This window comes from Symphalangus syndactylus, chromosome 2 (assembly GCF_028878055.3).
Source record: "Symphalangus syndactylus isolate Jambi chromosome 2, NHGRI_mSymSyn1-v2.1_pri, whole genome shotgun sequence".
In the NCBI taxonomy this organism is placed as follows: Eukaryota; Metazoa; Chordata; class Mammalia; order Primates; family Hylobatidae; genus Symphalangus; species Symphalangus syndactylus.
In genome coordinates this window covers 115,650,655-115,713,822 of record NC_072424.2, presented here as the reverse complement: position 1 = coordinate 115,713,822, position 63,168 = coordinate 115,650,655, and the positions used below count along the sequence as shown (strand labels likewise).

The following is a 63,168-nucleotide window of genomic DNA, read 5'->3' as shown; positions in this document are numbered from 1 at the left end:
AACAAATGAAGAACTGAATATCCTGAGCAAGGGAAAAAAGGAAATCTTCAAAATGTCACTCTTTAATTCTAGAGTTGTTTCATATGGGTCAACTAGCAATTAGCATTTAAGGCACTACCTTGATGAAGAAATCCTACGCAAAAACCTCCTCTTTATAACAAAGTTGGACTTCTAAAAAAAATCACAAAAATATTTGTACATCATGCAAATTCAGATTGACATGCTTCATTAATGTTTGATTCAATGGTGACATGCCTTCTAATTGAGGTATATTAGTGGTGATCACCACAAGAGAAACTACTCATATTTAAACATTTTTCAGCCCATGGTTGGAGGTACAGAGGGCAGACACTGGGCAAAACACAAATTCTGATCCCTGAAAAAATCTTACATCTCAAACATCATCTCAACATTTACTTTTAGAGAAAATCCATACTGTGTCAGACATAGGGTTAAGCATCTGAGACACAGAAAAATCAAGTTCCTCTACTTTGAGAAATTCACATGTATGATAAACATTAATCAATAATTATAAAATCGTGACAGAAAGTACACAGGTTTCAAGGAAGTACCTAGGAAAAGCAGCTAAATCATATTGAAGAGTGTGAAACCACGTGCCTCTTGAATTTAAGGACTCTAGAGTTGAGTCATGAAGGATGCATAGGGCTTGGCTAGGGAATAAAGGTGGTGCAGGTGGTGGGAATGGCAGAAGCAGGCTCTAGATTGAAGTGTCCGGTCATTCCTGGATTCTCTGTGGTTATGAATGGAGGCAGAGAGACATGGGCCACATATCACCAAAGGGCCTTGTGAGCTACATTCAGGAACTTGGACTTTGGAAATCTACTGAGGGCCATTAAAAACAAGTCCTATGGTCAGTGGAATTCTGCTCAGAGTTTAGAGATCTGGACTTCATTCAAGTCTTTGTCCCTGAAATCCTTCAGATCTAGGGTGTTCCATGGGCCCCAGGAGGAGAACATAACTAGATGGATATTTAGAAAGATCCCACGGCTGCACTTTGGTGGGTGGTTTGGAGGGCTTATGACTGAAAGTAAGAGGACTAGTTATGGAGCTTTTGGCGTGGGCCAGGTGAGGAGTAAACTGGTGCATGGGCAATGGTGTACTAGACAGATTTAAGAGATTCCAAATGAACACTCTCTACCCTTCTCTTTTTTTGGTTAATTAAAATTTTTTCATAAAAATCTTTTTCTGCACATTTCATTTCATTTTCATTTATATTAAATAATGAATAATCTTCTAACTTTTACTGATGGCTTGGAATATATGCATGCTATATTATTATAACATCGGTAACAAATTTTCTTCCAATCAGGTATTATCTTTCATTTACTTTTAGATTGGAAGAGACATTCGTGTGTTTTGTTCAGACATGAAATATCAAGCTGTTCTTTTCTTAAAAATACAAAATCCTGCATAGATAACAAAAGAAGCATAAAGTTGGTTTAAGCAATATGTTTCTAAACTCAGTGGTTAAATAATTACAGTACATTTTTCACAGACCCACAAACCATTTTGCTGCCTCTGAGGACGTGTGTAGCTTGTGCTGGGCCAATTGGGTCGAGACTCTTGTGGAGCCAGAGGCCTCTGTGTCAACAATTTCCTCTCCACTCTTTGAAACTACTCCTGTTTTGTTTTTTTTTTCACTGCTTAAAAAAAAAAATAAATAAGTATATAAAATGGGCTGGGCACGGTGGCTCACGCCTGTAATCCCAGCACTTTGGGAGGCCGAGGTGGGTGGATCACCTGAGGTCGGGAGTTCGAGACCAGCCTGACCAACATGGAGAAACCCTGTCTCTACTAAAAATACAAAAATTAGCCAGGTGTGGTGGCACATGCCTGTAATCCCAGCTACTCAGGAGGCTGAGGCAGGAGAATTGCTTGAATCCAGGAGGCGGAGGTTGCCATGAGCTGAGATTGCGCTACTGCATTCCAGCCTGGGTAACAAGAGTGAAATTCAGCCTCAAAAAAAAATAATAAATAAATAAATAAAACTGCTCCTTTTTAATACCTGTGATAACTGTTCTTACTTTAAAGTATCTACTTTAAGAGCCACAAACTTGTTGATGTCTTTAAACCCTCAAGAATGGATAAAACTACCACCAGACTTTTCAGTTTTCTAAACTTAAATTTAAGTCATTTAAAAATTTATGTTTTCTAAAGATGATCATGAAAAGTGTTGAGTACTAGCTACTTCCTATATTCTGACTCATCATTCTACTGGAAAATCTATACAACTGGAATTCACAGAGAAGCATATTCGGTAAACTTGTTCAGTATTCAACCAATATGTTAATTAATTTCACCTTCATGAAACTGTTGGTGTGAAGGGGCATGGAACAACCAGGACCTGGAGGATTTCACCAGCAAGTCTTTGAATGAAGTCCAGGTCCCTAAAACCAGAGCAGAAGTTCACTGAATCATAGGACTAGGAAGATGATAGAGCACTCATAAGTGCTGTTTTAAAGGCGGAGGTGAGTGGATAGGACAGTGCAAGAGAGATTTATTCTACTTCTTTCCTTAGTCATTTCATATTAGGAATCCAAGCTTTTTTTTTTTTTTTTTGAGACAGGGTCTTGTTCTTGTTGCCCAAGCTGGAGTGCAGGGGAGGGGCGTGATTATGACTCACTGCAACCTCTGCCTCCTGGGTTCAAGCTTTTTGCCTGCCTCAGCCTCCCTAGTAGCTGGGATTACAGGTGCCTGCCACCACGCCCAGCTAATTTTTGTATTTTTAGTAGAGACTAGGTTTCACCATGTTGGCCAGGCTGGTCTCGAACTCCTGACCGCAAATGATCCGCCCGCCTTGGCCTTCGTGCTGGGATTACAGGAATGAGCCACCGCGCCCAGTCATCAAGTTTCTTAGTATTAGAAAATTCCTGCTTGTTTGCTGTGCTTCTTCAGGCTGTAAATCATATCTTCTCTTGTTTTGATTCCTGTGTAGTCTGACAGCAGCTGGATATCCTTCTTACTATAATAAAGTATTCCAATAATAATTGAAACTCTACATGTCAAATCTTACTCCAACAAACTCTAAGGATTTCCCAGATTCCTGACTTTTAACTCAAGGTTTTAGATAGTAACTGGAGGTAATACCTTGGAAATAGATTTTCCTCTGGGAGTTAAGTAATAAACCAGTTCAGATATGTATGAAGTCATCAGAAGAGACAGACTATGGCTTAAAATTGAAAGTGTTGACCAGGATTAGAGGAAAGTAGGCCAATCAGAAGGTGGGGGTGGTGACACAGAGAACAGGCAGGGTTTCAAAGGCAGAGACATTGGTGGGACTCATCAAGCCATGTATGCGGAGACAGTATCCTGAAGGACTGTTGCTGAGTAAGGAGAGACTTAAGGAGAGAAGACTCACTCTATTGGGACATGGAGACGGATATATCCAAATATGCAGAAGGATGCTTCAATCACACAAACAGTCACTAGCTCCCCTCAATCTGACTCCAGGCGTATCAGGCACCCTGATAATAAGCATTGCTATGGAGTGTGCCTCTAAGGAAGGGTGTCACTGACTGGAGAGTACAGTGTTTGTACCTTTTTGATAATTAGCAGATCTTATGAAAATAATCAATACTGGTAGCAGCATATCTCTGATCAATATCTGATCTGATCTGATATTGTCTCTGGGACACTGAGCTTTTATGGCAGTTCTATACTAAAATGGATTCACAATGGTAATAAATACCACCTAGTGTATGTGCACATGACAAGCTGGTCACTGCAGAAGAAGGTGCCTGCCCTCTTGTAATGCCCCAGGTATACATTGTAATTTTATTCGCCTTCCCTCAATTGCTCTTTGAAAACAGCACTCTTTTGGCTACTAGCAATTCCAAACCCTGGCTGCATATTAGATTCACTGGTACTTAAAAAAATAAAACACCCAAGACAGCCATCACAAGCCAATTAAAGCTGGGAATCTCTGTGCATTGGCATCACTTAAAAGACCTCTGGGTGATTCTACTATGTCCCCAGGGTTGAGAACCTTAGCTGGGTTACCAATAAAAAGAGCATTATCTGATAGGGTGAGGGGGAAGAGTTCCCTGATATATTTTTGAAAGCATTTAATGAGCATTTTACAGAAGAGGAAACTGCGACTCAGAGACATGAGGCAATCAAGGCTGAATAACTCATGGGTAATGGAGCTGGCATTTGAACCTAAATGTTTCTTTTACAAAATGTCATGTTCTTTCCGTGATATCTGGGAGAATGCAGGGCAGAAGGCACAAACTCTACCAGGTACTGATGAAGGGAGAGAAGAGAGGATGGCCAAAAGGGCATAGGGAGTATACAATGGAGTTTTCCGGAGGCTACATGACATGTCATGACGTCAGCGTTCTGGAAGCTAATGGTGTGTTTGTTTGTGAATTCTGGCTGTGACATTTTTCTCTGTTTTAATTTCTAAAATGGTAAATATAAACAAATAAAAACATATATAAACAGAAGCTCTCTGGGGTCTTGAATAATTTTTAAGGCTGTAAAGGAGTTCTAAGACAGGAAAGGTGTCCCATTCTAGAGAGACTAGGAAGCCATAATATGTATATGTATACATGTAGTGACAGAAGGCAAGAATGAATACTCAACTCGGTTTATTCTAAAAAGCATTGCATGTCGTGTTGGAAATTGGACTCCAAATCCTTTTTTTGTTTGTTTTTTTTGAGGCAGAGTCTCTGTCACCCAGGCTTGAGTGCAGCGGCGCCATCTTGGCTCACTGCAGCCTCTGCTTCTCAGGTTGAAGTGATTCTCCTGCCTCAGCCTCCTGAGTAGCTGGAATTACAGGTGTCCAGCAGCAAACCTGGCTAATTTTTGTATTTTTAGTAGAGACAGGGTTTTGTCATGGTGGCCAGGTTGGTTTTTAACTCTTGGCCTTAAGTGATCTGCCCACCTCAGCCTCCCAAAGTGCTGGAATTACAGGCATGAACCACCACGCCCAGCCCCAAATATCATTTTGATCTCATACCATCTTTAAAAACATTTTTTGAGCATAAATTTAAAAAATATGAGTTATTTTGAATCAACTATAATGCACTATTATTTAAAACATTAAAAATCACAAAATAGAGGAATTTTAAAACAAGATACAGATGAAGTAGGTAATATTTTTAAAAAATTATTTTTATTAATGGTAAAAGTATATTTTGACCTCAATAAGAAATGGTAAAAAATTAGTTAATATGCTTTATTGAAAAAAAAAACATGTCTATCACTTTGTGAGAAAGCCACTCCAAAATGATTCTAAGTTCATTTTATTGTAATCCTTGATGATAACGACTATCAGGGCTGAAAAAGACACCTCAAGAAAATGGAAAAAAAAATAGAAGATATGTAGAAAGAAATCACTGGGTGTGCCTGCTAATTCATAGTGAATCACATTTCATTGTCAGTTATGAAGTATGAAGTTTTTGTTGAAACTCAGCTAGTAAATTCCTATCTTGTTTGATGTCAATTATTTGGGAAATTATAAAGATAAGATGAAATTCTCAACAAATGGGTTCAAAATCTCTTGAAACCCTTCATTTGGGTAATTTTTAAGGTGATTAGAAAATTTGGTTTTCAAGTTTAAGTGTGCAGATAATAGAGTTTGTACGTGGCACATCTGCATCATTCCTGAATGAATGAATGAATGAATGAGAGAAGGTGCCTCTGGGACCCCCCTCTGAGCTAAGTAAAGCATGCAGTGACAGTGACCCATAGACACTGTCAACTCATATATCAAATATTAGTAACATGTGGTTTATATCATAATTTTTAAGATGAAAAAATAAACTCAGAGGTCTTCTATTTTGTTCCTGCATCTCCTGGTGGCATGCACCCTGCTTTGGGCTTTAGGAGCAACACAAAGCCCCCAGGAAGTCTTAATTAGAGGAAAAGCATGTCCAGGCCCATGATTCACAGGCATAGGTCACTAATAAAGATACAGCAAAAAGTGGGCTGGAAAAAGGGATGAAGGAGTTTCCAGCCCAAGCTAGAGCAGCAGAAGGGGAGGGGGAGGGGTGGATTTGAGAGACATTTTGGAGACACACTTAAAAGTTTGGATGTGAGGCCAGGCACAGTGGTTCACGCCTGTAATCCCAGCAATTTGGGAGGCCGAGGAGGGTGGATCACTTGAGGTCCGGAGTTCGAGAGTAGCCTGACCAACATGGTGAAACCATTTCTCTATTAAAAATTCAAAATTAGCTGGATGTGGTGGCACATGCCTGTAATCCCAGCTACTTGGGAGGCTGAGGCAGGAGAATCATTTGAACCTGGGAGACAGAGGTTGTAGTCAGCCAAGATGGCGCCATTGCACTCCAGCCTGGGAAAATGATAATGCCCTTTCCTCCCTGAGCATGGGAAGAAGAGGTGGGGCATGAAATGTAATGAGTTCAGTTTCGGATGATATGAGGTCCCCTTCCCTCCCCCGGTGTGGTGCATGGGAGGCTTCCTGCAGCACTGGGAGTGAATATCTGGGCAAGCTGAAGCAAAGCCAGTTCCTTCCAAGCTTTATTTTTCAGCCTTCTAATCCCTAGGCTCTTTGTCTTTTTGGAAAGTTATTTATTTCTTTGAGACTCTGAAGAAAGCCATGGGCTCCAGTTCAGAAGAAAGTGAATATACACACCACAGCATAAATTTGTACTTGTACTTTATAGGACACTCAGCCCCAGAGATCTGTCCATGTCCAGATGGGAGCCCTGCTCTAACTGGCTCTTTCAATGACCTCAAAACCTGCTCTGTTTCACTATGTGCCAGTCTTCTGAGTCAGAGATAATTTGCTAATTATAAGTCACTCCCTATTTTAGAAATCCTCATGACTTATGGTCAAATGCTAATGTTCATCATGCTGATTGATGAATTGTAATTTCTAATGCCAGGTATGAGATGGCAGAGAAAATGGAGACAAGAGGAGGTTCACTCTGAGACTTTGATTCCTCTGGGCCAGCATTCATATGGCTCATCCAGGATGGAATGCAGTAGGAAACACACAGCACCATCTGTGAATGATTCTTGCCTCACTGAACCAGAATCTAGTAAGAAGTACAAAAGAATGAGTTAAATGACACCACAAGAAAGCAACCAGCCAATCCAGAATGTGGGATACTCTATCTAACAGATGACCTCATTGCTCTAACAAATGAATGGCATGAAAAATTAAAAAAGAATATTCCAGAAAAGAAAAGAGCTTTGGCTGGGTGTGTGGCTCATGCCTGTAATCCCAGCACTTTGGGAGGTTGAGGCAGGCAGATTACCTGAGGTCAGAAGTTCGAGACCAGCCTGGCCAACATGGTGAAACCCCATCTCTACTAAAAATACAAAAATCAGCCAGGCGTGCGGGCACGTGCTTGTAGTCCCAGCTACTTGGGAGGTTGAGGCACGAGAATTGCTTGAACCCAGGTGGTGGAGACCTCAGAGAGCCAAGATTATGCTACTGCACTCCAGCCTGGGTGATGGAGCAAGACTCTGTCTTGGTGGCTGACAAGAAGCCAAATAGGAACATCTCTGGTCTGCAGCTCCCAGCGAGGTCAGCGCAGAAGGTGGGTGATTTCTGCATTTCCAACTGAGGTAACCAGCTCATCTCACTGGGACTGGTTAGACAGTGGGTGCAGCCCATAGATGGTGGGCCAAAGCAGGGTGGGGCATCACCTCACCCAGGAAGTGCAAGGGGTTGGGGAACTCCTTCCCCTAGCCAAGGGAAGTCGTGAAGGACTGTGCTGTGAGGAAGGGTGCATTCTGGCCCAGATACTACACTTTCCATGGCCTTTGCAACCCACAGACCAGGAGATTCCCTTGAGTGCCTATACCACCAGGGCCCTGGGCACAAAACTGGGCAGCCATTTAGGCAGACACTGAGCTAGCTGCAGGAGTTTTTGTTTGTTTGTTTTTTATACCCCAGTGGTGCCTGGAATGCCAGTGAGACAGAACCATTCGCTCCCCTGGAAAGGGGGATGAAGCCAAGGAGCCAAGTGGTCTAGCTCAGCGGATTCCAACACCATGGAGCCCAGTAAGCTAAGATCCACCGGCTTGAAATTCTCACTGCCAGCCCAGCACTCTGAAGTCAACCTGGGATGCTCGAGCTTGGTGGCGGGGAGGGGTGTCTGCCATTACTGAGGCTTGAGTAGGCAGTTTTCCCCTCACAGCGTAAACAAAGCTGCCAGGAAGTTCAAAGTGGGTGGAACCCACCACAGCTCAGCAAAGCTGCTATAGCCAGACTGCCTCTCCAGATTCCTCCTCTCTGGGCAAGACATCTCTGAAAGAAAGGCAGCAACCCCAGTCAGGGGCTTATAGATAGAACTCCCATTTCCCTGGGACAGAACACCTGGGGGAAAGGGCAGCTACAGGCACAGCTTCAGCATACTTAAACGTTCCTGCCTGCAGGCTCTGAAGAGAGCAGCAGATCTCCCAGCACAGCACTCGAACTCTGCTAAGGGACAGACTGGCTCATCAAGTGGGTCCCTGATCCCCATGCCTCCTCCTGGGAGACACCTCCCAGCAGGGGTCAACAGACACCCCATACAGGAGAACTCTGGCTGGCATCTGGTGGGTGACCCTCTGGGACGAAGCTTCCAGGGGAAGGAACAGGCAGCAATCTTTGCTGTTCTGCAGCCTTTGCTGGTGATACCCATAAAGCAAACAGGGTTGGGAGTGGACCTCCAGCAAACTTCAGCAGACCTGCAGCAGAGAGGCCTGTTAGAAGGAAAACTAACAAACCGAAAGGAATAGCATCAACATCAACAAAAAGGACATCCACACAAAAACCCCATCCAAAAGTCACCAACATCAAAGAGGAAAGGTAGATAAATTCAAGAAGATGAGGAAAAACCAGCACGAAAAGGCTGAAAATTCCAAAAATCAGAACACCTCTTCTCCTCCAAAGGATCACAACTCCTTGTCAGCAAGAGAACGAAACTGGATGGAGAATGAGTTTGACGAATTAACATAAGTAGGCTTCAGAAGGTGGGTAATAAACTCCTTCAAGCTAAAGGAGCATGTTCTAACCCAATGCAAGAAAGCTAAGAACCTTGAAACAAGGTTAGAGGGATTGCTAACTAGAATAACCAATTTAGAGAAGAACATAAATGATCTGATGGAGCTGAAGAACACAGCATGAGAACTTTGTGACGCATACACAAGTATCAATAGCTGAATCGATCAAGCAGAAGAAATGATATCAGAGATTGAAGATTAACTTAATGAAATAAAGCACGAAGACAAGATTAGAGAAAAAAGAATGAAAAGGAATGAACAAATCCTCCAAGAAATATGGGACTATGTGAATAGACAAAACCAATGTTTGATTGGTGTACCTGAAAGTGACGGGGAGAATGGAATCAAGTTGGAAAACACTCTTCAGGATATTATCCAGGAGAATTTCCCTAACCTAGCAAGACAAGCCAACATTCAAATTTAGGAAATTCAGAGAACACCACAAAGATACTCCTCAAGAAGAGCAACCCCAAGACACATAATCGTCAGATTCACCAAGGTTGAAATGAAGGAAAAAATGTTAAGGGAAGCCAGAGAGAAAGGTCAGGTTGCCCACAAAAGGAAGGCCATCAGACTAACAGTGGATCTCTCTGAAGAAACCCTACAAGCCTGAAGAGAGTAGGGGCCAATATTCCACATTCTTAAAGAAAAAAATTTTCAACCCTGAATTTCATATCCAGCCAAACTAAGCTTCTTAAGCAAAGGAGAAATAAAATCCTTTACAGACAGGCAAATGCTGAGAGATTTTGTCACCACCAAGCCTGCCTTACAAGAGCTCCTGAAGGAAGCACTAAATATGGAAAGGAAAAACCAGGACCAGCCACTGCAAAAACATACCAAATTGTAAAGACCATCGACACTATGAAGAAACTGCATCAACTAACGAGCAAAATAACCAGCTGGCATCATAATGACAGGATCAAATTCACAGATAACAATATTAACCTTAAATGTAAATGGGCTAAATGTTCCAATTAAAGGACACAAACTGGCAAATTGGATAGAGTCAAGACCCATCAGTGTGCTGTATTCAGGAGACCCATCTCATGTGCAAAGGCACACATAGGCTCAAAATAAAGGGATAGAGGAAGATTTACCAAGCAAATGGAAAACAAAAACAAAAACAAAAAAAGCAAGTGTTGCAATCCTAGTCTCTGATAAAACAGACTTTACACAAACAAAGATCATAAAGGACAAAGAAGGGCATTACATAATAGTAAAGGGATTAATGCAACAAGAGCTTACTACCCTAAATATATATGTACCCAATACAGGAGCACCCAGATTCATAAAGCAAGTTCTTAGAGACCCACAAAGAGACTTAGACTCCTACACAATAACAGTGGGAGACTTTAACACCCCAACTGTCAATATTAGACAGAACAATGAGACAGAAAATTAACAAGTATATTCAAAACTTGAACTCAGCTCTGGAACAAGCGGACCTAACAGACTCTACAGAACTCTCCACCCCAAATCTACAGACTATACATTCTTCTCAGCACCACATCACAGTTATTCTGAAATTGACCACATAATTGGAAGCAAAACACTCCTCAGCAAATGCAAAAGAACAGAAATCATAGCAAACAGTCTCTCAGACAACAGTGCAATCAAATTAGAACTCAGGATTAAGAAACTCACTCAAAACTGCACAACTACATGGAAACAGAACAACCTGCTCCTGAATGACTACTGGGTAAATAACAAAATTAAGGTAGAAATAAATGTTATTTGAAATCAGTGAGAACAAAGACACAATGTACGAGAATCTCTGGGACACAGCTAAAGCAGCGTTTAGAGGGAAATTTATAGGACTAAATGCTCACAGGAGAAAGCAGGAAAGATCTAAAATCGACACCCTAACATCACAATTAAAAGAACTAGAGAAGCAAGAGCAAACAAATTCAAAAGCTAGCAGAAGGCAAGAAACAACTAAGATCAGAGCAGAACTGAAGGACATAGACACATGAAAAACCCTTCAAAAAAATCAATAAATCCAGGTGCTGATTTTTTAAAAATATTAACAAAATAGATAGACTGCTAGCCAGACTATTAAAGAAAAAAAGAGAGAAGAATCAAATAGACACAATAAAACAGGATAAAGGGAATATCACCACTGGTTCCACAGAAATACAAACTACCATCAGAGAATACTATAAACACCTCTATGCAAATAAACTAGGAAATATAGAAGAAATGGATAAATTCTTGGACACATACACTCACCCAAGACTAAACCAGGAAGAAGTGGAATCCCTGAATAGACCAATAATGAGTTCTGAAATTGAGGGAGTAATTAATAGCCTACCAACCAAAAAAAGCCCAGGACCAGGAGGATTCACAGCCGAATTCTACCAGAGGTACAAAGAGGAGCTGGAACCATTCCTTCTGAAACTATTCCAATCAATAGAAAAAGAGGGACTCCTCCCTAACTTATTTTAAGGCCAGCATCATCCTGATACCAAAAGCTGGCAGAGACATAACCAAAAAATAAAATTTCAGGCTAATATCCCTGATGAACATCAATGCAAAAACCCTCAATAAAATACTGGCAAACTGAATCCAGCAGCACATCAAAAAGCTTATCCACCACGATCAGGTTGGCTTCATCCCTGGGATGCAAGGCTGCTTCAACATATGTGAATCAATAAATGTAATCCATCACGTAAACAGAACCAATGACAAAAACCACATGATTATCTCCACAGATGCAGAAAAGGCCTTCAATAAAATTCAACACCGCTTCGTGCTAAAAACTCTCAATAAACTAGGTATTGATGGAACATATCTCAAAATAATGAGAGCTATTTATAACAAATCCACAGCTAATATCATACTGAATGGGCAAAAGCTGGAAGCATTTCCTCTGAAAACGAGCACAAGACAAGGATGCCCTCTCTCATCACTCCTATTCACCATAGTGTTGAAAGTTCTGGCCAGGGCAATCAAACAAGAGAAAGAAATAAAGGGTATTCAAATAGGAAGAGAAGAAGTCAAATTGTCTGTTTGCAGATGGCACGATTGTATATGTAGAATACCCCATCATCTCAGCCCAAAATCTCCTTAAGCTGATAAGCAACTTCAGCAAAGTCTCATGATACAAAATCAATGTGCAAAAATCACAAGCATTCCTAACACGAGTAATAGATAAACAGAGAGCCAAATCATAAGTGAACTCCTATTCACAATTGCTACAAAGAGAATAAAATACCTAGGAATACAACTTACAAGGGATGTGAAGGACCTCTTCAAGGAGAACTACAAACACTGCTCAAGGAAATCAGAGAGGACATAAACAAATGGAAAAACATTTCGTGTTCATGGATAGGAAGAATCAATATTGTGAAAATAGCCATACTGCCCAAAGTAATTTATAGATTCAGTGCTGTCCCTATTAAGCTACCATTGACTTACTTCACAGAATTAGAAAAATTCTGAGCTTCTGCACAGCAAAAGAAACTATCATCAGAGTGAACAGGTAACCTACAGACTGGGAGAAAACTTTTTCAATCTACTCATCTGACAACGGGCTAATATCCAGAATCTACAAAGAACTTAAACAAATTTACAAGAAAAAAAAACCCATCAAAAAGTGGGTGAAGGATATGAATAGACATTTCTCAAAAGAAGACATTTATGCGGGCAACAAACATATGAGAAAAAGTTCATCATCACTGGTCACTAGAGAAATGCAAATCAAAACCACAATGAGATACCAACTCATGCCAGTTACAATGGCGATCATTAAAAAGTCAGGAAATGCCGGGCATGGTAGTTCTACTTTAAATTTCTTATGGAACCAAAAAAGAACCTGTATAGCCAAGACAATCCTAAGCAAAAAGAGCAAAGCTGGAGGCATCATGCTACCTGACTTCAAACTATACTACAAGGCTACAGTAACCAAAACAGCATGGCACTGTTACCAAAAGAGATATATGGACCAATGGAACAGAATAGAGGCCTCAGAAATAACGCCACACATCTACAACCATCTGATCTTTGACAAACCTGACAAAAACAAGCAATGGGAAACAATTCCCTATTTAATAAATGGTGCTGGGAAAACTGGCTAGCCATATGCAGAAAACTGAAACTGAACCCCTTCCTTACACCTTATACAAAAATTAACTCAAGATGGATTAAAGACTTAACTGCAAGACCTAAAACCATAAAGACCCTAGAAGAAAACCTAGGCAATACCATTGAGGACATAGGCATGGGCAAAGACTTCATGACTGAAACACCAAAAGCAATGGCAACAAAAGCCAAAATTGACAAACGGAATCTAATTAAACTAAAGAGCTTCTGCACAGCAAAAGAAACTATCATCAGAGTGAACAGGCAACCTACAGAATGGGAGAAAATTTTTGCAATCTACTCATCTGACAATGGGCTAATAACCAGAATCTACAAAGAACTTAAACAAATTTACAAGAAAAAAAAAAACATCAAAAAGTGGGTGAAAGATATGAACAGACATTTCTCAAAAGAAGACATTTATGCGGCCAAAAAACATATGAGAAAAAGCTCATCATCACTGGTCACTAGAGAAATGCAAATCAAAACCACAATGAGATACCATCTCATGCCAGTTACAATGGCCATCATTAAAAAGTCAGGAAACGCCAGGCATGGTGGTTCATGCCTGTAATCCCAGCACTTTGGGAGGCCTAGGCAGGTGGATAAGGTCAGGAGTTAGAGACCAGCCTGGGTAATATGGTGAAACCCCGTTTCTACTAAAAATACAAAAATTAGCCAGGCATGGTGGCTGGTGCCTGTAGTGCCAGCTACTCAGGAGGTTGAAGCAGGAGAATCGCTTGGACCCCGGGCGATGGAGGTTTCAATGAGCTGAGATCACACCACTGCACTCCAGCCTGGGTGACAGTGAGACTCCGTCTAAAAAAAAAAAAAAAAAAAACCAGAAACAACACAAGCTGGAGAGGATGTGGAGAAATAGGAACGCTTTTACACTGTTGGTGGGAGTGTAAATTAGTTCAGTCATTGTGGAAGACAGTATGGCAATTCCTCAAGGATCTAGAACCAGAAATACGACTTGACCCAGTAATCCCATTACTGGGTATATACTCAAAGGATTATAAATCATTCTACTATAAAGACACATGCACATGTATGATGTATGTTTATTGCAGCACTATTCAGAATAGCAAAGGCTTGGAACCAACCCAGATACCCATCAGTGATAGACTGGATAAAGAAAATGTGGCACATATACCCATGGAATACTATGTAGCCATAAAAAAGGATGAGTTCATGTCCTTTGCAAAGACATGGATGAAGCTGGGAACCATCATTCTCAGCAAACTAACACAGGAACAGAAAACCAAGCACTGCATGTTCTCACTTATAAGTGGGAGTTGAACAATGAGAACACATGGACACAGGGAAGGGAACATCACACACTGGGGCCTGTCACGGGGTAGGGGGCTAGGAGAGGGATAGCATTAGGAGAAATACCTAATGTAGATGAAGGGTTGATGGGCGCAGCAAACCACTATGGCACGTGTATACCTATGTAACAAACCTGCACATTCTACACATGTATCCCAGAACTTAAAGTATAATAAAAAAAAATTTAAAAAAGACTCTGTCTCAAAAATAAATAAATAAATAAATAAACAGAGCCTTATAACTCGCTGCAGCCTTAAGCAGTTCTCCCACCTCAGCCTCCTGAGGAGCTGGAACTACAGGTGCCTGTTCACTCTTATTGCTATATAATAATCCATTGTATGAATATACCACAATGCATTTCTCTTTTCTCTGGTTAATGAACATTTGGATCATTTGCAGTTTGGAGCTGTTATGAATACTGCTGAGATGAATATTTTAGTACCATTTTTTGGTGAACATATGCATGCATCTGTTTTATGGGTGTATAGCTAGGAGTAGAGTGTATACCATTGAATGTATACCTAGGATTGGAATTTTTGGATCATAAGGTAGGTATATGTCCTAATAAATATTGCCAAACATTAAAAAAAAAGAAAAAAGCCTTAATAAATTAAAGCAATAAGACTTTGTCTTGTATGGTGGATTAACAGAAATTAGAATACATACTTGAAATTTGGATATTAAAGAATAAAATAATTTAGCTGGCTCTGATAATGGTGGTTATGTTAAAAGGACATATTCTATTCAATTAGAGATGCACACTGAAATATTTACGGGTATGAAGACACAATATCTGGGATTTGCTTTCAAGTAGTCCAGGAAAAACAAAAAAGAGGATGTGATAGATGAAACAAATTGAGCAGAACGCTGGTAATTATTGAAACTGGAGGATGGCTATAGAGTGGCTCTTTATAGTACTTGTCACTTTTTAATTAAAGTTTTCTACCTTAAAAGTTAGAAAGTTAAAAAAAGATTATAAATATATTTTTTAAAGTGTGATTCTAAAATCTGACTGATCATCCGAATCACCTGAGGAGCTTAAAAAAGTAGATTCTGGGAGCTGCACAGTCCTGCTGAATCATTCGTCTGTGAGTCCATTTGTACTGCATGGGAGGTGGGGATGAAGGCTTGCACATGGAGGGATGTGTTATTTTTTTAATTTCTTAGTTCTGGCAGCCAGCACAGCCATGCTACCTCCTTTGCTTTGTGTGACCCAGGAGATCTTACATCAGTCTTCCTTCCTTCCTGCCTATTTCTCTCTTTCCTGTCTTTCCCTCCTCCTCTCTCTCGTTTTCTCTTTCTTCACTTTATGAAAGTTTAGGGCAGGAAACTTAAAAGGGCCCCAGGGTCCTAGCATCCCCTTCCTCTTCCCATCAGAGGAAAAGTGTCCTCGTTGTCAAGTGGGGGCTTGTGCTTGAGGACTGGGCCTGGACCTCATACAGGTATTATATATGAAAAGCTGCCTTGCTACCATGGATGAGAGATGTGTGCATTGCTCAGGTGCACCTCAAAATAAAGCTGCTTACGAAGCATAGTCTTAATATCCGAGCCTTTCTTTTTCTTTCAGCATTCATCAATTGAAAACATCACAATCTGTTCTTAAATAATTTATTTTTTAATGTTGACTCTTGTGAAAAGTTACATTTATTTAGAAAAACTTGAAGAAATCCAACAAAGAATAGGTGGCTTTCTATTAGGGACAATTAAATGTGCAAATTTCAAATACTTTTTATAATAAGTATAAATAATTCCATTTTTTTCACATTAAGAATGGACATAATTATAAACACAAAATATTAAGATATCAACTTTAAGAGAATTAGATGAAAACACTGAAGTTTATTTGATATCTTTGGAAAGAAATTATAAAGATTTGTCTGGGAAAAACTTAGGGAGCTCTAAGGGGAAAGTGTGCCTAATAATATGAGTAAAGGCTGTGTAGAGTTATGGATCACAAATATTTTCAGGCCATAAGCACAGACCCCCAAAATGGCAGCCTTTATCTCTGGGGAAAATGCATTTCCCCTCCTTTTTTTTTTTCTAGAGCAAATATGACAGCAACCACAAAGAACACAGAGAAACTGTAAGCCAGCAACAGAAAAAGATTTCCTCATACTCATGGTTACTGGCTTTTGCTGTCCCAATACCAGGGTACCATGGGATGCAGGGGACTTCCCAGCCCCCCAGGACACAGTGTTAACACAGAAAATAAAACCATCACAGAAGTCCACATCTTTCCCTGTGACCATCCCCAGTCTCATCCCTGCTCCTTCCCTATCTCATCTCCAAGGAGGTAGGACATGCAGAGTCATTAACAGAACACAAAGTATGGTTTTTTATTACATAGTTGGAGTTTCATAAGGAGAAGCACGAAACTTTGATGAATATATATACCTTGGATGCAATTCCTTCTTTCCTGGGGAGGCAAGCAAAGTGTATCAAAGAGGCCAATTTATCCCCTGTGGTCAGGAGCTTGCCCACAACCTGACTCAAAGCAAGTATGTTCTCTCAAGAGGACACTGTGGCATTTTCCCCAGAGCCGAAGAAATATCTTCACTTAAATAATCTTGAAGTTTGTAATAAAATAAATAAAGTGAATTACACAAACAGGACTAGAACTCCCTTTAAAAAGGCAGCTGGTTGAGTTTATGCAAGCAGTGTATATACAAGCTCATGCCCCAACAACAACCAGAAAACAGGTTATTATTATTTAGCCTTCCTATTATACTTCTAGGGCAGCATTTCAATATAATTTAAAAAAAATCCCTCATACGTAATGTAAGGGTATATTATATATGTACACACTTTTACTCCTCAGTTCAAGCTAACTTCTTTAGAAGTTAAGAGAGTAATAACCCAAAGAGTTACATGTCTTCCCACTAAAATATTCTAATTTTTTAAAAGGTGCATATTGTAAAGAGCAGCTTGTTTTTCTGTCAACGTGAACATGTTCAGTCTCAGCAGCCTCAGAATCACACAGTCCATGGATGGTTCTGCATTTCTGCCGGGTCCTCAGGAAAGGAACTGGGCAGGTAGGGAAAAACCATGAACTACAAACACTCTCTGAATACGTCCATTTTCCCTGAGCTTCCTTGAGCTTCTTGCAGAGGGCCTCGCTGCCATGAGGATCTGGCTTCACATCTCTGAGAAATGCTGGGGGAGGGGAGGTGGAATGGCTCTGGCTTCTCCAACCCGCCCGACTGTGTCTTCTCCCTTCTCAGCCAAGACGATGAAGCAGTCCCGATGCGCAGGGTGCAGGGGACTCGGCCAGTCCCCCGCACATCTTCCAAGTCCAAAGAAGTTCCTGGCCTCCTGCTTGGTAGGAGAGGAGGAACCTTGGGCTGAAACTGACATCATCCTTTGCCAGTTACAAGCTTTGCTTTCTAAGGTCACCTGGGAACACTCCCTGGTTACCAAACCTGAGCATCGTGGGCACCACGAAGAGCTTATCTTTCCTCTCCTGCTCAGACACCCTTAAGCCCACTGTTGCAGTGGCAGCTGAGGGTTCAGAGGATAGCACCATGATGACTGACAGCTCGAGGCCCCACTTCTTGCAGGAGGTGACCCGCCTGTTTCGGGTTAGCCATACATCTGCTTGAACTGAAAGCACTCGTTGCAGTAGCCGTTGCACTTGGCATTGCCAAAATGATCACAGGCGGGGGCCCGGCAGCGCTGCTTGGGGGGGTCTTCAGGGGCAGGCTCACCCCGGTGGGCCCCGGGGCCCATCCTCTGGTTGGGATGCTGGCACTCCATGCAGAGCTCTTCGCTGCGGCAGGCCAGGATGTTCTTGCAGGAGGCCCGGGCGCACTTGGGCCTTGAGGTGCTTTGAGTGGTTCGAGGCACATCTCTGCGCTGGCTCGATCTCTGAGTGGAAAGAACAGGCAGATCATTAAAAATTCAGGAAACTATTGCTGACATTTCTTAGGGAGAGCACAATGAAATCTCACTGGATAGTGTGGAGTCTACAAAGAGCTTTACCTGCCTGAGCAAGGGAACAGGGGAGCACTGCAGTCTATGAGCCAGAGCTCTCGAAGGATGTTTCTTTCCAACCTCAAGGAAAGCTGACTTGGCCCCCAGGGAGGCTGAGGAAAACCGCCAAGCCTAAGTTGGCCTGCAAACTTTCCCTGGCTCTCTTCTGTTGGGACCAAAAACCACTGTTCTTAGATAGCTTCCCTACCATTCTGTGAACAACAGGCGACACACCTATCTGTCAAAGCTGGCTTTTCTGATGTGCGGAGGGAGGCCCCTGGGAAGCTCTGTCTGTTCGCTCCTTACGATAAAGGATTATTTAAGAAGGGCTGCTTTTTAGATGTCTGTGCTTCTCTTACAAATCAAAGAAGCCTCTGATCACCATCTGGCTTTTTGGAGGCTTGAAGAAGTTTTATGCAATGGCTGTGTTTCTTTGTTTTTAAAATAAATTTGAAAGTATACTTGGAGCATGAAAATCGGAGGTAGCATTTCGGACCTGGGGAGCCACAGTGACATGGACATTCCCCTTCAGGTTCTGAATTAATCCTTTATCATGAGGAGACAGAACCTGGCAGAGAGGAAAGCCTGCTTGTCATTGTCGGAAGAAAATGCTCCAGCAAAAAGCATCGGACACACGGGAGGGAGGGAAAGCTCCTCAAAATGTCTCACCAGTTGCTCTTCTGTCCTTTTGGCCTCATGAAATCTCTGATTCTGAGCTTCAATGAAACACTTCTGGCAGTATCCTTCAAACATGGTGCTTCCAAGGGTGCCACATTCCCTCCCCAGGCACGGAATGGTGTTCTGGAACCTGGAGGCTGTGGGACTGACTTTCCCTGAGGCAGCGGCAAAATCTACATGAGAATGGATGCTAGTTAGTACCACATAGGGGTCACCCCACAGATACAGAGATGCTGACATTAGAGAAATAAATGGGTTCCAAATACAGATTAGGCCAGCCTTAAATGTATAGAAATATATATGTGTATATATTTAAGTATATAAACTCAGCAAAAGAAATAACATCCCTATTATGGAAACATCTTTGGCTTTACCAATCTCTCATTTTGAACTTGAAGCACTGATTGGTCACAGGAACAGGCAAAGAGCAGGCATTACCTGGTCACCCTTCTCAAAACCACATCTGTTTCCTTACAGTGTCAATAGAGACTTCCGTCTTTTCAGTTACTACTCTTCAGATTTTAAGATTGTTCTATTATATCTAAGTTGCAAAATAAGTCTAGTTTAAACTTAGACTCTCTTGGATATGCCAGACCTGAATGGTCTAGTAAAAGCAAATCCCATGAGCTCTGTCTACAGGGCATACTGGTTTTTGGAATGTGATATTAGGAGCTGCCGTAATCACGCAGTGCCTTTTGCCTCCAAGGGCGGCTGGCAGGGCCGCCGTGACTGTCCCCTGCACAAGCCGGTAGAAAAGCACGGTAGGTCCTGACCATTCTGCCTGACTGCCCACACAGGCTTTTTTTCTTAAAGGTCAGGAACAAAACCCCTTCTGGACAGTAGCTGCTGTGTTAGGAAGTCAACCATTTCACTCACGTTTGTTTTCTCTGTACTCGATGAAACACAGTGTGCAAAAGCCCTTGTTTTCTGGAGTCCCAAAATACACGCAGCCGGCTTTTCTGCACTTGCTGGTCCCCGTCCTGTCCCCCGGAGTCCGTGCAGCTTGAGACAGGCAGCCAGCGGGGGCGTCGTTTCCAGCTCTGTGGCAAGAATGCGGGGAGGGGCTCCGGACGAGCTGCGAGGGATCTGACTTGGAACGCTGGTGACAGGAGGGAGGGAGGCTGGTGCTGAGGCTGGAGGAGGCCTCTGCTGTAGTCCTTTTGAAACAAGTACTGCAGATCCCATTAAATGTCCTGGTGACATCCTGGAGGCAGGCTTGGCACTTCCCGGGATCCAAGTGCCTTGTGTGGTCTGGGGCGTGGCTGGCGTGAAGTTGCCGGGCGTTGTGGCAACGTTCACAAAATCCGTTGTGCTGCACATTCAGTGTGAAGGGGCAGCCAGGGCTCCTGCACTTCATGGCAGTGGTCTCACTGAACAGAAAAGGGCTGGGTGCTGTTGGTGGGGCCGAATGAGGCCCCCCAGCGGGCTCCTCGGGGTTCCACGCCAAGGGCTCATAGGCTTCTCCCCGAGAGGCCCCGAGCGCCATGCCAGGGAGCCCCTCAAGGCCTGGCTTGGAGTTCAGCTTTGGGAGTTTGTTTTGATTCTTTTGCCGCCTCTCTGAGCACTCATGGCATAAAGGCTGGGTGTTCACGGACATGAAGAAGGGGCAGTTGGGCGTTTCACATTTTACATCCATGAGAGAAAGCTGGGGCAGGGAAGGTTCCATGGGATTCTGGGCATGCCCCTCTCTCCTCCCCTGCTCGCTGTTTTCCTGCCATTTCTTGTACTCATGCTGAACAAGTTCAAAATAATCATCTACCAGATTGATTTCTTTTGGTAAGTTAGCTTCATCCAACCTGAAGACCAAAAGGAAAAAATATGTATGAGACTACACAAAATCACACACAAGATTTTACATCATTAGCCCATAGAACAAAGTTTTAGAATGTGGATTATAGCAAGAATTGTAGAACCATTTACCGAAATGCAGGCCTGTGATGAAGGGCTCACACTTTTCACGCAACATGATCTGACACATTTCCCAACATGTTCGAGTCAAGAATGATGTCAGTTAGTTTGCTAAGACTTCCTTATTTTTAAAATCACAGTTTCATTTAATCAATCTTGGTCCAGCCAAAAATTACAGATAGTTCTAAAACAAGGGCTAAAAAAAATCAGTTGACTTTCCAATTTCTCAGAGATCAAATTCTGAGTAAAATATTACTCAGGCCATTCGTTTGGGACTAGTCTACTTTATAGTACAAACTACTTTGGAACCTCAGGTTGGGTATTTTGCTGTTACTAACTTTAAACTTGTGTCTGGTCTCCACCAGCATTAGCAGCCATGAGTAACTAAGACGCAGACACACTCAAAGGCACTTGTCTATTTACTGTTGACTCTGTAATTTGCTAATCTCCACATTGAGAGACAGATTCTCTTATGGCCTCCTTGTCATCTCTTGTGCATTTCAAGTGCTCAGAAACAGGCATCTCTTTAACATAAAGCCAATGTTTAAAGACCGGATACCTGCACAAAGGGTATTCTGGGGCTTTCCTCCCATTTCCGTGTGGCAGAATCATGAGCTGCAACATAAACAATTCTACAGCCCCATCTATGTCTGATGTGCCTGTTCTTACCAAGAAGCCAAGAGAGAAAGGCTTTTGTTTCCAAGTGTTTTCACTAGTCTTTTTAAAATGTACCAGAGCAATTAAAATACAAAAACAAGAAACAACAACTATCCTTGATGTAAATGCACTTTGAAAACCCATAATTCTGCAATTCTGACTTTTGGGATCCAGATATCCAGGAAAATCATTATGGATAAATGACTTGTTTTGATTTGAAACCCAAGTTAGTACTGCCTTACATAATCCTCTCTAACCACACACAAGACTCTGAATTTGTTTCCCATTGGCAGAAACTGGCCGCAAATCACTCTACTATTGAGCTTCAGGGTGGCAGCAACTCAGGTGGCTGAGGTTAAAGACAGTTACAGATGACACAGGAGAGAGCAGAACATAAACTGCTTACTTTGCAGCATTGATGAGATGAGTTGTGCCATGGTCCCAGCCTTGGACGGGGATTTCTATCACCATTAAGTACTCTTTTAAGAGCTTCTCCTTCATCTCATTTTCAGGATCTGTCAAAAAGTGAACTTTTAAGTCTTCAAATCTTCCTCGGTCTCTGTTAACAAGTGGAACAGCTCGGATTTCTGAGGAAAAAAAATTACACATAAGTAAAACAGTATTCTACTAAACAAGTCCATAGGTAAGTAGATCTCATTTTGAAAATGTATAAAAGATATAATTTACAGAATAGGAAAGTATTCTCAGCCACAGTTAAACCCAAATGGGAAAACAAAATGTGCTACAATCTAATATAAAAATGCACTGTTTCCAGGAAACTCACATAATATTAACCAGCCTGGAGGTGGTGGATCTTATTGGTTAAAGTCCCAGGCTCTAGAATCAGACTGACCTGAGTTTGAATCCTGGCTTTGTCACTATCAAGCTGTGTGGCATTAGGCAGGTTAGTTGACCTTTCTGAGCTTTAACTGTCTAATCTGTAAAATAAGGCTACCAAGGCCTACATCTCACAAGAATGCTAAAAGGATAAAAATGCAATAAAATAATATATCCAAAGCACAGTGCTTATTCCACATGAAGCTATTAAAATAACAGCTAACAGGCCAGGCATGGTGGCTCATGCCTGTAACTTTGAGAGGCCAAAGCAGGAGACTGCTTGAGCCCAGGGGGTTGAGGCTGCAATGAGCCATGATTGTGCCACTGCACTCCAGCCTGGACAACAGGGGGAAACCCTGTCTCAAAAAGAAATAAAAAAGCTAACCTGACAGGTATTTACTTGCTCCATACCAGGCACTGTATTAAGGGCACTGTGCGCCTTAATTTACCATGTATGAAAGTACTTTCCAAGTCATATTCAAAAAGATATGAGGGTATTATGATTACTGCTACTGCATTACTCTTACTAACCAAGCAAGTCACAGAACAATATATTTAAATAAAAATAATATACTTAAATAAGACTGTTTCAAGAAGAAGCAAAAAGAAAGCCCTGATGTTTCAGTGTCTAGTTATAAATGTGAATTAATACAGTTTTCTCACCAGGCCCACTGTCCTTCAGGGTCACCAAGGGTACAAAATGATGGCTGTCATAGCCGAGAACAATGGGGTATCTGTAGCATTCCTGGGCAGGCCAATGGAGAGGCAAGTAAATTCCACCCACTTTCAAAGGGGCGAAATTGGAACCTGATTCCAAACTTCTTAGCATTTTGTCTGTTCAAAGAAAGAGAAAAATGAGGCCCTTAGGTGACTTTCATCAAATTTCATTGAACTCTGTTACCTGAACTTTGGCAGTGTGGTTTTCTCCAAGAGCCAAGGCATAAGGCTGAAAGAATTTAAGTACAGATCCGTGATCTGCAGGCATCTCACCTGAAATGACAATGATTGGCCTTCTGAGGATGTTGCAAAGGACAAATATGTGTATTTCTTCCAGTGAGTTGTACTGAAGTCCACTTCGGGCCATGGGTGTGTCTGTGGAAGCCATTTTGATAAGGTTGTCCCATTCATCATTCCAGTTCTAAGAGGAGGGGGGTGAAAAAAAAGCTTGAATGTACCCTGTACTCCCTGTACTAAAAAGTCATTCTGACATCACTCTACAATTATTCATTTATATAACTCAGCTTATTTTTCCCCTTTCATGAAACCATGATTCAAATGATCACCCTTTTTTCCCCATTTCGGTTTTCTTCCTTTACTTTTTTCCACTACAAGGCAAACTCAAAAGTTGGGGAGGACGGGGACAGCACCTGCTTTCAAAAAAAATCCCTGATGAGGTATCATATTGCAGCCCCTTATCCAAATGTTCACAAAAATTCCAAACTTGTGACTGAGGATGGTGAGGCACGTGTCTTAATCTTACTGGCTGGCTCAGCAAAGCTAAGGGCAATCAAACCGAAAAACAACAAAACACCAGTGGAAAAGGCCATGATCAAAAGACTCGCTGCTACACGAACAGATCTACAGCTGGGAATCTGCTAACCAAAAGCAGGGCAAAAGCCTTGGGTGAGTCCCACTGGAGGTTTCTGGTGTTTTCCATTGAGTATGCTTCGCTTAGCCAAATTCATGTGACCTAGTCCATCAGATGCTACCAGAGGGCAGGGACTCGCCCAGGGGTACCCTGTGCCCACCATGGCACTCTGTTAGTAGATAATCAGGGGGAAAGACATACCCGAGTATCATAGCAAAGCCCCGTTTCAACAAATTCCTGAGATTTGAGAGACTCCAGTTGCCAGCGGAATTTAAAGTTGCGTGTGTCTGTTTCCTTGAGCGTGCTGAACAGCGCCTTCCTCAGTACCAAGTCTGTGTCCTGAACGCCCCACATGTACTGAGAAGTGGCGTGCATGAGGCAATTGCCATCACCTGAGGACAGAAAGGAGGAGAAGAGAAGGAAAGTCAAGTTATCTGCATGTAAGGCCCAGCAAAGGTTTTCAGAATAAACCAGCCCTACTGCTATTCTAGGGGACTGAATGGTTTAATTTGGTTTAATTTCCTAGTCAAGGGCAAACTGATACTTCACAAGATGATGACAGCTTTAAGGAAAAAACGAGTTCTTTCCATTCTTCTTTTTAATGAATGACACCAACTGCAAAGGAGCCAGGGGACCTTGGTTCTAGCTTAACTCTGCTCCTAACTAGTTTAGGTGACCTGGGGGAAATTCCTTAAGTTCTCCGGGCATTTTTCCTCTTTGTGAAATGAGGGCAGTGAGTGATGGTCTCTGAAGCCCTGTCCCTTCCTACCAGCCCTTGATTTGCTGGTGAAGGCACTGGCATTGCTGCTCTCTAGTTCTAAGGAAGAGCACACAGGGCAACATGCACAAACCAGGAAGCAGGCATGGCTTGCTAGACAGGGATGGTCTGGCTGTGACTCAATGGCAAATGACTTGACCATTCCACTTTAGCCTTTGGGCTCTGGGAGTTTCCTCTCCTGGTGTGTAAAGTCGTGTTGACAACACTGAATTACCTATGGCCTGCTAGTCCGGCTCTCTAAAATGCCTTATGCAAACCTGCTTGTTAGTAACTGTGAAGTACAAAAGTTAAAAAGCACCTGGGTGTCTAAATTTGAAAATAATTCAGTGTTTAGGGCTGACATTTTGAGAAGGAAAAAAAAAAAACAAAAAAACAGGTTTAATTGTATGCCATTAATTTGTGACCTTTCCAGTTTAAAACTCACAGTTCAATGGGCTGCATTTTTTTTCAACCCCCAAACAATAAATATTTTGGGGGAATGTTTAAAACAAAAAAAGTTAACTCCTTAATCTCCTTTGGCAAGTGCAAAACAATTTTTATAAAGAAAAGTTAAATTGTTTCTTACATTAGTCTATAAGTAGGGCAATAAAGCTATTTGAAATTTTATCAAATTGTAATTATAGTCAAACTGTAAAGAAACCAAAAACCCTCAAATATATATCCACAGCCAGTATTCCTTCAATTTATACATTTAGAAAAACTAGCTAAGTATTCAAACAAATGAACAAAAAGATCGCCCAAGCCTTGTGTCTTGGCAGACGTGTAGCAATGATTGCATTCTGTTGAAATTTCCCCTTTGCAAAATCTAGAGCAAAGATAAGGCTTTTTTTCTTCTTGTGCTTACTTTCAGTTCTTTATTGAGATGCACCAGTATAAAATTCCCTAAGTAACATCTGGAATTCCCCAGTGCTAAGTTATTTGACTAGCAATTGAGCAACAGCTATTGTACTTTTTGTTCTGGTGTGTAGACATTTAAACTGTGAAGTGCACCCTGGACTTTCCAAGTGGGTGTGGTCAGGGTGAGCTGGAATAGGGCTACTCATTATACAAGTGAAATCGCTCCAGCCAATAGACGCTGGAATTTTTCACATGAAGTTTCAATTTTATGCCACCTACTCCCTTCCTCATTCACCACAGTCTCATATCCTCAAATGCAAACTTGTGAATCACCCCCTCCCCAAACAGATATTGCCTTTGAAGAACCCTCCTATCAGAGGAAGGATTAATTTTTTTTTAAAAGGTGCTAATCAAAATCAAAGAAAAAGTCATTTGTTTTCCTCCCTCCCTAAATATCTTTTCTTCCTTTTTTAGAATCTTAAGGAGTTTTCTTGAAAGTGAAGAAACAAAAGGATTCTGAGTCTAAAAATGATTTCCCAGAAAATGTTACAAAAATGCACCTGCTTTTGTAGTTTTATTTGTAGTGTGGCTCCTTGTTGATTTAAATGACATGTTTGCAAAATAAGTGTTTCCTATTTATATTCCTTTTTTTTTCTAGTGGAAATAGAGCATTTCCTTTCTTAAGGAAATAAAGCAAAAAGTCAGTTAATTCTCTTAATAAGGTTTTCCCCTTTCTACCACATTTTTAATTCAGCAGAATCTTTGTTTCCAACTCCCCCAAAGTTGACTCCATCTCTTTTTGGTAACAAATGGGAGAGGATTAAAACCACAAATTGTCAGGCACATAAACCCTGTGATGATGACTTCACATAATTACCTACCTCTATGTATCACTTAATTTAATGCCAAGAACAATGCAGACAGTAGCTATCCCCAGTTTTCTTTCTATCTATGTTTCTAAGAATCAGTGTTTCATAAATCTAGGCAAGATGTTGGGGTAATGTACAAGAGCCCCCAGAATCAAAATTTAAAAACCCATGTCCACCAATCACTCTAAGTTACCCAAGTCAAAAAAAGCCAAAGTTAATGTGCCAATGAAGTTAATTAAGTTAGTGTTCTTATCGTAATCATTGTCAACAAGGATTTTCTGCCCTTGGACATATTATTTCCATTAGGATGGTTTGGGACTGTCACAGATATAAGGACCTGAGATTCCTGCTCTTATGTAGACTATGAGCATTTAATTGATCTTGTACAGTCTACTTGCTTATTGTCATAATTATGCACATCCATAGAGTAGAATTTTGTGCCTGCATGAAACAGTATGCTTTGACATTCCTGTTGATGCACAAATTCTTACCCAAGGGAAATGATTAAAACACAAAACAGTAAAGCTTGGAATAGGAAATAGCTACTAGTGGTAAAGGCCATTGGCAGAACAGCACAGACAGGAAGGAATTCAGTGACTAAGAACCCCTAAAAATAATGAAGGTGAAGTCTAAAATTCATGCTAAAAATCTCAGCTATCTGTCTATTTCACTTTGCAGGGCATAGGCAATAGAACCTAGGTCAGAGAGGAGGAGGAGACAAAAGAAGTTCTTCATGTCTTCAACAGCCATTCACTGGTTAACCCATAAAATGCTACCAATTCAAGAAGTGTAAGAACATCACAAGCATTTTCTAATGACAGTGGGAAACAAATGTACTACCAGTTTTCACACCATGCTTTCCTTTTGAACTTAAGGGCTTTTAACATTTCCATTACAGGCCAGAGAAGGGTATTTTACAGATGATTAAACATTTGCAAGAATTAAAAACAAATCACCTAATCGGGGTATGGTGTCTACAAATGCATTCTCCAAGCCTCAGTGTGCTCTGCAATATACACAATCAGAAAATATCCTTAATAAATAGATTCACAAAACAAGTCTGCTATTATCACATGCCCCAAATAGAGATTCTATACTAAGGTCTCAATACTAAATCTCAAGACTGATTTGAGTTTGGGCTTGTGCTATTAAAGCTTCATGAATGGGGACCCAGCAGGCCGGAGCTATCACCCAGGCAAAAAAGAAACACAACAGAACAAGTCTTACCGTTGGTTTTCAGCGCCACAAGCTTCCTGACTTCTCGACACCAGTTGAGTTTCTTCTGGCTTTCCAGGGTAGCCTGGATGTTTCTGTCGATGAGGGCTTTGTGGATGATCTCCCGAAACTGAGGACAAAACTGGCAAGTTCTGAACATTTCCAGTGTGTATCGGTGCATGGTTTTAAAATGATGAATGATCCCATTAGTAGGTTTAAAAATGTCTTGTGGAGTTCTCTCCCGTATCTTCACAGCTTTCCGCATATTGCTCAAATACAAAGCCTGAGGAAGGACTTGTTCAGCCATTGTGCTCTCCAACACCTGAAAAGGAAAGGAAAAAAAAAGTCATTCCATTAGCCTGACTTTAATACGACTCCTCTATAGCTGCCTGCAGGAAACCCCAGTGTTTGATCTTGTCATTACCCTGATCTGTAGGCAAAAGATCTTAGCACCTCTACTCCCGGGATACTAGCTGGCCCCAGAGATTAACTCACACTGGACTGTTTTAAGTTACATCACTTTAAAAGATTAGCCTAAACAAGAGAAGGAAGGCAGAGAGTGGGTACTGAGGAGGAGGGGAATAACCCGTGTTTTCAGTAATGTTTGTCAGGGAGCCAACCCTGTCTGTCAGCAACAGGTACTGCTCCTCAAAACCATCTTAAGCTCCCGTTTCATTCTGAGGCCACCCTGAACAGCGCTGGATTTGGGGAGTACCGGATGCCAGTTAAGGGCTCAAAGTAGCCCTGACAAGTCTGTAGCTCCTCCCCTCAGACCACCACCAAGCAATCCCGCTCTTGGGCAAACTCTTGAGTTATCACTCCCTCCCTATGCTGGAAGGACAGTAAAATACTTGATGAAAAATCTTGCAATTTTATGCTGTCACTTAGGCTGCTGGTTGGTGTTTCCTCTTTAGCCCCAAAGAGAAGTATTTATAAAGTGTTTATTCATAAAGTTTATTCTGATGTTTATAAAGAGTTAAAACCGAATGTTTTCTAATCAGTAAAAAAGTCCATTTCCAGCAAAATGCTTTGCAATTTTAAGAGCAGTCAGCATTCCTTCAGAATCTCCCCACCGGACTTCATATCAGAATAAGAAACAGACTAACAATAGGCTAGGCATGGTGGCTCATGCCTTTAATCCTGGCACTTTGGAAGGTTGAGGTAGGAGGATCACTTGAGCTCAGGAGTTTGAGACTAGCCTGGGCAACATGGTGAGACCTAGGTCTCTACGAAAACAAAAACTGAAAAACCACAAAATAATAATAGAACAATAAATTCTATACTTCTAAGAACAGATATTGGAGCTCAATCATTTTAACTCAACTGCCAATGAAATTTTATCATCACCCTCCAGGTACCAACACAGAGGCAAGTCTGCCTGGCTTTTCACCCTGAAATCTTTAAGCATAATCAACTAGTAGAAGGAATGAAAGTCTAGAAGCAGACAAGGAAAGAAGTTTCCACCAGGAGGCCACTCTGGCAAATGAAGGAGGAAAGGCGGCAAAGACCAGCATCTACAACCCATGCCAACAGTGCAGGATGATGCAAATTAACATGATGTGGGATCTCTCCAGTGTGGAACACTGTAAAAAGCCAGCTCTGATTCACTAGCCTTTAGTAGGGTGTCTGGCCACACTTCCTAATTTCCAAGAAGATGAAGACGTTTTCAGAGCACAAAGACATTCCTTAGGAAATTTCACAGTGATTGTTAATTCCATTCCTGCAACATCTTATTTGCCAGGGCAACTCTCGAGTTAATAAAAATGTTAAACCTATGGAAGAGGGAGGAGAAGAAACCTAGATTTTAGGGTAGCTACTTCTGTGTGGGTCTAGACTCTCTTAACACCATTGATAAGGTGGTCTAAATTCTTGTGGCCCACTCAAAGGAGAGGGGTTGGACTAGATGACCCATGGTTTCTCCTGAGGAGTTTTCTGGTGATAGTTTTAGATTGGGATTCTTAATCTGATTGCTGGGAAAGGCATGGGGGGGGTCATTCTCTGGATCAGATGGTGCTCTCTTTTGATGTCAGACGTCCTCTACAGGCGGAATTGGGCAAAATCATAGCAGGATAAAAATAACACATATACCTTTCCTTTGTGGCACAGCAAAAGTCTCTTTCACAATATCATCTATCCATCCGTCCGTCTGTCCGTCCATCCATCCATCCATCCATCCATCCATCCATCCATCCATCCATCCACCCATCCACCCAACAAGCACTACCTGACCACCTACTGAAGGCCAATCACCATGCTTGATGATAGGACTAAAAGTCAAAGATGACCTTATTCCCTTCCCTGAAATTACACTACCACCTTAGTCTGCAGCTAAGGCAATGGAGTTACAGGTACTGCTCAAATCCCACAGCCATTCAGGGGCAAAGTTTTGCCTAGGAGCCACGTCTTTCAATACCTTCCCCTTGCATCCCACAACACCAAACCTGTGGCTACAGTGCCTACCACAATCAGATGGAAAGAGATGGGCAGTAGGAAGATTTTAAACAAACGAGGTGTTATCTCTTTTTGCTTGTCTGACTCTTTTATTTTTCTCTTCTGAATCTACAGATTTTTCACCAAAGATCTAAAATAGTGAGAGCTGTAAACCATAGGCAAGACATGCAAATGTCAATATTGGATACGCCAGTGTGATCTCATTGGTAGGGTTAGCCTTGCACAGCCTGTAAAACTGCCTCCTTAGAAATCAAAACCCACTATCCAAATTTCCAGTTCTTGGACCTCTCTACGCTTAAGATTAAAGAACAAATGTTTCAGATACATTATAAAGTGGCAAACAATGCAATATTACCCTTAACTTTTTTTTTTTTTTAACATTTGTTACCTCACTGTCTTATTTAAAGGTAATTTCTTAACTTTTGTCACTAGGATTCCACAGAACTTCTCCATTACTCAAACTCTTCTCCCCCTTGTTTTATTTTTCCACTCTGGGCAGACATTTTTGTCTGCACTGTGGAAATTGATGAATTATTTATCAACAAATACCTCATCCAAATTTGCGGATATGTCTCTCCAAAAAATCAAAAATAGTACAAAGAATTGAAAAAAAAATCAAAGCAGCACCTTAAACAATGAGAATGAGGTATTCATTGGCTGCTCAATAATCTGGTACATTAAGGTTGCGGGTTCAGAATCCCCTTTAATTAACAATGGTTCTGCCAAAATGCTGCCCTGAGACACTTGACCAGACTGGCTTTCCAAGGCAAGAAGATCTGAGGCGAGGAGAACTGAAAACAAAGCGGGCTCAAAAAGAGTTAAGCTCCTTCCTTACTTAATGCCACTGCTTTCCTGAGAGGCCAGGTGGCAGGATGTGGGACGACTCTGGCTGACAAAGACAGTCTAACCGTGGGGTAGGGGCTGGAGCAGGGGCCAGCGACCCACGTCTACATGCATACTTCTCTTACACTGCTGCTACTGGAAAAGCTGGACCCCGCGCCAGGACCCCAGCCCCCTGCAAGGACCCCTGAGCGTCTGGAAGGCTGTCTCTGGGACTGAAGCCCCCCACCTCCGTCGGGCTGGCGGCCACTGCGGTACCCTACGCCCAGTCGGGCTGGTCCTGCACAATTTGGGAAAAAGCCGCAGCGCTTCTGCAAGGTCTACGTGGCCATGAGCATGCAACGCTTGGCTCCAAAAAAGACACGAAAGGAGCAAAGCGCCAACGACCAACCGATCGGAGGGCCCAAGGGACGCCTCTTCACCAGTCAGCTGCAGCTTAAGTTCCGTGCATTATCTGAAAGGAACAGCTGGCTGGAGGTATCCAGGGCTGTCACTCCAACCTCTGCAGCGGTGACCTCAACTCCCAGCACTTCAAAACCCAGACAGAAACAAACGTCCAACAAACTCCCAGTCCAGGAGCTCTGCAAAACCAACGCCAGGTAGACGGTGCCAGCCCTGGGGTCGCTGCCCAACATGCACCCGCAGCCCTTGGCTGCTGTGAGCCCGAGGCAGACGGCACGGGGAGGCGCGGTGGTTACCTCTCCGGGAGGCGCGGCGGTTACCTCTCCGGGCCCCGCGATCCTTTCGCAAAGTCCCAAGTCCCGGTCAAGGCAGGAGCGCGCCGCAGGCAGGGGTCGGGGCCGGGACCTGGCGGAGGCGACGCTCCATGGACGCCCGGGGTCGGACTCGCTCGCTGGCAGGGTCGGCCGGGGGTGTGATCTCTCTTGGCGGCCGCTCTCACCGCTCCGCCCCCGCGGGCTCCAAGCTCGCTTGGCCCGCCACGAAGACTGCAGACTGCGCAGTCTGCTTTCCCCCGTTTCAGTTGTATGAGGGTTGGAGGCAAGGGGATTTCCACGGGACTTTCCAAAGTCACGTGACTCTCTGGGTCGGGCTGCGAATTGCATCCAGCCGGCCGCCAGAGGGCGCAGGGGGCGAGGGGCGCGCGCGGCCTCCGCCCGACCGGGCCTCCGGGCCCCGCCCCGCTCCCTTTCCCTGCCCCGCCCCGCTGCCCCGCCCCGCCCGGTCCCTGCAGGCGCCCGGAGAAACTCCCTCGCCCCGCCCCGGGGTGTCCCCGCGTGAGTCACCTGGGCATTTCGGAAGCTGGGGTCACGTCACATCCATGTGGAAATCGCGGTGATGGGAACTGGAAATGAAATAGGTTCTTTTTCGCCGTTGTTTTTCTGCAGAAAATCATCAACTGTGCAGAAGAAGAAGGGAAATAAGAAAGAAAGAAAACCCTAAAAAACACCCTGGCGCCCGGGCCCGCAGGCCTCAGGCCGGCTCTGAAAAGTTTGGGCTGTGCACGTGATGAGCGCGTAGGCGGGAGCCCCAGACAGGACCCGGGCGGGCATTTCGAGAAAAAGCAGCGGTGACAGCCTTTGGGCCCCATCTCCATTGTTCCTGTCAGCTCTGGACCCCAGGCTGCATGAGACGTAGGTCCCAGGGGACACCCGACCCCGTGGCCCCAGTCTTAGGTAAACTTAGGAATCAGAACAACACTCACCCCTATGCCGCTCTTGCTCCATTTCCCCTTCTCTATTTCTGCTCACCAAGCATCCAGCTGACATTGCATTCGAAGTAGCATTTCAGCTTAGAAATCGCTTCTAGTCCATCAAGGTGCTTGCCATGTGTCTCCAAGGCTTTATTAGGTGTGTTTTTAGTTGTCCTGATAATCAGTTCACCCCAGGGTGCTGATGGCTGATAATACTGGCGCTCCCCTCCCCACCCCCATGCTTTGCACAGGGAAGGTGAGTCATGTGCAGATGGATGCAGCCCCCTGGGCAGCGGGGGTGCAGGTGCTGTGCAGGGAGGGGTCTTAGGGCGTTTTCACAGTCTTACTGCCCTCTAAGCACGGGACCCTTTGGATCATTTACTAGATTGGCTAAACTAGAACCAGATGGAAATATTCTGTACTATGGTCCCCTTAATTACATTTAAGAATACTCGTCAGGCCATGTATCACAGGTTTTTAATTAGAAAAGTATCCTCCTCTCCCCAGTAAGGACTTGCAGAGATGGGGGTGGGGGCTGGGTGGAGGGTGGCACTTTTTTGGCAAAAAGAGGTTTAGAGCAGAGTGTCACTAGTGGCCTCTCTGAAGACTGGTCCTGGTCTTTTAAAACCGATGGCTGGAATTTCTTCCAGTTCCAAACCTCTTGTTATTTGTCCTCTCTTCATGTTCACAAATGTGCTATCAACATTCAAACAATGGATAGTCAGCTATCCATTGTAAATGGACCTTGCTGGAGTCCAGAGCTAGCAGAAATGACAGGGTCTAAAATGACATTTATCAAGTACTTGCTATATGCTTATATATGCTTTTTATATGAAATTAAGAAGCTTGAGGCATTTGCCCAGTTTCCACAACCAAAAGGGGCAGAGTTGCCAATGGCATTAAGCCTGTGTTACTCCAAAGCCCATAATGACCAGTCTTATTAGACCATTCCTCTCAGGAAAGATCCTGTGAGACAGGGACTCTTTTGGTGCCCTGTCTCCCAGCCTCTCAAAACAGCCAAACACGGACCCTGGACAGAATGCGGCTTCAGAGGTAGAAGGGTCTTGGTTTCACCTTCAGGAAATCTCCTGGGTTTCAGTTGAGCTGACAGAAGAAGATCATGTATCTGAAAGACCCTGCATGGAATGTTAATCCTCACACCACTCTCCTGCTGGTGCTCCTTTGTAAATAGAGTTGGCCTGTTTCCTCTCATCTCTGGCTCCATGACTTCAATTCCTCCTGCAGCTTCCACTGCCCCGTCTGGCTCACGTCTTGCTGTCTGGTGTCATGAACTGGGAGTGCAGTAAAGAGGAGTGACAAGCCCAAAGGGCCACGTTCATACCTGCCACTGCCAACTGTCCTGATGTAACTGCTTTGTCATCTTGCCTGCCAGGATTTGTGACAAGGTAATAGCAGTCAGATGCAGGAGTTGTCTGTAGCCCTCGATTTTGTTCGAACTCCACTTTCCATGATTCTACTGCTGGGCTTGTGAATGGCCACTCCCACCACCAGGCAGTCTTTACTGTCTTTTCCACCTTCTAAATTAGCACTGTGTTGGGCTGTACCCTTGCCTTTTCCCCTTCTATTATGTAACACATGGACAAGACCAATGACAATTTTCTTGGTGAATCAGAAGGAAAGAATAGAAGGGAAGGAGAGAGTATAGATGGAATGCCTTTTTATAAAAAAAGGAGAAATACAATTTGGGGAGATTTGTTGAATAAGTTGAAACCAAAGAGATATAGAATGCTGAAAAGCCTTGAAGGAGACTTTAATTTGAGCTATAGGCCTTGTCAAGATGGACAGAACTCTTTAAAGAAGAGAATATTTATTAACATTTAGTAGACACTTAGGAGAAAAAATATGTCTCCTTACTAGATGAAAAAGGAATTCTGATTATGTGAAATATTTTTGGAGAGTTCCTAAGTTACGTGTGCCATTTTGACACCAATGCCCGGGTTTGTGGGTCATGAACTATGTAAAATAAGCACACATGACCTCTTGGAACTAAACGGTTTCTGTGAGACTGTGCTTGCAGCCTGTATCCCTATACCGTGCAGTAAAAAAGATGTGCTTGCCAAGATGGGGGGAGCAGGAAGAACCTGATGGAAGAGAGCACCACATGTGACAAGTGAGAGGAGACCCTGCTGAGCTCAAACATATTTCATGAGCCTTTCTTAATCAAGAGTCAGCAACAGCTGATTGGTTGTTTTTTTTTTTTTTTTTTTTTTTGAGACGGAGTCTCGCTCCGTCGCCCAGGCTGGAGCACAGTGGCGCCATCTTGGCTCACTGCAAGCTCCGCCTACCAGGTTCACGCCATTCTCCTGCCTCAGCCTCCTGAGTAGCTGGGACTACAGGCGCCTGCCTCCAGGCCCAGCTAATTTTTTGTATTTTTAGTAGAGACGGGGTTTTACCGTGTTAGCCGGGATGGTCTCGATCTCCTGACCTCGTGATCTGCCCGCCTCGGCCTCCCAAAGTGCTGGGATTACAGGCGTGAGCCACCGCGCCTGGCCCCTGGTTGTTGATTCTTAATTAGCATGCGTCTGCAGTCCCAGCTACTCGGGAGGCTGAGAGGGAAGGGTCCTTTGAGTCCAGGAGTTTGAGTCTATCCTGGGCAACATAGTAAGACCCATGTCTCTAAAAATTAAAAAAATAAAAAAGAAATTATATATTTTTAATAATCAGTGACACTCTCTTTCCGAGAGTGTACAGAATTCCAGGGCATGGCAGTCATGGGCCAAACTAAAATTGGACCTTTTGTGTCTTTTGTGCAATTGCCCCCTCCCCTTTTCCCTGCACTGTGCTCTATTGGAAAGGCAGATTCATAGAAAACATATTGGGAAACAGCCTTAGGTAACTATGGCAGCTTAGCTATTATAGGGTAGCTTTGAATCATGGTTCAGATTTTCACATTCTGCTTCAAACATTACTAAAGAGTAATGTTTGCACATTCAAGGCCACTACAAGGTCTAGTTCTGAGAATAAAGAGAAGCTCTCTGTGGATTATAACCGTGAGAACTGGGATAATGATGTCATAAATTTCATCATCCTATGAATGCCAAATTCTACTGAGCGTTGCTTTATGTAGGGACCTCAGATCCTTTACAGGTGTTATCTGGACTGAATGGAGAAGCCCAAGACCCACCATGGTGGAGGGACAACTAAAGTCCTTAGTGACCCAGTGAGTCATAGTACCAGGAACAAAGACCCTCCACTGGGAAGGAAGCAGTTGGTGTAATGACAAGTACAGTTCCTTCTGTTGCACTTTGCCTGAAAGCTTGCGATGCTGACATCTCAAACTTGTTAGAAAATCCACTATCCCTGTGAATTCTGTTTTATTTCCTGTCAACACTTGGCTGAAACACTTGGCAAAGTAATTTTATTTTACATCATAAAGATAAATATTCACTTCTTAGTTTCATTTATGTTTCTGTGAAGGCTGCTATTAATGACCAAATAGGATGATAGAAAGCCCAGAAATGGGTGTTATTAGGAAGCAGCTAGAAAGCAATCTTGGTTTTAGCAATCAGCCCGGTGTTTCTGAGATAAATTAGTTCCTGTGACTTGGAATAGTGCAAGCCATTGTGAAAATTTGCCTTGACATTCCCCTTCCTCTTCATTTGTCCCTCAATCCCTTCAGTCTAGTTTGGGGTCTCTATAATCCGGCTCCTTTGGCTGCCAGCCATCTCCATAAAAAAAGAATTTGAAAGGCTTCCATTCTTTCAGAGACCTGTTTCCCGGGACTGGCTGGTAAGATAAATCATGCTCATTTTTCAAACAGATTGCGATATGTTACTGTGTTATATTTCTTGATAAAATGTTCTTACAGAACTTCCTAGAGCTTAATGGTGGAAATTCCAAGCACTTTAGCAGGCTGGAGAAAGAGCTGTGGTATTTCTATGATTCTGAGGGTCCATGTTTGTAAGACACACTGTGGATTTAATAACAAGATTGGGAGGGGAACAACCTCATTGTGTGAAATGTACACACATTTCTTCCTTTACTCACTTAGCCTGTGTTTATTGATGTGATGACATTTTTCTTTTTTCTTCACTGTCACCATTCATGTTTGATTCAAAGGCTTCTTGGAGTTTTATGATTCCTCTGAGCTGATATTGATCCTTGACGATTGTGTGCTGCAGTGCTTAGATAGGCTGTTTGCAGTAATCTGCCTCTTCTGGCGTTTTTAGTAATTTAGAATTGACTATAACATTACATATTCCTTTAAACTTCTCTTGAAGGTCTGCTGGAAACAGACATAGTCTTTCAAGGTGCTCTGATCATTTTTTTTTATTATACTTTAAGTTCTAGGGTAAATAAATGCGCACAACGTGCAGGTTTGTTACATATGTATACCTGTGCCATGTTGGTGTGCTGCACCCATTAAAAAAAAAAAAAAAGATGCTCTGTTCAATAACAGCTTTGGAAAGGAATTTGGCTCCCTATAAGCTTTTCATCGTGAGAGTGGGCCTATTATTCCATGATGCATTTAAACAGCTGTATCTCTATATGGGGACCAAACGGGCCATTGCTTTACTAGAAACAATGGACTTTAGTTCTGCGTTTTTCTCTTTTAGCTTTAGTCCAGCATCATAATGTATCTTTTTTTTTTTTTTTTTTTTTTTTGAGACGGAGTCTCGCTCTTTCGCCCAGGCTGGAGTGCAGTGGCGCAATCTCGGCTCACTGCAAGCTCCGCCTCCCGGGTTAACGCCATTCTCCTGCCTCAGCCTCTCTGAGTAGCTGGGACTACAGGCGCCCGCCACCACGCCCGGCTAATTTTTTTTTTGTATTTTTTAGTAGAGACAGGGTTTCACTGTGGTCTCGATCTCCTGACCTCGTGATCCGCCCGCCTCGGCCTCCCAAAGTGCTGGGATTACAAGCGTGAGCCACCGCGCCCGGCCCATAATGTATCTTTTGAAAGATATTTTGTTCAAGAGATAGAAATCCAAATTTAAGTTAAATGGAACTTCTTGTTCAGCTAGCCATGTAAATGAGTCAACAGGGTGAGTCTCCATGTTCCCTTATTTTGCTGAGCTCAGGCCAGCTTGCCTCAGGGCCTCTGCATTTACTGTTTTCTCTACAGGGACTGCCCTTGCAACTGCTCAGCACTCAGCTTTCTACTTACATGTTATTTAATCAGAGAAACCTCCCTGACTTACCCCACTTCCTGATCTTTCTGTCTTGTTTTCTTTGCAACATTTATCACAATTGAAAATTCTTTATTTATCAAATCAATTGTTTATCATCTACCTTTCCCTACTAGAATAAGACTCTTTGAGAGTCTATCATTGATGCTTGCCTATCACTGTACTCTGTACTCCCTGTGCCCACAAATGTATGTGATACAAAATAGGCACTCAGTGAACAACAGTTTGTTAGATGAATGAAAGGATTGGGTGGATGAATGAAAAGATACCTTTCCTTTAGACATTTCTAAGCTTGCAAATGCACAGGCAATGAGAACCACCTCTCTTCACTCCCTGGCATTTGAGGCTTTTTATGTAAAAATTTAAACTAATGACTATATTAGAAATTTTTAAATGTTTACAAAAAGTATGTCGTAAAATTGAGGAAATATAGTATTTTGAGAGTCCAAACACGTTAATGCAGTTGACTGAGCCTAAGTGTTGGGTTAATCCTAGTAAGTGATTGATCTTTTTAGGTAGGTAAGGGAATAAACAGAGGATCAGAAAAGAAGAGGTACTGCTATTACATTTTAAGTTTCCAAATATACTACTAAGTGTCTCTAGTAAAACTTAACTCATTGAAGAAGAAAATAGTCTGACCCTAAAAAAAGAGTGTGTGTTCCTGAGAAAGACAAGACCAGTTATTTTCCCCTTTCATGTTTGAATGAATAACCATCAGCAAGGGAGAGATGCACTGACCCTCTGCCAGGTATGTTTAGTATGGATGTTTCTATGCTGTTGACAAAAAAAAAAAAAAGAAAAAGAAAAAAGCAAAAAAAAAAGCCAATCTCTGTAAAATATTTAAAGACATTTATTCTGAGCCAAATGTGAGGACCATGACACAGCCTCAGGAGGTCCTAAGAACATGTATCCAAACAAAGCAGTTGGGTTACAACTTGATTTTACACAGTTTAGGGGGACAGAATTTATAGGCAGATATCAATCAGTGTATGTAACCTATATATTCATTTGGTCCAGAAAGGTGGGACAACTTCAAGGAGGGTGTTGGGCTTACAGCTGATAGTTGAATTCAAAGGTTTTCTGATTGGCAGTTGGTTGAAACAGTTAAGTTTCTTTCTAAAGAGTTAAGACAGAAATGCTTAGGGTTAAGATAAGGAGAGTTGTGGAGGCCAAGGTTCTTGTTAGATGAAGCCTTCTGGTAGCAGCCTTCAGAAAGAGTAATAGGTGGTAAATATCTCCTATCAGACCTTAAACGGTGCCAGACTCAGTTGAGTCTCTCCTGGATCATGAAAAGACCCGGAAAGGAGAGAGAATTATCTACAGAATGGAGTTTCCTCACGAGAGACAGCTTCGCCAGGTCACTTCAAAATGTATCAAATAAAGATATTTTGAAGTAAAATACTTGGATTTCTTTCAGGGCCTCCTGTCACGTTGCTATCTTATTGCTACAAAAAGTCTGTTTTGTCAGTCTTAAGATCTCTCTTTTAATGTTAATGCTGGTCAGTTGTGCCTGAATTCCAACGAGAGGAGAGTATAATGAGGCATGTCCGACCCTCCCTTCCCATCATGGCCTGAACTAGTCTTTTAGGTTTCTTTGAAATCCCCTTGGCTGAGAGTAGGGGTCCATTCAGTGGTTTGGGGGCTTAGAATTTTATTTTTGTTTAGAATATTTATTATTCTTTTGTTTACAGCAAGTTGGCTGTTTTCCCATGTTAATGTCTAGAACTTTTAAAATGTTTTTTCATGCACTTTAATTTTTAAAAATTTATTTGTATATGAACTTACATGCAAAAGTGTTAATCTTTTGTTTTATATTAATGGGAAAAATGTTCTTATTTTTCTTAACTGGTTCTGTTCTCATAAAATCCCTAGAATTTAGCCTTGTTGATTTCTAGTTTTTGTTAGAGGGCATTTAGACAATCAGGAGAAAATGTTGGAATTGCTATATTTTTAGTATATGCTTTGCAGGGAGTAGGAGAGGGTTGGGGAGGGGTTCCTGAATTTTTCATATTTGTAATAAATCTACCAAATCTATCTTGAGACATGTTCAGCTCTCTACAGAAAACAACTAGAGAAGCATTATGCTTCATCTCTACAATGAAATGTAATTTTCTCTTGAAATAACTTACTTTTATGATATCTTAAGAAGTACCTCTGGGAACACTCAACTTGTTACAATTCAGGTGTGAAATAAACCTGTAGGAAATGGCTTGATTCTTGAGGCTTTTGTGGTTGGTTCTTAGGTTCTCTGGTTGAACCAAATAGTCATTGTTTGGTTGGTTCTCAAAGGTGTCAAACATCCTAACTTGAGCAAGTACGGGATTTGAGATTTTTGCAAAAAATTTTTTACGAAAGAACTTAATTCATATATACATCCCTGGCTTTGAACTTCGAGAAAATTATTATACTTCTTGGGTGGCTGAAAAATTCTTGGCCTTAGGCATTTTAGCGATAGTTGTTCAGAATTGCACAGCCTGCTACGTCTTATTCCCTTGCTACAGCTGTTTACTTTGTGATAACTGAAGGAACAATGCAGAACTCTGGATGCTGCTGTTTTCGAAGTGTCTTTCTAGTGCTAAATTGGATAATTTAAATAAAAAATTCACCACAACAAAACATTAATAACCTTCTAAACTAATGATCATTTACTCTGAGCCTTAAAGCTTCTGTTTGTCTGAGTTGATATTTGTTTTTTTTAATTTTCAAATTCTTAAAATTTTTATTTTATGTTTTTAGAGACAAGGTCTCACTCTGTCACCCAGGCTGGAGTATGGTGGTGTGATCATGGTGCACTGTAGCCTTCACCGACCGTTCTGCTTCAGCCTCCTGAGTAGCTGGGACTACAGGCTTGCACCACCACACTCAGCTAATTTGTAATTTATTATAGAGCTGGGGTCTTGCTTTGTTGCCCAAGCTGGTCTTGAGCTCCTGGCCTCAAGCAATCCTCTTTCCTTGGCCTCCTGAAGTGCTGGAATTATAGGCGTGAGTCAATGTGCCTGGCCAATACTTATTTTGTTTTTTTTTTAATGTCTTTAAGGTACAAATTCTTATATAAATCATTCTGAGAAACTTTAGAAAAAACGGTGGAACTTTCAGCTGAGCCAAGAGATTAAGAGATTATTTTTTTCCCTTCTTAAACTGGCCTAATTTTGTTCATTTATAAAATGAAGGATCTGGATGTATTGATCCCTAAGTCATTCCAACTCCACTATTTTATCTTTCTATGATTCCATCAAGAAAATTGTATATGATTTGATATTACAGTGGATAACATTTTATATAGGAATCTGAGTGTAGGGTCTGAATCATACTGCTGGGTTCAAAGCTTGTTCTGCCACTTACTAGTTAAACAAACTTGGGCAAGTTACTTGCTTCTCTGCTTTGGTTTTAAATTTGAAAAATTGGAGATAATAATAGGACTTAGGGTTATTAGGAGGATTAAATAAGTTAATACATGCGATGTGCTTAGAACAGTGAGTGGCACATAGTAAGCACTCAATAAATGTTAGTTGTTATTTTCTCACTTTATTGACAGGAGAAGTCTTTTTATTGTAAGGTTTGCTTACAATAAAACTAAAGCTATGACAAGGTATTTTATGGTTGTTTTCCATATCTTGGGGTAAAGGGTATTTTGCAAGGGAGTTCAAGAATTCCTTTATACATTTACTTATTTTTACAGGCATAGAACTATTGAATGGTAGAGTTTGAGATCTTAGAAACCATCAAGACCGATGATTTTCTAGCTACTTTCTACATAGGAATCCTAGAGTTCCTTGGAGAGGATATGAAGGTTATTCTCAGGCCATGCAGATGGGCAAGAAAGGATGTACCTCCATGCTTCCTCTTCAAATTCAACCGAAACAGCCTTGCTTCTGTTGGCTTTATATAATACTGCAACTCTTGATAATTAATCTGATTTAACACACATTTCCTCATTGAGTTTCTCCTCATGAAGAAACGGCCTCGGTGAGGTAAATCGGAATGCACAGGAACACATAGCAGGTTAGTGCAGACCAGAAATCAAACTCAGGCTTTCTGACTGCTCAGTAGACCACATGCTACCATGCTACCATGGAAACTTTAAAAAGATGAAAGTAAAAACAAACAAACAACAACTTAAAAAAAAAAAACAAACCCAGAGCCTCTCTAGGAAATACCAACATGCTTTTGCCAAGTGGGGTTTCTCTCACTTCATAAGAGCAGTAAACACTAAACCAAGGGAATGCGAATTTAGAGATTTGGCCGGGCGCGGGGTGCGTGCCTGTAATCCCAGCACTTTGGGAGGCTGAGGTGGGTGGATTGCCTGAGGTCAGGAGTTTGAGACCAGCCTGGCCAACATAGTGAAACCCCGTCTCTACTAAAAATACAAAAATTAGCTGGGCGTGGTGGCGTGCACCTGTAATCCCAGCTACTAGGGAGGCTGAGGCAGGAGAATCGCTTGAACTGGAGAGGTGGAGGTTGCAGTGAGCCGAGATGGCACCATTGTACTCCAGCCTGGGCAACAAGATCGAAATTCCGTCTCAAAAAAAAAAAAAAAAGAAAGAAGAAAAGATGCCAGAGATTTGGTGGGTGCCGGGCTCATGCCTGTAATCCCAGCACTTTGGGAGGCCAAGTAGACAGATCACTTAAAGTTAGGAGTTCAGAAAAGATGCCAGAGGTTGGGCCTTTACATTGTTTTGTAAATTCTTCAAACCTTAATCTTATTTAACTTCCCCACCTATACAAAAATTAATGCAGTAATTGCTTTTTAAGGAAGCATTCCAAGGGCCAAATAATTCATATATGTCAAGTACCCTGGGATTCAGGAAAGAAAAATTCCCTATAGCTCTAAAGCAAGGATTATAATTTAAGGTTTCCTGACAGTTTTTTTTTAAGAAAAGGAATACCAACCTTTCTTTTCTGGGCCAAATGCCACGGTAGGTAATAACCCCTTGCCCATTTTCTTTCCCCAGGCTAAAGTTTTAACTAGATAAGAGCTCTGCCTTCATTTCCTTTTGTGAACTGACTTGGGATGTTGCCACATGCCCTTCAACTACTGTCAATGCTCTAGTTTGCTGAGTGCTTTTCCCTTCAGAATGGAAAAGGTTTGGCCGTAAATATCTAGCTTTCTTCAAGGTACAGAATGCTTTCCAAGGAGCGGAGGACAGAGGGAACGACCTTTCATATTTCCCAATTGTATTAGTCTGTTCTCATGCTGCTAATAAAGACATATCCAAGACTGGGTAATTTATAAAGGAAAAGGGTTTTACTGACTCACATTTCCACATGGCTGGGGAGGCCTCACAATCATGATGGAAGATGAAGGAAGAGCAAAGGGATGTCTTACGTGGCAGCCAGCAAAAAGAGAATGAAAGCCAAGGGAAAGAGGAAACCCCTTATAAAATCATCAGATCTCATGAGACTTATTCACTACCATGACAACAGTACAGGGAACTGCCCCCATGATTCTGTTATCTCCCACTGGTTCTCTCCCACAAAATGTGGGAATTGTGGCAGCTACAATTCAAGATGAGATTTGGGTGGGGACAGAGCCAAACCATATCACCAGTACTAGATCCCTCAGCTTCAAGTTGGCTCCGGTGATCCTAAGAGGATCCAAGGAAGCCCTACCTCTCTGTTTGTCCTGGATGTCTCTGACACATGTTAAGGGAAAAGCATTAATAAAGTGCTCAAGAAACAATTGTTCAATAGGTCAGTCTTATAGTCAATACCTCATCCCATGCTCTGTCCCCTACTCCTTGAAAAACTGCCCAAAGAAACAATGGATCCACGGAGTCACAAAAACAGGGCATCTAGTGACCCTCCCCATCTTACCAGCAATGTGACTTTCCCACAGTATAACAACAGCAGTGCCCAGTGCCCAATACAAGCAGGGCTCTACACTGAGACAGAGCTGAGTTCTAGTACCAACTACCCTCCTTACAGCAGTGTTATTTTAGTCAAGTTTCTCAACTTCTGGAAGGTTCTTTTCTCAGGCTTACATAGTTTTTAACTGAAAAGATCTTGGAGTTGTCCATATCAGCACAAGCAATCTGTATTATTAGTTTTTTAATGGCTGCACAGCATTCCATGATATGGCTGTACCATTATTTAACTATCGATGGACATTTAGGCAGTTTCCAGTCTCTTTCCACAGAAGCCAATGCTGCAATGTGGTGGGTCATAACTTTTTCTTTTTTTCAAATGTGGTCTCACTATTTCGTCCAGGTTGGAGTGCAGTGGTATGATCACAGCTCACTGCAGCCTCGAACTCCTGGACTCAGACAATCCTCCTGCCTCAGCCTCCAGAGCAACTGGGAGTACAGGTGTGTGCCACCATGCCCGACTAACTTTTTAAATTTTTTGTAGAGATGGGGTCTTGCTATTTGACCAGGCTGGTCTTGAACTTCTGGCCTCAAGAAATCCTCCCACCTGGGCCTCCCAAAGTACTGGGATTACAGGAATGCACCACTATGCCCAGCCCTAAATAACTATTTTTATTTCACTTTCTGTAACTGCTCAAGTCTTTTGTGCATTTTTCCTTGGGTATTGGCCTTCTTAGCAAAGTTTAAGAACTGTTTATATATAGGGATTAACCCTTAGTCTGTTGTATGAATTGCAAATATACATTTATTTTTATCTGTATATGTATATGCAAAGTTTGTCTTTTAACTTTGTATATGGGATAGTTTTCCAAGCAAAGTTTTATTTTATTTTATCTTTCATCTTGCATGTCTTTCCAAAGTACCAAGCAGAGTTTCTTAAAAGTTGTTTTATGGCTTCTGGGTTTTTAAAGTCATATTTAGAAAGATCTTTCCCACTCTGAAATTAAAAAAATAAATAAATAAAATCTCCCAATTAAAAAAATGTATGATTTTGTTTTTCATATTTAAGTATTTGTTTCATCTGGAATTTATTTCAAACTATAAAGTAGAGACCTCATTTTATTTTATTTCTCCAGATGGCCACCCAGTTGTTACAATATCATTTACTAAATAATACATCAATTGCCACTGAATTTAGCATACCAACTGAATTTAGCATATACTAAATTTTCATGTGTGTTTTGTTTGTTCGTTTGTTTTTGAGACAGAGTCTCACTCTGTCACCCAGGCTGGCATGCAGTGGTGCGATCTGGGCTGACTGCAGCCTCTGCCTCTCAAGTTCAAGTGATTCTCTTGCCTCGGCCTCCCAAGTACTGGTACTACAGGTGCGTGCCACCACACCTGGCTAATTTTTGTATTTTTAGTAGAGACGGGGTTTTGCCATGTTGCCAGGTTGGTCTTGAACTCCTGACTTCAAGTGATCCTCCTGCCTCAGCCTCCCAAAGTGTTGGGATTACAGGCATGAGCCACTGCGCCCAACCCTTCTGTAGGTATTTTGATGTATTGGACTTTCTAGTCTGTTCCGTTAATTTTTTGTCTGTTCTTAGGCAAAGAAAGCACTGTTTAAATTGGAATTTTGTAATATGCTTTACTATCTAATAGAGTATCTTCTAACTTTTTTCTAGAATTTTCCTGGCTAATGTTACTTGTTTATTTTTTCATATGAACTTTAGTATCCATTAATCTAGTCTTCCCCCCACTCCCAACAAAATTAATTACTGTTTTGTGAGGGGTAGTGCATTAAACTTATGAATTAATTTAGGATGACTTTACATATTTATGACATTGGACCTTTTTACTGAAGATTATGATATGCCTTTCTATTTAACTTTTTGTGTCCCTCAGTAGTATTTTGAAGTTTCTATGTATAGATGTCATAGAGTGTTTAAATATAAAGAGGTGATAATAATGGTACTTCCTGCAAAGAGTTATTATAAAGATTAATGAAGATAATAGTGCCTGGTCATAACACACACTTAAAAAATTAAAGCATGACAAATGCACACTTATCACCATATCCTGGACTATGTGTGACTAATCTAATAAGATAAATCGGTCTTTCAACAATCTCAAATTTCCATGGTTGTGACTCACACTTGGCTCTACCCTTGAAATAGGAACTCTTTTTCTACTTATGTCGCACTCACTATGTCCTGCTCACCTCTGTGAAAGGTGAATTGAGACAACCAGAAGTCCCACTAGGGGTATCTTTGGCCATCCTTGGACAGGAGATATTCAGGGTATGGCTGCCCTGCTGATCAAGGGAAGTGTCAGGACCCAGAAAGAGGTGACTGCATGAGAGTCACATTTCACATCTCTCTTGACAACTCTGGACAGGAGGAAGAAAATATTAAAGATACATTATAGCTTTCAAAGCTACTTTCTTTTCGTTTTGAAGGTAGAAGATCTCCCTCCATAGGATAACAGGGGGATTGATAAGATTGCTCAGTTGTCAATCACACGGAGAGTCTGGATTTATTGTCTCCTGACACTCAGCACCCCATATCCATATATGTAATACACCTTATGACACACTCACTGTATGCTAGGTATTGAGCTAACTGTTTTATTTGCTTTATCATATTTAATTTTCTGAAGTAGGTATCATTATCCCATGGTACAGACAGAATAACTGAGGGTTAATGTCACAGCTCTAGAAACTGGTAAAACTGCAGCTGGAAATTTGCTTGTCTTCAAAGTCTGTGCTATTAACCACAGTGCTTAATTTAGCTGATTTTGAAGAAGCTAAATAAAACCAACTGTAAAATAAATTGAAATGTGATTTGACTGCATGTCAGAGCATGCTCCTTCATCTGGAACAGAAGCATTGTCATGCTAGGTATTATTAGTGTATACCTTGTTTTCGTTAATAAAACTGCACCTTGACTGAGGGCCGTAGTTCCTGGTCTATCTTGAAAATCAGTCTGAATAATATCCTAGGAAATTTAACTATCTTTTCAGCTGCATTTGCTGAAAATGCAGCAAATTAGGATAAGGTTTTCATTTTTATGTGAACGGAAAATGCCATCACATCAATATCCAGGGAGTACTCTGTTTAATTGTCTTAATTTTTTAATGCCTTCATCTGGCAGAAAACTTATTTATGTCACACTTCCATCTGGCCTTTCCCAGGTAACCTATTCAACCTCTGAGAAATACATCAGCAAGTAGGAAAAATGGCCTAGCAAATTACTTATTCCCCAAGGGAAAAGCATGTGGCCAATGAATCAGGGGAAACTGATTGCCCAGGGAAGAGAACACTCAAGGCATTTCAATATGAATCACCAAACATAAGGACTACCCCATGATCAAAAAAGGTGAATGAACAAAGCCAGGATTCCTTTTATAGTTTCCATCGATGCAATCAGCATGGGATTGTTCCCACACAGGCTGGTGAGGCCTGTCGTGTAAAGAATGAGGGTTTGTCACTAAAGTACCCAAAGAGATGCTCTGTCAGAGAGGATGCTCCAAGAAAGAATGGAGGGCCTAGGGCCTGGGAATCAGCACTGGGTGGGTGGGAAAGGTATTTGGAAGATCAGCATCACATCGATGGTCCAATGGGGGAAAAGGCTTAGAGTCTGGGAGCAGAAGTATGTGGAGACACGCATAGTTACAGAGCTGGCAGGAGATGTTGGCTGGACTAGATGTCAAAGGACCTCATTCCTACAAGAACTGGGAGAGCAAATCTGGGACTTATTCTTGGAGGAAGTGGAATATTTAGGGTTTTAGGAAGGCAGATGCTTGGACAAAAAAACTGATTCACTGGGGTGTAAGGGGAAGGCTTGTTTCTAGGAACTGTATGTCTGTTTTGCTTATTGCTATATTGTTTCCAAGAGGAGGCCCTCTGCTTGGCACATGGGAGGCAATTAAGTGTTTGTTGAGTGAATAAATGAGGCATAAGGCAGACACCCAGTTTCAGAATGTAGGGCACGTGGTGAAAGCAGGTCTCTGAGTGGGGTTGACTTGATGCTGACTCACCTGAGCAATGACTAAGGACATGGTTATTGCAGAGCCCCGAGTGGCGCTGAAGCTGCAGGTGGCATGTGCGGTGTCTGGATGCAGGGCATATGTGGGAGAAATTAGGAGGATGAGGAGTAAGCAGGAAGCTCCTTACTCATTCTATGACAGCTTTACACATTATTGATCTTCATTTTTGATCAAATATAATGAAAATGTTTCCTCACTTCCCATGGAACTTCTTACTAAGGAAGTCACACGTCCCAAATGTCCAGGGTTCACAATTTTATGAGCTACCATTTAGTTTCCATTTATTTGCTTGCTATGTGGCTGGCACTGTGCTGAGTTCAGTATAGTCAATATCTCTATTCCTCCCAGTAATCCTTAGAGGTACTACTTTGCGTATAAAGTCCCAGCTGCTGCTGCTGGTGGTGGTATCTGCACCACATGTGGAGTAGCAAGAATCTACAGCAGGGTTGGTCAGATAGTAAATATTTCCAGCTTTGTGGGCCATATGGTCTCTGTCACATCTCTTCACCTCTGCCATTGAAGTTCGAAGGCAGCCACAGATAATACATGGATAAATGATTGTGGCTGTGTTCCAAGAGGACTTTATTTATGGACACTGAAAATTGAGTTTCATATAATTTTCATATGGCACAAAGTATTTTTAAATTTTTTTCAACCATTGAATATGTAAAAAAATTAGTTAATGGGCCATAGTTCCCTGACCCCCAGTCTAGAAAATTCAGTGGCCTTGATCCCAAAGTGTTGAAGAGCATCCCAAAGAGGATAGCCCAGGTTCTGAGATTTTGTGAAACCACCACCAACCAAAACAGGTGGCAGGCAGGTGACTAACATGAGGGAGCACCTCATCTAGAGCGTGGGGTCAGATTTGCCTGTGACAGCCTTTGTCACTTCCAGCAGGGTGACACAACAAAGTTTTTAATGTCTTAGTACCTTAGTTTCCTCATGTCCAAAGTGAGGCTAAAAACAGGGTGATTGTGACAAAAAAAAGAAATTAGTTAATGCAGGGAAAGCGTTTGTGATACCTGACAGAGATGAATTACAAGGTTAGACTAACAATCTTAGCATCACTGACTGAAGCAGGCTGTGAGGACAAGAGTCCCTCAGAACCTGACTGGACCTCAGAGCCAACCCACTCAAAGATGACCTGAGAGAGAATTTGCTGATCGCTTCACTGCAGTCGTCAACAGTCACACAATTTTGACGACAATTCTTTGAGGAATTCAGAACTAAGTTCAGTTCTATAAAGTGCAGGTGAGGTCAGCGCAGAGTTCTTTTGAAGATGCCTTTATAGGGCAGGCAGCAGAAACCCTCAGGAGTACTGTTGGCAAGGCACAAGGACATGGTTGGTATTAAAGTAATCAGAGCAATGAATATAACTGACAGTTATATAGCATTTATTAATATCCTCTGCTTGGCAATGGTCTAGTGTTTTCTAAGCAGAAAATACGTAGGTCTAGTTTATCCCCATGATCACTTTGTAAAGTAAGCACTATTATTAAACCCATTTAATAGATAAGGCAACTGAGACTGAGAGGGTAAATAATATGCCCAAAGCCATGCTTTCTTTAAGTGGCAGCACAATCTGGCTGCTGCATCCTTGTTCTTAGTCTCCAGGCTGACAGTCTTTACCCCAGTCTCTGTAGGTCCTCGGATAAAATGAGCTTGGCTAGACTTGGGGACGGTGGGATCAGGGATTTCCTTCTAGGGAGCAAATGGGGCTCTGGGGATTTGCAATACTTTTATGTCACTAGGTAATGACGGACAGCAAATATGATTCATGTGCAAATGGAAATAACAGTTTTTGCCTTCGTATTTCACATTTACTAACCTCTCAAGCCGGAATCCTGGTCTAGTCACACAGCATACTGTACCAGTTCAGACTGTATCCTGCATTTTGATGTAGATTCATTTTCAGAAGCGGGTAGGGGTGGCACACATATTTTTGTCTCTTTTCTGTGTGGGCGATGACCCTGGCCTCATATGTGGACTGTGCACAGACAATATGAAACAGAAAGGTGCCCGTTATGGATCAGAAGGAAATGTCACTTGAACTAGGGCTCCTGAAATTAGTGCCTCTGATTACTTGGATCCTATGAGTCTATAGAAAACTTTGGGTGATTCCCCACATCATGACTGTTGTTTTTTCCCATCAGTAATCTAAAAGAGTTTCAGACTTTTTTTCTTCTGTTTTATCTAGCAATTAAACAGATCTTCTAAAACTGGATTTGGAAAAGGAATTTTTAACAAGGGTATTCCCAACTGCATATACCTCAGAGGATTTGCACTGGAAAATTGGTCTCACTCTATGCCCATATTTGGGAGCTTCCTCATTTGTGAGATCAGATTTCCTGGATATTCCAGAATTGCCTCCACCACGTTTTTTTTTTGTTTTGTTTTGTTTTACTTGCAAAAGGGACACCGAATCTTGAAATGTTATGTTACCTTTTCTCAAAGGATAAAGAATGATATATGAACTGCCTATCTTTGTATACAGACTGTGTTCATAAGCTTTGACCACCATCCAGTGTCGTTTCTCTTGGTTAAGCAAAATAATCTCACATTCTCTAAATTTTCCAAGGACTCTTTTTCAGCTGATTAGTGACTATGAGCCTGTACATTATTTCCTAAGGAGTTATAGATATGTCTTGGATTCTAGCCCTGCACATAATTAATATTTTTATGAATATAATGATAGTGAGCCCTTAACCACACACGCGTAACTAACTGGCATTTGTTATGCAGATTTCCTTTCTGTTTTCTTTTTTACGGATTTAATACGTAGAGTTTTTTTTTTTTTAAATGAAAACTGTTTTCGTTTTATAAGAAATATGCCTTCAGCGATTCGAAGACAGAGCTTGCCTAATTTCTATGGGATATATAGCCAAGAAAATCACTGGAAATAGTTGTTTAAATAAGAGTCACACAAAAAAGTCCTGAATTGCCTTAAACATACTTTGTACTAATGTCTTCATATGTTATGAGAGTCACTGCAGTCAATTAGAAAAATACACAGAATACCAGGAATTCCTATCCCCAGTCCAGCCTCACTTGTAAATATCATATGACCTTAAATAACTGACTTGGGAGAGATCCTTACGGCAGTAAATGTATTCTAGAAAGGGATTGTTTATAATTCATCCCAAACATATCCCATTAACTATATACTCACAGGAGACTAGGGGAAAAAACAAGAAAAGCAATGCTAAAATATATTTTCCAAAATATGTTAAATTTCAGCCGGACCTGGTGGCTTACGTCTGTAATCCCAGCATTTGGGGAGGCCAAGGCAGGTGGATCACTTGAGGTCGGGAGTTTCAGACCATCCTGTCTCGAACTCCTGACTCATGGCAAAACCCCATCTCTACTAAAAATATAAAAATTAGCCAGGCATGGTGGTGGGTGCCTGTAATCCCAGCTACTGGGGAGGCTGAGGCAGGAGAATTGCTTGAACCCAGGAGGCAGAGGTTGCAGTGAGCTGAGATCATGCCACTGCACTCCAGCCTGGGAGACAAAGTGAGACTCTGTCTCAAAAAAAAAAAATTAATTAAAATAAAATAAATAAATAGAAACAAAATATATTGAACTTGAAAAGAAATTCTTAAGGCAAAATGATTTCTCAAGGTGTTTGGACATTCAGTAAACAGATAACCTGACCAGCATCGTAGTCTGGGGGAAGACAAGGGTGATCTATGTTATTTTAGGTTCCCCTTGGTTTGATGAGGAATTTCTTATCTATTATGAGACATGTATAACTCCCAAGAATCTATACTGAACAACCCAGGACAGTATACATTGAGAAATATGCTGTGGTTCTCCGGGGCTATAGGAATTGAAAGGAGCCTAAAACAACTAGGCAAGAAACGGCCAGAGGCTGAAGCTCCAGGGAGGAACTGAGAGTTGAGGCCGGTCTTAAATGACAGGGACAATGCCCAATGTATTCTGGAGAAAGGCGAGGGCCTTCCAAGAAAGGGAGGCAATGTGGGCCAAGGCATGGAGGTGGGAAAATGAGCCCGACAGTTTAATGGAAGCATGAAAGAACTAGCCTTCCATGAGCAGAAGCGAGCCGGGGCCCAGGCACATTCTAAAGGCCACTGCAAGTCTGTGGGGGGACTTCAGTTGTGGTAGGGAAGGGAAATGGAGTCTCTGAAAATTTTAAGCATGAGTCCTGTGATAAAAATGGTGTTTAAAGAAGATTGATCTGGCAGCGAGGTACTCCGGGAGAGACTGAGAGGTTGTCCTTTGGGTAGCAGCAGCCTATATATTTATATGCTGTAGAGTCTTAATTTGGGAGATTAGATGTTTCACCATCCAGTGAACCATTTACCTTCACATTCACTTACACATTTAATCTAATATTTTAAATGTATTTCTGGAATATTAGTTCAATATTTTATATCAAAATACTGCATACATTGCATATTGCCACTTCCAATCCTCACAGATCAAGGGTAGGTAAAAATGCATCAGTGGGTCCTCTATTAAGGACTGAGTTGTATTGATAGACAAGGCAGGTAGGATGTTTGCCCTCAAAAAGCTTATCCACTGAGATTGGCCATAAGCAAATCATTACACAATACTGAGTTACAATTGTGGTAAATGCTAAGAAGAACTAGGTAATAGGGGGAAGTTTGACAGAGGGTTCTAACACAGACTTAAGGCCCGACGATTTGGGGAAAGTCTTCTTGGGGAAGTGATATTCAAAATGAGATCTGATTGGAGTGGAAGAAGGTAGAGCAGAAGCTGAAGGGTGTTAGAAATTCTGAGAAGAGGAAATTGCACTTGTGAGGGCTCTGGGGTGAAACAAAGTCCAGGGCATTCAAGGAACTGAAAGAAGGCCCACTGGGCTGGAGTGGTGAGGCTGGGCCAGGGCCGCAGGAAGAGAGGCTGGCAGGAGGCAGATGGCACTCGGCCTCATAGACTGCAGGAAGGGCTTTCAGGATACATCTCCATCTTAGAGGGTGCCCTCCACCCTCCCCTGCCATGAGTCACAGTGACTTCCTCATCCATGCTTACTGTCCTCTCTGATCAAATTCTCCAATCTAACTTCAGACACTACCCGAGCCACATCAGTGCAAGTAGCCCCCTTGGAGCACAGCCACATCTTAGAACTCAAGGTCAACTGAAAGCACTCTACCTCTGGCATCCTACATGTTGCAATTCTCTACCCGGACCATAGCCACTTATCCCTACGTCTCCCACTGAACTTCTGTTTGACCTCAGAAACACCTTCTGTTCCCTTCACTGTCCCGGAACTCTTTACTAGGCTTTCCTCTAGCTCCTCATCTATCCTGGCACAGAGCTCAAGCTCAGTCACACTGAGCTGCACCGTCATTGGTGCCTGATAGTTCTCTTTCTGCTTGACCTTCTACCACTCTCACATTCCTGCACTTTGCTCTAGAGGAAAGATGAACCTGTTTTCTCTGCTTCACTCCTAAGCTCTGCTGGGAAGCTTAGGTCACCTCCTGGTGATGTTACTACTGATTCATGCGGCTAACTTCAACTTGACCCTTGTACCATTTGATAACCACTTATGATTGATTGTTTATTTCATTTCTCTTAACCACTTTTAAATTTCAAACTTTATCATCCTAACTCTCAACTCGGTTCCCCCTCTACATTTGTTTTCTATCTTAGGGATGGGCACTCCATCCTTGATTTCCCCATGCCAGGAATCCGGGAGTCCTCCGGACTCTTCCTTCCTCACCCTTACATTCAGACGGAAGCCAGATCTCATTAATTGTATCAGTTAAGACCCTCTCTTTTCAGTTTCCTTTTCTTTATCCAATAGTTGTTTCCCAAACTCAAACTGTCATTGCTTTTCTTGCGTCTCATCAGGAATTCTTCCAATTCTTCCTCCACATGGCCTCAGATGTGGAATCTTTGTTTTAAACTCATCAATGACTTCCATTCCTGTAGGAGGAAAGTCCAGCCTCCTTATACAGAAAACAGGACCTCTGTAGCCTGGCCCTCACTCACCTCTCCATTTTTTTTGCCCAGGCATGCCACCCCTCCTTCTCCTACCCCAACTCTCCCCTTGAACCTTAACACTAGCGGTTCAAACTTGCCCTTCCTCTAACCCACTGTGCTACTGGCTGCCTCTGGACATGATGCTCCCTCTGGCCAGAGTATTCCCACCCAGGTTACTCTTCACATACTTGAAATCTTTGTGATTCAGTACACAAGTTACAAGAAGCCTCTTCTGAACCGCCTTCCCTCCCTCCTCCATAGGTAGTCCTGATCACTCCTTCCTCTGTGCTCCACTCCACACAGTGGATATTTCTATAAAAGCACTTATTATACTTTGTTGTAATAATTTGTTATCAAATGTCTCTTCTTTAAAGCCATTATATATTCCTTGAAAACGGGTTTCTGTGTTATTCGACTTTGCATGCTTGTGCCCAGCACAGCTCCTGGCCTGCAGCAGCCACTCAAAGATGTCATCCCAAACATGTCCCATTAACTATAGACTCACAGGAGACTAGGAGAAAAAACAAGAAAAGCAATGCTAAAATATATTTTCCAAAATATGTTAAATTTCAGCCGGACCTGGTGGCTTACGTCTGTAATCCCAGCATTTGGGGAGGCCAAGGCAGGTGGATCACTTGAGGTCGGGAGTTTCAGACCATCCTGTCTCGAACTCCTGACTCATGGCAAAACCCCATCTCTACTAAAAATATAAAAATCTCCATTCCTAACTTTTCCTTGATCATCCTGTCTACAGAAGTTTCCCCCTCCACCTCTATCCCTGTGCATGCTTGCTCATTTACATAATTACTTTCTTAATTATAGTTATCACAAAACAATTGCTTAATTTTCTGTTAACTCGTTTTTTGTCCCCACTAGAATGTAAGTTCCACGAGGGCCGGCACCTATCCCCAGTGTCTAGCAAATTGCCTTGTGCAGAGACATTATTTATTTAATTTACCTGTTGGATAAATAAATGCATGAGTGAATAAGTGAATGAAGAAATAAGTCTATCTATCTTCTCTTCAAACTCCCTTGAAATCTGCACTTCCAATGCTCTTTCCAACCCATTCTGGCTTCTAGCTCACTGCTCCACTGAAATTGTTCTTTCAATGTTTCCCAGTGACTCCTTTGTTATCAAACCCAGTGGCCTTGCCATTTCTGTGGTGTTTGATAAACCTTCCTTGAAATTTTCTCTGTTACTGGTTTCTGAGACAGTACAGTGACATGGTTCTTCTGTCACACTTCTGGTCATTCCTCTGTCACTTTCACTGACTCCTCTTCTTCCACTCAATTTCTTAATTGTTTTCTGGGAGCTAGTCTATTCTAACACTATGCAACCCACTTATCTCATCCATCCCAGATATTTCAACTGTGATCTCCAAGTGAATGAACTGCAAACCCACACCTCTACCATCAGCCCCTTTCTGAGCTCCATGTTAGCCTTGTGTATATTTCCAAATGAGGATCCTGCCAGTAACCCCAAACTCACCACAACTCCAAAACAAATCTACAAACTTCCTTCTTCCTGGGTTCCATATTTCAGCCAATTACAGCATCCTCCTCCCACTCACATAGACTTGCATCCTGGCTCTGATCATCTCTCTGGCACTTCCCACTCATCAGTCACCAAGTCCTGTCAATGACTGTACTGCAAGATCTCTGACTTTAATCTCCATCCTTTCTTTTCCATTGGAATTCAGCCTTCATATAATCTCTAAAGCAACCTTCTTGAGATACCAATTCTGAACACCCCAAGCCTCTGTTCAAAAAACTGTGATTTCACAGAAAACTTTTGGAAGGATTAATAAGAATGCACAATTTGAATTTTGTACCATAATCGTGACTTAGTATTATAATTTTATAAAAGTCTAATTTGAAAATACCTTTTATTGCCTGCCAAATTTATAAACTTCTCCACTAAACCATTTTTCCATCCACAATATGATGATCCCAACCTAACTTTCCACCATTATTTTCCACTTACTCCATGCTCTAGCCAAATGCATGATTCATTATATATGCCCACTTTTTTTTTTTTGATTCGTGGTTAAACTAGTATAGGAGGAAATAGGTAGAATAAAAAGTTGCCTTTTAATGTAGTTATCATAAAGCTTTGGGCTTCAATGAAGTTTATTTGCACATATATAGCTCAGAAAATTGAGCTCATAAGGAACCTCACGGAGTCCATTGCACCCTCTACCACCTCCACCAGAACAGGCATGGATATGGCTGAGAGACCCACATACAGTTCACATCACAGGACTCTGTGCAGACAACTCTTAGTACCAGCCCGGAGCTGGGTAGACTTGCCGGGTGGTTAGACCCAGAAGAGAGATAACAATCACTGCAGTTCGGTTCACAGGAAGCCACATCCAGAGAAAAAGGGGAGAGTGCTACATCAAGGGAACACCCCGTGGGACAAAAAAATCTGAACAACAGCCTTCAGCCCTAGACCTTCCCTCTGACAGAGACTACCCAAATGAGAAGGAACCAGAAAACCAACCCTGGTAATATGACAAAACAAGGCTTGTCAACACCCCCCATAAATCACACTAGTTCACCAACAATGGATCCAAACCAAGAAGAAAACCCTGATTTACCTGAAAAAGAACCCAGGAGGTTAGTTATTAAGCTAGTCAGGAAGAGACCAGAGAAAGGCAAAGCCCAGTGCAAGGAAATCCAAAAAATGATACAAGAAGTTGAAGGGAGAAATATTCAAGGAAATAGATAGCTTAAATAAAAAACAAAACTTCAGGAAACTTTGGAAACACTTTTAGAAATGCAAAATGCTCTGGAAAGTCTCTGCAACAGAATTGAACAAGTAGAAAACAGAATTTCAAAGCTTGAAGACAAGGTTTTCAAATTAACCCAACCCAACAAAGAGAAAGAAAAAAGAATAAGAAAATATGAACAAAGCCTCTAAGAAGTCTGGCATTACATTAAATGACCAAACCTAAGAATAATCAGTGTTCCTGAGGAAGAAGACAATGCTAAAAGCTTGGAAAACATATTTGGGGGAATAATCGAGGAAAACTTCCCCAGCCTTGCTAGATACCTAGACCTGCAAATACAGGAAGCACAAAGAACATCTGAGAAATCCATCACAAAAAGATCTTCACAAAAACATCTTCACCTAGGTTATCCAAAGTTAAGATGAAGGAAAGAATCTTAGGAGCTATGAGACACAAGCACTAGGTAACCTATAAAAGAAAACCTATCAGATTGATGGCAGATTTCTCAGCAGAAACTCTACAAGCTAGAATGGATTGGGACCCTATCTTCAGCCTCCTCAAACAAAACAATTATCAGCCAAGAATTTTGTATCCAGTGAAACTAAGCATTATATATGAAGGAAAGATACAGTCTTTTTCAGACAAACAGATTCTTAGAGAATTCACTATTACCAAGCCACCGCTACAAGAATTGCTAAAAGGAGCTCTAAATATGGAAACAAATCCTGGAAACACATCAAAACAGAACCACTTTAAAGTATAAATCACATGGAATGTATAAAACAAAAATACAAGTTAAAAAGCAAAACCAAAAAACAATAAAGTACACAGGCAACAAAGAGCATGATGAATGCAATGGTACCTCACATTTCAATACTAATATTGAATGTAAGTGGCCTAAATGCTCCACTTAAAAGATATAGAACTGCAGAATGGATGAGAACTCACCAACCAACTATCTGCTGCCTTCAGGAGACTCACCTAACACATAAGTACTCACATAAACTTAAAGTAAAGGGATGGGAAAAGGCATTTCATGCAAAAGTGAGCAGGGGTAGCTATTCTTAGACAAAAAAACTTTAAAGTGACAATGGTTAAAAGAGACAAAGAGGGGCATTATAAAATGGTAAAAGGCATTGTCCAACAGGAAAATATCACAGTCCTAAACATACACGCACCTAACACTGGAGATCCCAAATTTATAAAACAATTACTAATAGACCTAAGAAATGAGATAGACAGCAACACAATAACACTGGGGACTTCAATACTCTACTGACAGCACTAGACAGCTCATTAAGACAGAAAATCAAGAAAGAAACAGTGGATTTAAACTACACCTTGGAACAAATGGACTTAGCAGATGTATACAGAACACTTCATCCAACAACCACAGAATACACATTGTATTCAGCAGTGCATGGAATTTTCTCCAAGACAGACCATATGACAGGCCATAAAATGAGCTCAATAAATTTAAGAAAATCGAAATTATATCAAACACTCTCTCAGACCACAGTGGAATAACACTAGAAGTCAACTCCAAAAGAAACCTTCAAAACCATGCAAATACATTGAAATTAAATAACCTGCTCCAGAATGAACATAGGGTCAAAAATGAAATCAACATGGAAATTTAAAAATTCTTTGATCTGAATGACAATAATGACAAAATCTATCAAAACCTCTGGGATACAGCTAAGGCAGTGCTAAGAGGAACATTCATAGCCATAAACACCTACATCAAAGAGTCTGAAAGAGCACAAACAGACAATCTAAGGTCACACCTCAAGGAACTACAGAAACAAGAAAAAAACACATCCAAACCCAGTAGAAAAAAGGAAGTAATCAAGATCAGAGCAAAACTAAATGAAACAGAAACAAACAACCAAAAATATATAAAAGATAAATGAAACAAAAAGTTGTCTCTTTGAAAAGATACATAATATTGATAGACCATTAGCAAGATTAAACCAGAAAAGAAGAGAAAATCCAAATAACCTCACTAAGAAATTAAACAGGAGATACTACAACTGACACCACTGAAATACAAAAGATCATTTCAAGGCTACTGTGAATACCTTTATGCACATAAGCTAGAAAAACTAGAAGAGATGGATAAATTCCTGGGAAAATACAACCCCTTAGCTTAAGTCAGAAAGCATTAGATATCCTGAACAGACCAATAATAGGCAGCCAGATTGAAATGGTAATTTAAAAATCACCAACAATAAAAAGTCCATGACCAGACAGATTCATAGCAGAATTCTACCAGACATTCAAAGAATTGGTACCAATCCTTTTGAAATGATTCCACAAGATAGAGAAAGAAGGAACTCTCCCTAGTTAATTCTATGGACCCATATCACCCTAATATCAAAACCAGAAAAGGACACAACGAAAAAAAAACTACAGACTGATATCCTTGATGAACATAGATGCTAATAGGTGTTAAAATAGATGTTAAAATAGAAATAGATGCTAAAATCCTTAACAAAATACCAGCTAACAGAATCCAACAACATATCAAAAAGATAATCCACCATGATCAAGGGGGTTTCATACCAAGGATGCAGGGACAGTTTAACATACACGGGTCAATAAATGTGATACACCACATAAACAGAATTAAAAACAAAAATTACATGATCATCTCCGTAAGTGCAGAGAAAGCATTCAACAAAATCCAGCCTCCCTTTATGATTAAAACCCTCAACAAAATCAGCATACATGGAACATATCTTAATATAATAAAAGCCATCTGTGAAACCCACAGCCAACATAATACTGAATGGGGAAAAGTTGAAAGCATCCCCCGTGAGATCTGGAACAAGACAAGGATGCTCACTCTCACTACTCCTCTTCAAAATAGTACTGGAAGTCCTAGCCAGAACAATCAGACAAGAGAAAGAAATAAAGAGCATCCAAATGGTAAAGAGGAAGTCAAACTCTCTCTGTTTGCTGATGATATGATTGTTTACCTTGAAAACCCTAAGGACTCCTCCAGAAAGCTTCTAGAACTGATAAAATAATTCACCAAAGTTTCTGGATACAAGATTAATGTACACAAATCAGTAGCTCTTCTATACACCAACAGCTACCAAGTGGAGAATCAAATAAAAAACTCAACCCCTTTTACAATAACTGCCAAAAAAAATACTCATGAATATACCTAACAAAGGAGTCGAAAGACCTCTACAAGGAAAACTACAAAACACTGCTGAAAGAAATCATAGATGACATCAACAAATGGAAACACATCCCATGCTCATGGATGGGTAGAATCAATTTTGGGAAAATGACCATACTGCCAAAATCATTCTACAAATTCAATGCAATCCCCATCAAAATACCACCATCATTCTTCACAGTTAGAAAAAAGAGTTCTAAAATTCATATGGAACCAAAAAAAAGCCCACATAGCTAAACAAGACTAAGCAAAAAGAACAAACCTGAAGGCATCACACTACCTGATTTCAAACTACACTATAAGGCCGTAGTCACCAAAACAGAGTGTAGTACTGGTATAAAAATAGTCACATAACCCAATGGAATGGAATAGAGAACCCAGAAATAAACCCAAATACTTACAGCCAACTGATCTTTGACGAAGCAAACAAAAACATAAAGTGGGGAAAGGACAGCCTTTTCAACAAACGGTGCTGGAATAATTGGCTAGCCATATGTAGGAAAATGAAACTGGATCCTCATCTCTCACCTTATACAAAAATCAACTTGAGATGGATTAAGAACTTAAACCTAAGACCTGAAATTATAAAAATTCTAGAAGATAACATTAGAAAAACTCTTCTAGACATTGGCTTAGGCATGGGTTTCATGACCAAGAACCCAAAAGCAAATACGATAAAAACAAAGATAAATAGCTGAGACCTAATAAAAGTAAAGAGCCTTTGCACTACAAAAGGAACAATCAACAGAGTAAACAGACAACCCACAGAGTGGGAGAAAATCTTCACAATCTATACCTCTGACAAAGGACTAATATCCAGAAACTACAACAAAGTCAAACAAATCAGCAAGCAAAAAACAAACAATCCTATCAAAAAGTGGGCTAAGGACATGAACAGACAATTCTCAAAAGAAGATATACAAATGGCCCAGAAACATATGAAAACATGCTCGGCATCACTAATGATCAGGGAAATGCAAATCAAAACCACAATATGATACCACCTTACTCCTGCAAGAATGGCCATAATCAAAAAATCAAAAAACAGTAGATGTTGGCGTGGATGCAGTGATCAGGGAACACTTCTACACTGCTGGTGGGAATGTAAACTAGTAAAGCCATTATGGAAAACAGTGTGGAAATTTCTTATGAATAAATTTAAGTTCTTAAATAAAACTTAAGAAGTAAAAGTAGAACTACCATTTGATCCAGCAATCCCACTACTGGGTCTCTACCCAGAGGAAAATAAGTCATTATTCAGAAAAGATACTTGCAAACACATGTTTATGGCAGCACAATTCACAGTTGCAAAATTGTGGAACCAACCCAAATGCCCATCAGTCAATGAGTGGATAAAGAAACTGTGGTATATATATACAATGGAATACTACTCAGCCATAAAAAGGAATGAATTAACAGCACTTGCAGTGACCTGGTGAGATTAGAGACTATTATTCTAAGTAAAGTAACTCAAGAATGGAAAACCAAACATTGTTCTCACTGATATGTGGGAGCTAAGCTATGAGGATGCAAAGACATAAGAATGATACAATGGACTTTGGGGACTTGAAGGGAAGAGTGGGAGACAGGCGAGGGATAAAATATGGTGCAGTGTTTACTGCTTGGGTAATGGGTGCACCAAAATCTCACAAATCACACTAAAGAACTTACTCATGTAACAAAATATCCACTATACCCCAATAATTTATGGGAAAATAAAATAAAATAATAAAAAATAAAGTGTACCAGAGGTCATCTGCTTCTGGTTTTTAAAAAAATTGAGCTCAAAGTACATGTCTATAGATGTACCCTGAACTGGAAACATTAATTTACAACTATTCCATAGCACGAGTCAAGTTTCTTAATATACACTTAACTCACTGAAATGAGGCCTCGATGTAAGCTGTTCTTCAGATGTCTGGAAACAACCACAGCAATGATGATTTGTGTCTAGCCAATTTGTTGTTAGGGTTCCTGTTTCCTAACATCCATAGATTCCAGGGTCCAGGGCCCATGTCCAACGTATGGAGGACTTCTGGCAGTCAGTCACCTTACTTTTTCCTGTTCTGGGTGTTGAATTCCTAGGCAAACAGAGCAGCCAACCATCTGCAATGTGAACCTGATCACTTGCTTTTCTTTTTCTCTTCCCACTCTGCTGTATACATGCTGTACATTTTCAGGATGCTGATTTCCCAGTCAGCTAGAGGACGACCTAGATCCATATATGCTCATCTTTCCCCCATTCCAGGGACAACCTTCCTCTCCAAATTAGAAAATGAGCTGTGCATGCTACTCTCTGCCACGAGCTCTGAAGTTCAGAGGCCCACAGCCCCTAACTAGAATTCTATCAAAGGGAAACAGAACTGCCCATCCACTAGCATCTAGTTGACATTCTTCCTTTACCTAGCCATGGCTATCTACTAATTCGTACCTCAAGGAAGAACATCTGGCATACATAAAAAAACCTTTGCAAATCATTTTATTGTTTTCCTTCTTATTAGAGAAATTTATTAGAAACCCAATATATTTTTCTGATTACAATACAATTACTCTCTCACTGTACAACTACAATAGTATAGCAATAGAGTGTTGGGACTCTAAGTGAGGCTTAGGTTTGAGGAAATCTAACAAACTTTAATAATTTTATTTTTACAGGAAACCATATTTCGGTTTTCAAATAGCCAAATGTATGCAAGCTTTTGAAACATAATTACAGATATTATGATTTAAACTTTCTAACACACATGTATATATACACATACTTATGGACAAAGCCTGAATGGAAACATGGAAAAAGGAAAACTGTCAATGTGCAAAGTGGTGAAAAAATGTTTTCCTTAATAATGTTATTATATTAATTTATGCAATTAAAAATTACCTTAGCAAGAGATAACTGTGAAAAAATTGTCATCTCCTCCCTAAAGGCCGCCCTTCTTCATAATCATGATATGCTTTCCTATGTTCTCATAACATCTTATATACAAATCTTCATATAATAGTCACGTTGGAGCGTAATGTATAGTTATTTGCTTACGTGTCTATTTTTCCAATTAACTGTAATTTATTTACGGACGGGGATTATCTCTTGTTAATGTCTGTACACTATACTAGTTCAATAACACAGTGGCATGCAGTAGGTATTTGGCAAATTGTTGAATGAATGAAAAATGAATGAGTAGGTAAATTTCTTCGTGTGGTATAGTGGAAGTAACACATTCATATACTCAGCTGGTTAGGATACAAATACATGAATGTCATCTACAAAACTTGAAAACTTTGGTCAAAGCAGAAAATAACGTTTTTTGAAGTAGAAATGTACAAATAATTTCTAAGTACATCTGGAGGAAGTGTGAACAAGAGATTTGGGGTTTTGTTCCTTTGGTATATTCCTTGACTTTGGGCCTCAGATGTTTTCACTTCCTCAAATTTTTGTTTTTGTTTTTGTTTTTGTTTTTTTCTCAGCTTTTCCTGATAAAACTATTTCCTTTCTCCAAGGTTTTAAAGGTTTTGACCTGAACATGTATTACCCGAACCATGAGGACTCTGATGGAAGAGTTATCAATGATAACGACTTGGGTGGAAATGGTCTAGAGATTCAGGCAGATATGG

General features: G+C 41.3%; 1 protein-coding gene across 3 annotated transcripts; it reads right to left on the bottom strand.

The window, feature by feature from the left end:
* Window positions 1-15,988: 15,988 nt before the first annotated feature.
* TNFAIP3 (TNF alpha induced protein 3) lies at window positions 15,989-32,010 on the bottom strand. 3 transcript variants are annotated; one of them, XM_055265224.2, is made up of 9 exons: window positions 31,720-32,010; window positions 27,743-28,052; window positions 24,233-24,423; window positions 23,434-23,581; window positions 23,107-23,277; window positions 22,013-22,193; window positions 19,918-20,837; window positions 19,033-19,214; window positions 15,989-18,258 (listed from the first exon to the last, which is right to left on the bottom strand). In XM_055265224.2, the coding sequence occupies exons 2-9, from the start codon at window positions 28,035-28,037 to the stop codon at window positions 17,974-17,976; spliced, it is 2,373 nt and encodes a 790-aa protein (XP_055121199.1). In that variant the 5' UTR covers window positions 28,038-28,052; window positions 31,720-32,010; the 3' UTR covers window positions 15,989-17,973. The 3 variants fall into 3 exon arrangements, with proteins under 3 accessions (XP_055121199.1, XP_055121209.1, XP_055121214.1); XM_055265234.2 differs by having other exon boundaries at window positions 31,744-32,010; XM_055265239.2 differs by lacking the exon at window positions 31,720-32,010 and adding an exon at window positions 28,155-28,339.
* Window positions 32,011-63,168: the final 31,158 nt, after the last annotated feature.

What these genes read in the sequence shown, in the direction of transcription:
- TNFAIP3 (XM_055265224.2), bottom strand. Translation starts at nt 28,037, where the DNA reads ATGGCTGAACAAGTCCTTCCTCAGGCTTTGTATTTGAGCAATATGCGG. An exon ending in GGCTTTGCTATGATACTCGG is followed by an intron (nt 23,582 to 24,232) that starts GTATGTCTTTCC and finishes CCCTCCTCTTAG; the next exon opens with AACTGGAATGATGAATGGGA. An exon ending in AAAGGACAGAAGAGCAACTG is followed by an intron (nt 18,259 to 19,032) that starts GTGAGACATTTT and finishes CTTTCCACTCAG; the next exon opens with AGATCGAGCCAGCGCAGAGA.